Genomic DNA, 62,935 nt, shown 5'->3' on the forward strand with positions numbered 1-62,935 from the left:
CGCCGAGTCGCCGAAGAGATCGGATGTTCCGGTGACATCGAAGCCGACGATATCGCACCGTGCCTTCGTTTAAAGAGCGTGGAAGACCTACTGGCGGTGCAGCTCAATCCGCCGAGATTCACCTCTGGATTTGCACCCTTTATCGACGGGGCCGTTCTACCACCCACTGTCAATCAGGTGAGACCATTTGTCTCGATAATCGATAGTTTCGAGTCTCGAGATAAAACAATAGTACACGGTTGCCCTTCCCCCCGTTTCCGCTTATTTTACTCTCTATACATATATAATATCTCGCTCGATTCTTTCGGTTTTTGAATACGTTATTAATTATTTAGTGATTGATAATTTTTTTAAATCTGCAGTTTAATCGAATGTTTATCTATTTTGGATTGAAATTGAAAAGGGTCGTGAATCAATTATGAACTCTGAGATTAAAGTTGATCTTGGCGGAAATGGATATAAAAATATCGTACTAACATTTTTGTAGCGTTTTTTTTTGCACGTGACACCGCTAATGCTATCTGTCGTTTTGGGACGTCCGGTGCAGCGTTTCAGTTTCAGCGTCGCTTTGGATGTTTCTCCTAAAATTTGCATTTACATTCTCCGCGTTCCGTGGAGATACATATATGTCGCTTTAGCGTGGGGCCGTTTAAACGCAAATTACACGTGGAATTTCCACCGCTTCATACGCGACGTAAATAAATATAACGGGGCTAAATAAACATCGGCATCGATGCGCGTTTCATTTAGACGATTACGGAATTTGCAAATGTTGTAATTGTATGCGGATATTAGCCCCCGTCGTCGACGAGCCGGCCGGCGTATTGATTTTGCGCAAGAGCGAACGAGATGACAAGTAAACGATGAATCTGCTAATTGAACGGGCAACCGGTTGACGGATGACGGATTCGAGAATTCGTAATAGCTAGTACCTCGTACATGCTCCATTAACTCATGCCTTGATAGTCTATCTGGTTACTCGCATATCATGATGGTAAAACCGGATAAGGCGAAATTGGGAAAGACGTACAAGCACAGGTGCCTAAACTACCGAAAAAAGTGATCAGATGTCTTTATTGAGAATCTTGTTATCTCTATTTTTATTTATGGCTAAATATACAGCTAAATCTTTGATATTATGAGAATATAAAATTGCAAAATTATTATTATATTTCCTCCCACTGATAGAGATTTATTTAGAACGACGTAGATATGGAGAGAGAAAAAACGGATTGAAAATTAAAATACTGCGTGTGAAGTTTATTGACACGCACGTTATTCTTAAACGTAAAAAAAAAAAAAAAAAAAAAAAAGGTTTTATCAGAACTTTCAGCCCACTGCCTCTTCTTCGGGACTAATGCCGATCGTGCCCGGGCCCGGTGCTGAATTCGCGGACTTTGGCAATCGTGATTTACTCTTTGGTTTAACGTCCGAGGAAGCCTGGGTAAATTTCACCGAGGAAGATTTACAGGTACAGTTTTGCATTAGCGTGAATTGATTTATGGAAAGCATCCAGTATAAAAACACGTGTAAAAAAATACGAAGTAACTACATGTATTGTGCTCGTTTTTATAATTCTTCTTGCTCTGTTAAAGGGATCATTTTTCACAGATTATACATATTTCATAATGCATGTCCAAAAAGAAAAAAGACGAAAAGTTGCAAACTTTTTTATCTGTTCTTTTTTCTGCTACTATTATTACGCATACGCTTTTTTATTTCTGTATCGATTTTATCAAAAAATTTCATGTTCGGAGCGGAAGTGATTTCTTGATTAATGGTCATAATATGTAATTGACATCGATGGGATATAATTTGACAAATTAATGAGCTATACCTATCGCATCACGATTCTGCCCTCGCCGATCGTTCCGGATATTATTGACTCTCCGATGGTCACGGCCACTGAGTCGCATTGTATATGACACGCATCTTCCTACTTTATAATGGCATTTGGATCAATAATCCATATGCAAATGCATTTATTGCAACGAGCGTGATTTGTTTATTTGCACTAGTAAAATCTTCCGATAATTACCTCGTAATAATTAGCGATCAAAAGAAATTGTGTTATACGGTGAGATAAATTCGTAATACAAAAAAAATATTTCTTACGTGAAATTCGAAGGATTCGCCGCTATTTTCCGCGTTCGTGAAAGCAGGCAACTCTTACCATTCGCAGAACGGCTTCAACGAAACTAGGAGGGATCGTATATTGCGCACCTACGTCCGGAACACCTATCGGTATCATCTGCATGAAATCTATTCGACTCTTCGGAACGAGTACACCGATTGGGAGCGAGGCGAGCAGAGTCCCGTGGCGATCTGCGAGGGCCTCTTATCTCTCCTCGGAGACGGCCAAGTTGCCGCGCCGCTCCTTAGACTAGCTCTACTTCACTCCACCTCGGAGGGACGGGGTTACTTCCTGCACTTCCAGCCTGGTGAACGACCGAGCCAGAGGGGCGAGGAAGTGCCCTATCTCCTGGGTATACCTCTTCTCCGCGGGGAAGTCACGTCCGCGCTGTCTGCCTCTGGCAACTACACCCTCGCCGACGAGAATCTGTCCAAGCTACTCGTGCATTACTTGGCTAACTTTGTGAAACGCGGGTAAGTTCTGCTTTCCCCTATCATTCTTTGTCTGGCTATTAAAATGACGTCGTTAATTATGTATATCGCTATTTGGAAATGAAAATTAAAAGTTTCGTCACAAATGTATAGGGACATTTTATAGATATTTCACTTGTTTTAATTATAACGAAATTTGCGAAAGTATCGCAAAAAAATTAAAAAAATTAGATTTATTATCTGATTAATATTTTTTTAATGAAATTTTTACGACACTCACAGTCATCAGTTGGTGATACGACGACGCGAAATAACTATGTGCGAAAGGGATAATCGGATAAGTGAACCTCTCTCGTTAATTTACCCGGTTCAAAGTTCTTCGGAACTTAAGCATCGCGTACACTTCGATTATACCTTCCATAAGGAGAGTCTGCTGCAGGCTGGTAGTGGTAGTAGGGTAAAGTTACAGCTGTGAAAGGATTTTGGAGCCAAACTCCCGCAAAGGCCGTTAACGCGCTCAGCGAAAGCTCGCAATCTCGAAGTAGAGTAGAGTTGTTAGCGGAGAAGACGCGAAGTGATTTTGGCTTCTCTAATTGCGGATCGGTGGCTATCTGGATGATTAGTCTGTTATCGACACGGTGGATTTTCTCAAAGGAATTTTGTCAGTGGTGAATTATCGCGCACACAGGGACATGAGAGACGTTCGCTTAGGACCTCGCAACACAAAAATTCCATTTCTCAATTTTTCTTTTTGTCTCTCTCAATTATTAATCGTGATAATACATTTTTCGAGATTAATTATATAAAAAATAAATTATTATATTTTATTTCGTTTTGAAAAGCATTCTTAATGTAAAATTTAACAAAATAGGATGATACATCAGCAACATGAGGCGCAGGAGAGAATGTTAAATCAGGCTCGCAATAGATATCTGTCCATATGTCAAAGGGTCGCGGTTACGCTCGTTGTTCTAGGGATCCAAACGGCGTGAATCCCTTGACCTCGGGATTGGAGAACGGTTTGCCGTCTCCGCCGTTCTGGGATTCGTACGACTCTATAAACCAGTTATACTTGGAAGCCAGCCACAGCACGGAGATGCGTTCGCATTACAGGGGTCATAAGATGTCCCTTTGGCTGAACCTGCTGCCGCAGCTGCATCGACCGGGTTACGAGATCAACATGCGACATCACCATCTCGCGGATAGCTCCAATCTCTACGAAGGTCCGGTGCGTCCGCAGAGCGCGGCTGTCCCCTTACCAGCACCCCCGCTACCCATGCCATCCCCTACGGAACCGTCCTCGATACTCACCATGTTGTCGACCACGGAATGCACCCCGAACGCGACCGTCGCGACGACCATCACGCCTACGACCTCGCGAACGTTGCAGCACTCGAATCTGGGCCCGGGTCCCAATAATCTTCTCCGCAAATTGGCGTCCAGCCACTATCAGAGTTACACCACGGCTCTTACGGTCACCATCGCGGTCGGTGTGTTCTTGCTGTTGCTCAACATCCTCATTTTCGCGGGAATCTATCATCAGCGCGATCGTAACGCGTCCGGCGGCAGTGCCTTCGGCAACAAGAAGAAGGAGGAGCTGTTGGAGGCCGGTTGTTCCGGCATGAATGTCTCGGGGAAACAGCGACTGCCGCCCTCCATGAATCTGATAGACTCACCGTCGTCGATGCTGCCGCCGCACAAGGCGAAGCTCGTGCAAGAGCTCGAACTGCAGCTGCAGGAATTCCAGTGCTCGCCTCCGCCCGGTGGAGGGAAGCGAATCCTGGAGCCGCCGTCGTACAGCAAGAGTTCGTGCATCCAACGTACTCGGACTCCGTCGCCCTGCGTAGACGCTACCATCGCCCGGATGGACGAGGTCAGCGATGCCGCTGGCGTTCGTCACCAGCACGACAGCGAGGACGAGAACGAGGAACTGCCGGAACCGCCACCCCCGCCCAAAGCTCCGGCGCCCAACGTCGGTCTCACGTGCCCCGGAATTCTTCGGCAGCCTGGGACACCCGGTAGCGCGAAGAAGCGCGTGCAGATTCAAGAGATCTCCGTGTGATAGACTGGGGTAAGAGAGAAGGAGGTAAGGGTATGAGGAGAGAAAGAGGGGATTTCAGTCTCTTGAGAACTTTGATGTTGAAGAGTGGGCGGTTTGCCGAGAACGCGAGAGTGCAACGAGAGAGAGGCGATGTCGATCGAGATCAAGTGTAGCGAGGAGCGTCTTTGAACTCGGATTATAATCGGATATTCGAGGCGCGAGAAGATACGCTCTCTCAGTCACTGTCGAAGCGAATTTCGTTTCTATATAATGAAATTTAACCGTTTTCCTGGATTACTTTCGCGTTTGAGAATGAATAGAGCGCGTATTCTCATTGCGTTGCATCTCATCGGTTGATTTATTATTACGAGATAAAAAACGCGATTGCTTTCTGTCGTTATTGTTTGCGAAAATAATTCTCTTTTCTACCTGTTTTTGTTATAAAAACTTATATTCCGGGCTACTGATTCTTAGTGTGTTTAATTTACTTAACGATCAAACTTAATATTAATTCGCGCGTTCTTCGCTACGAGTGATGTCGACGATTCACATCTTGAAGAGAAAGTGAAACATAATTTTTACTCGCTACAAACGTTGTACAATGTGTCGTGTGCAAGTGTTAGGAAGTGTGTTTCGAAGAGTTTCTTACTGAGGCTTTCGGGTTGTAATCCGCATTTTGCATCACGATTCGATGAATGCAAATACTACGGAACAGACAGGAGATTCGTAGTGGTCCCTTCCGAGACGTGAATCTTCGTCCGTCCATCAAGGACGGTAACGTCTGACACTTGAAATTCACGGATCGGCCGACATTCGTTCATTGACTCTTCGGCTGGGTTCGATCCGGTGGTTGTTTTGCGTGAAACGGGGGATTGATGTAATCTCAGGAATAAACAAAAAAATATGCAAAGGACATCACACACATCTCGCGGCAGGGTATATACGGTACCTGTCGTGGTGCTAACTCGGGCTAATTCGGTCCGTATCTGCCATAACACTAAATGGAATTAATCGAGGAATTGGTAGTCTTGGACTTTGACTTTTAGATTCATAAAACGACGAGGATGACTAGCTATCGATATGTATGTGTGTGAAGAAAGGCGCGACAGAGCAGAGAGAACAAAAAGATGGAAAAAAAAGAGTAGGAAAAAGAGGATAGGAAAGAAAATGAATTCTGTAAAATGAGATGACTCTTGCTAGTGTAATTGGGCGTATGTTTGTGTGCGAGTGTGTGTGTAATCTTATACAAGGAATTAGAAACACGTATGAGATGAGATAGGTCTAAACGGTTTAATGGCGGGGAATATTTGAAAGGATGCAGGTGACTCTCCACTACTTGTTTTAATAATTGCTGCTGTATAACGCTGTATAAAATTGCATTTGCAAAGAAAAATTCGATACACAAAGTTTTAGCATTTGATTAAAAAAGACTATATATCTGCGTTATACGTTATATACTCAAACATCTTTATAACGTATACATTTGTCAGAAAGTATTGCGGTACGAGTTTTCTCTAACTTTAATATTCACCTGGGGGCTGAAAAGAGAAAGAGAAAGTTGCGCTGTTTCAGAAAGTTATAAATTTGCTACAACTTTTTGACGACTGTTATAAAAGAGAAGTGTTTAGATAAAGAGTTCCTACTTTTGACCAATTGAAGATTGTCCTGTAACATAAATACTATGAATTACTAGTAGTAAATAAACTTATTCGCTTAAAGTTAATTTATTTCATTTTATAATTCGTATTTAAATTTTTCTATTTTAATATATTCCATACTGATTCTACAATAGATTATTTTCTAATTAAAATTATATTTTTTTCGTAAAAATACTGTCTAACTTCATCAGCCCTTAATAATAAGAACGGAGTTTGGTGTAAGTAAGTTAAAGTTTTAATCCCTTCGAGAGTCACCTGTACATTGTAAATTTCATGCAATATTGGAAAATATAATTCGAAAGCGAAAATTCGAATTCACATTTTAATTTATATTTTTTTCTGGGGTGCTTAGACGTATCGAATTGGTTACTATAATAATAATAATAATAATAATAATATTAATAATATATATGCATATATATACAATGTTATTATTTTGAATTTAATTATTTTATATTTTGCTTATCTTTCTAAACTATTACAGATTAGAAAAGGAACATCTAGAGTCAAATTTACTAAGCAGTACTTTAAAGATACTATTAGATATAATATCGTTGCGAGATTTCTCAGAGGTTCTATTATTAAAGTACTATATAAACTGGAGAGACCCACATTTTGTATGCAAAATAACATACGAACTTCTTGGACTTAGGCAAATTTTGATTTTAGTTTGTCATGTTACGCATGCCACGCAATGGAACGCACAACACTTCTTGACGGAATGTAATCGAAAACCAGAACAAGAATTGAACCGCGACTTGAGAAAAATATGTCGCAAAAGCCTCGAATAGAGAGAAGACGAGCGTCATCGTCGTAAGCACCCCTATACGACCGTAAGACTTTTCGAGAAAATGAGGAAGAGAAATCGCGAGAGGGGCCACACACCGTAAGTAACCTAACTCCTAATTAACTTAGTCACGGGGAAACTTGCCATAATTAATTCGATTGCACTTCGCGTGCGTTATCGTCTAGCGAGACGCTGACGATGTTAAGGTATGTGTGTATGTTGCGTATATAAAGATAATTGAGAGAGCGAGTATCGAAACGCGATCGATCCGAGAAGCGCTACTTAAACAGACAGCTGTTCGAATTTGGATACGATCGTTAAATTAGCTTCATTTGCATCGTACCTCCCCGTGGAGAGGGTTAAGTTTCATTGTCATTTGCGCGTCAGGCAAAGGTGATGATCGAGCCTTGTCAAAAGCTGTTTACTACCGCCGTTCCTTTCGTTTGCAAATTCTTCAATCGACTGGAAATCGATTCTTTCTCGATGGAAATGTTGAAATTCAAGTCATCGTTGAATTTTCAGTGACCGACAAGGGATGTAATTTTTTTTTTTTTTTTTTTTTTTAAAGAATCAAGGTGCTAATTAGCAAAACTGCTAATGACAAAGGAAACCTCTCTTTTATCTGTCAGGATATTTACAAAATGATATAAAAAGAAGATTTTAAGACATTCAATTAAGTTCTAAGAGAAAGCAATTTAATTAGAGGATCCGTAGATGAAAGAAGTGGCGGTACTTTTGTGACAGTGAGTATGCATACAGAATTAACAAGAGAAAAAAAAAAGAAAGAAAATACTATGGACATAATACAGATAGCCAAAGGGATATCCGACTATGCTGCCATGATCTGTATTATGTCTATGGGGAAAGCGCAAACACGAAAACGCACCCACACGTATATACATCTATCAATGTTTGGAATGTTGGGATTTGTTTAAATAAATACTTAAAAGATTAAAAACGTAACTGATGGCGTCCTAATTTCGCGCATGTCCTATGCCATTCCTGTCGCTTCCTAGCGTTTCACACATAAATTAAACAAAAATTATCTACACATTTTTTCAAGTTATTGCATTATAGATAATATTACGAATATTGATTAATTTAAAATCTTATTCTAATTATTTTTTACTTAATATTTCATGTTCTTTTTTAAATTCAAATTTTCATCGTTTGAGAGAAATAGTAAAAATCGCTGCAAGCATTAAGTAGATGCGCGCGCGTACATCTCGTTCTTAAGGAGGGTAGTGCCAAGTGTAGGCTAGGCCCACTTCTAGGTAGTGAAGAAACGGCTGCGAAACAAAGTAGGAAAATCGAGGGGATTAGAGTGCACGAATGCCTACCGTCCCTTTCTTATGCTTGGCATAGTCGTATTGAAGTCTCGTGGTTTTCTTGTTCGCGCGAAGGGTAGCCCGAGGTTTAATAGGGTGCTTTCCGCCTCTCGTGAAGCCGTGCAACGAGATCTGCCGCGGGCTGAAGTATAATTAGTCATGCTGCACAATACTAGTGGCACATAGAGAGAGAGAGACCGAGTGCATAACTGTATATATGTACATAGACACAGACATCCGTTGTGCCTTTTGTATATTTGTGTATGTATTTGTGTGTATTGGTGCTGCAGAGCGGGTGGGCTGGGTGTTTGGTAATTGCTGATACGACCAAAAAGTCGACCGTTCTTCGCGATATAGCGAGACGTGAGAAATACCTCGAATTAATCCTACAGAATGTACGGCGGAGAAAAATTTTTCAAGTTTTATTAAATCGCATTTCCATTTACTATCCGCGCGCGCACCAACTAATGAAAAATGATTTCTTCCTTTACGTAAAATATGTTTGCGAAAACAATCGCACATGTGTTTTATTACAATATATACATCGTATATCAAGGGCTTAATGGAGCGCACTCGTGTTAAATGCAATTTCGGATGAAAAATGGATCAAGTACATGTTGTGGAACTGTAAAATTTCTTCCTTGTTATATATAAGCGTCAGCTTGATATTGATATTGATATCGATATCGATCCTGGCAACTGCCCATGACAATATAAAATTCGTGTTTGTGTTGTGTATTAATAAAGATGTCAATTTCTCTAAAGTCACTCTTTCGAAAAATTCGAATTACATTTACCGCAATTGATTGTATTTTTTTTTTCTTTATTGAAATAATGCACAGCGCGAACTCTTTAATTATGATAACATTTTTTATTAAAGAAAGTCTTCTTTTTATTAAGGATTTTTCATTGAAGAAAAATTCTTTATTTCCGCGGAAGAATTAAATCAGCTCTTTTCTGCAATTTTGCGGAACGGAAAAGCAAATGTTTGATATCAAATTGGTACAAATGCAGGAAACGTACAGCTTGCTTTAATCGCTTTAGTCGCCGTTTGATCGTCGCAGTTGATGCATATATATTCAGCCGACCTTTTACATTTTTTACCAAACGCGATGATCCACGAAGATTTTTTTTCTCGCTGTGTTTCAGAGATATCACAAGCTCGTTACACTCTTCGAATTGCACAGGTCGTTCCCTTCGCGTTGTCTAAAAAAGCGAGAGAATAAATAAAGCTCTCCCTTCCTCTCTCCGTTAGACAAAGCGATAAAGTAACGTGATCTTTCGTTTAACGAGCAGTGCCGTTTGGAGCAATAGGATCGCGTGGATAATAACATTAAATCATTTCAAGAGTTGGAGGAAAATCATTAGAGAGAACAAAATAATCGGGACGCGTGAAGAAAAAAAAGAAAAGAAAAAGACCGTGCATCAGGACACACGGCTTCTGCGAATCAGAGCAGAAGAATCGGCACGCTAGATTCTTGCTTCCTGCGGGTGAATGTGGGTTATTGCGGTTTATAGACATCGGATCGACGCCAATTAATAATCCGATGCTATTTTTAAACAGCCTTTGCAACTAAATGGCAAGCGCGAGTTATTCCAGTTGAAAGAAAATCGATAAGGGCCGTAATACGGTAGTGTATATGTTACGCATAAGAGTAGATGAAGGCGCGAGCTTGAGTAGATAGAGGTGTTAAATTGAGGTGTCTGTTTACTTTCGCCGACGGACGGCCGATGAAATATTAACGAGGGCCGGGTTTAGCCAAACTTACTTTCAATAATGAAAGTTAAACTTAGAATTATAATTCGGGACGTGCAGGCAACGTGCAGCGAATGCAGTTAATTGATTGGCATTCCAGTAAATTTGTATTGCATTTTAATTCTTCTACACACTATATCGAGAGGAACAAAATAGAGTGATTATATCTTGGAAATAAGAGGCTTGGCGTTTATTAGAACCTTTTTTAATTTTAAGCCATAGAAGATGTAAATTTTAATATTTGATCTTGCGCGGAAAAAAAAATTTTTACAAAAAATGTTTTCTCTTATTGCTGGTCTTCTAAATCTTTGTACCTTGTAATGTAGTCGCCGTTGTCGTTTCGCTTAGAAATATCAGCAAACATTCCGAGGCGGGATGTTCTAGCAATGGAGTGGGACGCGTTTTGCAGATGAAATACAGTGTTTCGCGATAAATGGGCGCTGACGCGATATTGTAGAGACGTGCCCTTTTACTGTGAACCTAGCTTTATTCTCACACCGCTTTATAAGCGACTCTCTCTCTCTTTGTATAGGTCATGTTGCCTCGGAAGTCGCTATTGTTTGCACCTTGACACTCGACCGGTTGTCAACGTCAGTGATATTTTTCATTCTTTAAGAAATCGATAGAGAACTATAGCATTCACCCTTAGCATTCGTTATATAAGTCGTAATCTATGCTATAAGCAAGTCAGTCGTCCGCTTGCGATGGCACTAGATGGACTTAAACTCGTAGTAATTTTTGAAGTGGATTTAGCGCTTCGAGTCTTGTAATTTCGAAATAATAGTAATCTCGAAGAGAATTACCGCGGACGCGAAACGCTCGAAACACACCGTCTATCTATCGATTAAATATCAAATCGTAAGTTGAAAAGTTGAAAACAACGGAAACATAAAGAAATTAAGAGCGAAATCGCACAAGTGACTGTTTCGTGGCTTTAAGTACTTGATTCACGAAGGTGCGTAAAAGCGATACTTATTATTTAGCATCTCGAATAGCATAGCCGTGTTCGTTCTCACGTTTCACGTCAAAGAAATTTTAATATTTTATGAAGCTATATACGCGAAGCACGTTGGACGAAATAGCGTGGCATAAGGCTGTAAAAATAAAAGTTCGACATTCCGTTGAACGTGTTTCATTGGAATGGCATAAAATGTTGGATTGTTTGCTTTGTAGAATCATAAAAATAGTATTGCAATAAAGTGATCGAATTTTACAACAGATATATTTCCGACAAAAACTTTTATAACTTTTTCAAAATGAGAAAAGTGATTTATACCGCTATTTTGCCTCAAAAATTCCAATTTTTTAAAAATGTAGAGTATTGGTTAATTTCTCCTTATTATGTTTTTTTTTTTCATTATTGTTTTCAAAATTGTTTTAAAATGATAACTGTTTACATTTTATTGTAAGTTACAAAGGACAAAACAATGTGGATTTATTTTCACACTAAAATTAAATTTAGCGTATTATTATTTTTTTAAATGAGGAAAACTTGAAGTGTGAATATATTTTTACATCAAATTAAAATAAAAAACTTTCGATTAAAATATGCCAAGAGCATCAGAATAATTTTAAAATATTCTGAGTATTCGAATATATCCAATCTAATCTTATAATATTCCGATATCTCCTACATTATACCAGATCTGATTTACATCAGATCAATTCAATAGTAATTCTATATTCAAACATAATTACAGACATTCATATCGATCTGTAAAGGTATGGACTAGCGGTTGGCCAGCTATGTCTGCACATATAATTCCGTAATTAACTCCTTGAGTAAGCACATGAGTCAACTTGAATTCTAAAGCACTTCTTGATCGATTTGTACATTTTTAAGTATCAGTAAGTCTACATACTTTATATACGTTGAATCTTAATACATTATATACGTTCGATTTTTACATTAGAAACAAAGCGCCACGTAAGAAAGTTCTGCACTAATATAGATACGAACTGAAACATTGAAAATGCAAAAATATTTTTTTTATATCTTTATGAAAACTGGGTTAGAAATATAGACTGCAGAGATTCCGCGGTTAATTAAGCAAATTGAAAATGTAATTCTATCGAACGGGTTGTAATTGCAGAGAAGTATCAACGTCTAAAATAAACTCCGACAATCTGCTTTATCTGAATTCGCGCGTTTTGACTATTCAATTATCCCGATTTTACCCAGGCGGTGTCTGAAAATTGGAATATTTTGCGAGTACATCTGGGAATTGTCACGCTCCGCATCCGTCCTGAGTCGCGACTGCGGAGTTGTAGAAACTATCAAATGCAATTATGCGTCGCGCGATGATGCATCGTAAGACCGACACGCGAAGACGAGAGCATACCGAGTGTTCCGCGCACGTCGGAAAAAATCTCAGCTGCATTTAAGTCAATGTTATCCCTTCCTCCTCCTCTACGTTATGCGGCACATCACGCCTCCTTCCTGCGCGAGTCAGAAGCCGTGATAACGAGGGCTAATTGAACGCGACGGAGACCGGTCGCGCGTGGACTTACGCGATAGACAACACGAGAGGAAGCTCACCCGAGAAATTTCCTCTTGCTCTATTTTCTCGAATTTTATATTTATTTTTAATTCTCCTAATTAGAGAAGTTTCTTCAGAAAAAAACTCCTTATTTAGGTGCAAGCGTGTTATCCATCTGTTATTTTCTACATTTTTTTTGTTTTTATTGAAAGAAGTTAAAAAAGCATGATTAACAAAAACGAACTAATTTTGTCGGAAAATAAATTTGTTAGTTTCTTAAAGTTACACTTCGCGTATAGGATAGATAGAAGAAGATACGTTCCCTTTAAAACTTTTAAAAAATTATCAGCTTTAAGGGGAAGAAGGGTTATGAAAGGCAACATCTGTTCTGATGGACGAGGAGATAACTCGTGAATCCTTGTTTTTCTTTTTCGGAATAGCTCAACAAGGCGTGATATTTGCGAACGAGGTGTGCATACAAAATTTATGCGAACGGGAAACAGTTCTACCCGTGACAATTTTCATAACTGCCATAACAAGAGCTAATAATCGGTGGTAGTCATTAGCGGAAATCCGTCACAGCACAATCCTGGGGAACATAATCCGCTCCAACGATTATCAGCATGTTGCGATTACGTTCGCCACAATGCGATATTAATTAATTTATCGTGTAACGCGCTCGAAAGGCAGTTAAAAAAAACGCTGCACTTATAAAAATATGCGGGCGTAATTTAAAAACAAAAGAAAAAATGATCAACTAATATGTTTTATTCTACAGTTTAAGTTTTTTCAATCTTCTTTATAATTTTAATTTCATCAATTATCTTTAAATTAGACTGTTATTTTATTTGTAATTTTTTTCTGGAGAGAGTATCACTCACGGGTTAAATTGAGTAGAAAATCTTTTTTTGACATTTCCCGAAAAATTCTTGACTAAGCAAAAACTCGAATTTTTCTTTTTTATTTTTGATCCAGTTTTATCCTACGACAAATGAATGCAATCTGTCGCGTCATGCGGTCGCTTTGTAAGAGGTAATATGAAAACATTCCGGTTCGTCCCGTTCTATCGTAGCAGCAGATGCAGAAAATTGAAACGCATTAAAATGCATTGCGAATCTGTGGCACCGTAATGTGACACAATTACGTGAAAGCATTATAAACATGTCTGATACTGAGTTGCAATGTTTCTGTATCATGAATGTAATATTTTATACCGCGTAAATACGAATAATGGGCTAGAGAAACGCGATATGAAAAATTCAACTTTAAGGAGATTATTATCTATTGAGGGACGTTTATTTTATTTTTTATAGGAAAAGAATTCATTTATATATGTATATATATATATAATATATTGACACATTCTGAAAAACCACATTTCTCACGCTGCCAGCTTAATATTTAACCGCGCAGAAGCGAACCGACCAACATTCGACGAAAGAACGCGCAATTTCTTTCTGTCCTTCCATCCGGCATTCGTCTCTATCGTCAAGATGTTTATGTATGGGTAGGACGGTGCAGCAGCTGTACCTTGAATTACTTACCTAGATTCTAGTCTGTTACCGATGTCACATCGTATATTTTTTTACACTATAATATATATTCTTTATAAAAATTTCTTTTGCATGAAATATGTCCAAATTGTGACTAGACGATCGCGGTATGAATAATGCAAAAGATGGTGATTCTGATATCATATTCTTGTTACATATTTAATGTACGATTGACTTTAAATTTTGTAGAAATTTTTCAGAAATGAAGCTAATGTGTGAAAGTAAATATAGATGTTGTTATTTGACTTACGTTATTTGTATTATAAAGATATCGTTGTATTATGTAAAGATGAAACGAGAATCAAAAGGGAAATTTATACCGAGTATATACGTGCAGAAGCTCATTGATAAATAAGATGAAGGAAAAAGATAACTCACATACTGTTGCATTAAAGGATGTATGTAGCAATAGTAAGAGGAGAGAGGAGAAGAAAACTTTGAAACATTTCGCTTCGGGTACAATAAACGCGAAAAATTTTACATTTGATGCAAACTACCCCCGTGCAGTCATTGTAATTTCCATCTCAGTCACGGCAATTCCCATCTCGGACTCGCATCCGCAATTCGCTTTAACGTGACTTGAGGATTTGTTTTTCGTATCTGAAGCACTGCTATCGCAAGAAATCTTTAATGTCACTAGCGGTAGGTAGGTAGGTACTCGAAGAGAACCACCATCAGCAAGAAAACGAAACTATATTGATGTACGATTCTATTCGGAAAAGGAACGGAGGAGCTTTTTCGTTCGCTCTTACAGGTTGCCAATATTATATTCGGATCATTGCAAAAAACTACGACATTTGACCGTGATATCGACATTGCCGGAAACGTAAAAAGCCTCACAAAGATCGAAAATGGGACGAATAATAATCAGCGCGGTAGTTCCCGATGAAAATTCCTGCAATGGAAAAAAAAAGTAGAACGGAGGGAGGCTTGTGTAAGGATATATTTTGATGTATTGGAAAAAAGACTTCGTCGATTGTATACGAGCTCTTGCTCTATATAAAGCTAAAGGGAGAGATTCGCCTCGATTATTACAGATCGGAGTAACTATTATCAGAAAATTATAACGATAGTTATTTCTTCAAGTTAAATAACAAATAATAAAAATATATTTTATCGCGAAGATAAAGTTAAATATAATTATCTTAAATCTATCTTGTATAAAAAATTGTATAACTTTTGCTTGATACTTTTCCCTAGATGAATCTGTTCGATATTTTTATTTACAATATTGCGGGAAAAGTTTCGCTCCTTCTGTGTGAAACCGTAAATCGAAACGGAAGCATTCCGAAGTACATATTTTCATTTAGCGGAAGAGGTAAATAGATACCGGCACGTGACGTACAATTTCTCTTCGTTTCTACCGCCGAATTATTACAGGGCACGGGGTGCAGCTGCGCAATGAACCGCCTATCCGGCGTGTCGCCGAAACCACTATACTTTCCGTCGTTGTCTGGCAGCCTTTTATCTCCGGGTGATATATGAGGGCGAATAGGGCTTTTCTCCGCGCGTTGGACATTGTATGTACGTTGGACCATGTTGCAGAATGCGTTGTAGGATCCCGTGTTGCTCCGGGGCTTTTAAGCTAATTTGACGCAGCCCGCGTATCACGCGGTCATTTTCTGCGAGCATCTCGTCTTCTCTTTGCTTTCTCATATTTGGTTCATCGTTAATTTGTCAATTATTCCCCCTTCTCCTCTATTCTCCCCTTCTATTCTATATGGGACAAGATACTGACGGACAAAAAGTGAGATTTATGTACATGTAATGCAAATAAACAAATCTGCATTCTGTAGCTAAAAAAGGCAGAGATTTATAAGCTAAGTTAGAATTGAAAATGAAGGTATAAGAAATGCGGTCCTATAAAAAACTACTAAAATTATAAGAGCTGTATAGCCAAACAAGAGACGTATGTTAATGCATGACCTTGATGCGAGAGAGCTTGGCTCATCTTGAAAGCTGCATTCTTGAGATAATGATGACGATAGAACGATAATATAAGAATAGCGCCTCGTTCGCGCGTCGCTAGTTCTAGGGGCTGTTAAATTTAAATCCGGTTTTGACGGGGACAAAATCTGACGATTTGTCGTCCAGTCGAGGATTCCATAGAACACACTCCGCGATATGCTCCTCGTACGACAATCTAGAGTTAGGGCGAAGTAGGTGGGACGGGCGGTCGATGGAAGAGCGAAGAGATAGATCACACGGACTAGAGAGACCGGAGAGTTAGAGAAGAGGGATATTTGCAATTCCAATCCCATCTTCGACCTCGTCTCTCGCGCACAACCTTCATCCCTCCTACACACTCTTGCGAGGGACGTAAACGTTTCTCGCGTGACTTCGTCGGCCGCGGAATGTTCAACGATGGACGGATGCAGGAGCGAGGCGACATGTTCGCTAGATTGCGATACATCACTGCCCGAGAAACAAAACACATTCGTGAATTTTTCGCAAATTTCCCCGCAGTGGACAATTAAACCAGTTACACGAGAAACCGGAGAAACGGGCCTCTTTCATTCCCGTTCTCGAAATTGTTCACAATTTACTCGGGATAATTAAAGTATTGAGTATCTTTCTGTTTTAATCAATTACAATGTCGATAAATGCATCAAAACAAGTAAAACTCGGCCCAATTAATTTAAATGTCAGTAACAATGATTCGAAAAGGAATTAATTAATTCAAGAAAAGGATGTACGTGCGCTATTGATTGTTTTGTTTAAATATTTTATATTTGACATATATTTTTTTATATATTTAACATATATATTTTCTCTAAAACTACCTATTAAGAAAATAAATTGATGACACATTCTTGGCGAGCATATCGTAAGCTTGTTATTTATGGAAGTTCGATATTAATTTTTATGGATAGAATATATTATTTAGTGTATTTTATATTTTTTTAGAAATTTATAGAGTTGCCATTTTAAAATAAAAAAATTTGTTTTAATTTGAAGACTTACTGTATGTATGTATGATTCTATTGTATATATATGATTGTATTCTTGAATGAAGTTAATGTAACAAATAATGTACTTTGATTTTGCATATAAGAATTCTACTTGCATAAATCATAAAAGACCAGAACTATATTCATGTTGTCGGTTAAATAGTATTGCAGATTACGGGACGAGCATTATCTACACACGGACGCATGGAGCCGTATAAGAATACTGCGTTAACGAGGGACGACAATGCTCGACTTCCGCAAGCGTGTCCGAGAAGCGTACGATTTCATCATTAGAAGAAATTTTATTCGTGATGTGTCGACGGAACTCGGAGGAAGGTGAAATTATTTGTTTTATCTATCTGTGAAAAAGATGTTTCAAATGAATAATGATCAGCACATTGTATGTGAATATTTTGTGTATCATCTCTCATTCTACACATACATATAAAAAAATGATATAAAAATATAAGATACTATTTGATATATTACAAATTAGACGACAATATATTATAAAAGATGAATATTTCTTTAAAAAAGACATCAAAGCTCTTATCAAAGCTTTTATCTATATTTCAGATTGCCATAGAGATTCGTGATTTTGTTAAAATTTCTTGATTTTACGTATGTGGATTTAAAATTTTCGCATCTGAACGATTTTATGATTCCCTGTCTATTTATTTCTCTTTCTTCATTAAACTTGGTTGCGATATCTTGTTAACGATGGAACTTCGTCGATAAATACAAGTACAAGGAGCTGCTATAAATTCTTCCTGTTTTCTGCACGCTTATTCCAATCGCCAACCATCTCTCCAACATATTTCATTTCCTTCTCCGACTAGGTAGGCTCCTCCTTCCTTCTGTATTTTCTCGTTCACCAGAGGAGAAATAAATTAAAATAGAAATTTGCACACACATACATTTACACACACATACACACAATTTCCTGCGCTTTAAGAGCTCAGTTCTATTCACTCGACTTTCGCCGATTCAATTTGCCGGCCTTTAATGTAAAACTAAACTTTAATAATTTTGCAGAGCGCTAATGAATAAAAATGAAGCGGAATAATAGCAGATTTCTTGGAACAAATTACTAAAACTAGTCTAACATGTTAATCATTTAATTCTTCCTCTTTTTCTTTTTTTATTTAAATCAGATATTAATATTATACCAATGTAAAAAATATGAAACTAAATTTCAAATAATTATATGATTTATTTTACGAAATATGAGATCCTTTGAATTTTATGTTTCAATCTGTAAATTTTTAAAGCTAAAGTTTCGGGTAACAATGTCACTGTACGGAAGTTCATTTTATCGATCCAAAGTTGGAGAAGTGTATAAACCGAATTCCGATGGATGAAGTTCTAAATATAATTACGTACAATTGTACAAGCAAACAAGCGCGATGACAATAATATTAACAACTGTGCAAGAGCCGATCAATAGATGATGATATAGATAGGAGAAAGAGCGATATGATGATGAAATTCGATGTAGGAGGATGCATACTAATCTTGTTGATTGCGTTAATGCACTATCGCGATCAGTAGAATCGCATTATAATTGACTATGATTAAAAGAGTGTATCGCATTTGTTCTTATCTGTGTAGTAGATTAAATTGAAGAGATATCGCTCGGAAAATTAGAGCGATCGATAAAGGATAGGAAGCAAACCTTGATTAAAAAATCGGTATATATAATTGTAAATAATTTTCAATTTTTTGAAATTTGAAAATTAAAAACGCTTTTTATTATTATCATGTTATTTGTTAATATTAATAATGTTGATATATTAAATATAATTAATATAATAGTAAAATATGAATATTAATAGTAATTGCTATTAAATTGATATATGTATATATTATATTGTCACATATGTGACATAATTAATATTATAATAAATACAATTTCAAATTCTCAATCACAGCATTTAAGTATAAATTATGATATTAAATGTAAAAATACAGTATTTTCTTCATGTCTCCATATAATGTAGAATTTATTTCTTAAATAAACAATCTGAACAGATTGAATCAATCTGATATCGGTGAAATAACAGATGATTCATGAATCGATATTTCATGAATCAAACATTATTCGAAGATAAATATAAATTCTTGTAAAAATTCAATAGATTGACGAATAATCGAAGATTTATGAAACTATGATTATCGATTCTCGTAAAATAAAGACTATGATATCGTCCTAAGATATGCTGATTTCAATCTTGAATTTCATTACAAAGCGCTCGTGAAGAAGAAAGATTACGCATGACTGAAACTGTGTGATTTGATTATATTTCACGCTATATTATATATATCCGTAATATTATATCCCTGAAATTCTGCCCCGAAATCTGCGATAATCCGATAGCAACTTTATCGAATATACCGGATGTAGCATGTACATTGCTTTATTTTTTATTTTATCAATTAAGTATTGTTGAAATGCACGATAAATTAACGTAGCGTCCACGTGTCTTTTATATGCTCGTACACCGAACCTTCAGCGTAGCAAAATAGATTAAAATTGCTACTAAAATAAGCGCAACTGTAGTAATTATTACTAAACTGCAGTAATTATTACTAAACTGCAGTAATTATTACTAAACTGCAGTAATTATTACTAAAACTGTCAGAAAGGACTGCTCTCAGTTGTCAAGAATTTTGACGAAGGATAAGCCTGGGATCGAAAATTTACATTTCAATTCTGTAATATCTCGGTATTAGACAATAAAATGCTTACACTGGATGATATACAGTGATACGATATTAAATTATTAGCAACATCTGCAGAAATTCAAAGCAATCTTTCTGTTCTGTGCTATTTAATTAATTTTTAATATCGAGAGATTGGAAAGATTTGTTAATGTGAAAGCAATCGATCAATTAAGATTAAGAGCATTAACAAATATTGTGAAACTGGTAGTACGCTAATTAGACGATGTGCGTATCTATATATCATTTCTTATATACTAATACCTCGAAAACTTGCAAGAACTTAAAACTTCCCAGCAGTTTGTTCCTCGTATTTCGATCGCGAAACCGTCTCGAAAAAAATTCAAGGTGCGGCTGAAATTCTTTCGGATCGGGACCAGCCGTGACAGAAACGCAACGGACCGTTGCCAGTTTATCAATGAGATGACCAGCTGTGCCCATCCTGTGTGCATCGCGCGACAATTATCGTCACGGGCCGCCGTGACTGTCCGTGCTCGTTCGTCCACGAGTTGGAGCACTTTTTACGATAGAGCCCCACTACCCATTCTCATAAAACACCACCGCTTGTCGCGCACTTTGTCGCTTTTAGTCGCTCGTTAACCGCGCTCGCGCCATCGCGGGATCCGACCGGCAGTAGACTCTTCTCACCGTCCTCGCGCGAAGGGGACTCCGTTTATGCGAAAGTCTAAATTACGCTAAAGCAAATGCGAGATGCACCGATCACGTCGAACCCGACCTGTTCGCGATCGCGACCTGTTTGCACATCGAGGCGAATAATCGTGAGCTCGTCGAGCCGATGAAGCCTCCGTTGTCTTTGGTTCCTCGTCGAGGCAGCACATCAGTTGGCGATACATGAAACGTCAGTGGAAAAGTTTGTTCCCGTGGACGAGTGCGTCTATGCCGACCCTGAGAGGTGCGCGCTAACGAGATGGACAAAGTTTCATCTTCGTAGATGTAGTGCGGAGAACCGATCCGGGAATCATGGCATAGGAAGAAGAGATAATCTGGTAAAAGCGGTCCAAGGTGTCAAAGACGTCAATCGTCGCAACGCATTAGCGTCGTCGTCCAACGCATCATCGTTCTCCCCGTCGAGACGGTCGACTCCCGTCACGAGACTCATCCGCTAACGATCGCCGCCAACATGGCGAACGCATGATCCGTCGCAGTATACGTTCAGCGACCGCGCACGGCTTCGCTTTTTCGCGATCAATCAGGCATCAGTGCTATCCGAATCGACAGGTGTGTCACGGTCGATGAATCGGTTTCGATCGTGTACAAATCGTGCCACTTATCCTCGTCGTCGCGTGGACGATCCGTCGACCAATTTGTCGTTTGAAAAAATTTCTACGAGAAGACTCCGAAGAACTTTGGACTTTGTTAAATTTTGCAAATCTGCTCGATCGTGAATCGATCAGCATTCGTCGAGAGATTCTTAGGGAGCGAAGCTCAGTCAGAGAAATGGAGATCGATATGAGTGGCAGGACGAACAAACCCACTGAGGAATTGGCGAAGAGACGGGTGTCGATTAGCGATCAAGTTTTGGGACTTGATAATCCCGCCTTCGAGCATCATCGGCGCATCAGCGGGAGTTCGGAGCACAATTCTGATCAGGGTAGACGGAAATCGATCCTGCATCACGGCAGCAGCCACTGCGACGAGAATATTTCGGAGAATATTCCGCAACACAAGTTTGATCTGGAGAACGGCAGGATCAACGGTAATAGAAAGAAATCGGCGTATAGCCTGTCCAGTTCGATCAGAGACAAGATCGAGTATTCCGAAGAACTCAAGAGGTGAGACTCGATTATCTCGATAAGTTCTCGCAAAGTTTATCTCCCGATACTTTTGAATCTACTTTCGATATTCTTCTAGATTGATCTAAATCGGTATATCCCTTTAACTTTTATTGACCAAGATGATGATGTATAATCGTTGCGTTCTGTAAAATAAACATACGTACAGGAATAATACAACTAATCGTTAAAAAATCATACACTTGAGATACTATCACGAGCAACGTGATAATGAATCACGAGTGATGAATGAATAAATAAACCAATTCGTAGATAGGCGATAATAGACTATAATTGCTATGTATTCTTTTGTCATCTTATCACATTAATATTTCGTTATTTATCAGAGATCTCTTCAAGAAAACAATCAAATAACTTCCAATCAAAATTTTTTATTTCTTATGTTCTTCTCGTAATATTTTCTTTGATAATATATTGATAGTATATGTGTAAATAATAATAACAATACAAAAAAGTGTATTAGAATATCTATGTATTTTTTTTAGAATCTCTTATAATTTTAAACATATTGATATCATGAAATATATTCAAATAAAAATAGTATTCTTTAGCTATTATTATCGTTCGAATATTTTCCATTGTGCTTTTTGCTACATAATTCATAGTTCAAAAAAAATATTTTTATAATTTATTAGACGATTTCTTATGTCCCCATAGAGGTATGTCACGTCAAGACAAAACCATCAAAATTGTTTAGGTTACTAAAATATTATAAATTATTCTATTTTGTACCTATTGTTTGTGGCTTATATGTATATTCATTTTCTTGATAGTGATTATCTGCGCACAAGAATATAACACGTTTCTTTCGTATTTGCTAAGGATTAGAATTTGCATAGTATCAGTTTGTAAATGTACTCATACGTACATTCTTTTTTAAATTCATAAAATGCTTTATAAAATGCTTACAATATTACGTCATTGTTCGTATGATATAATTTTTGTGAAATTCGTCAGAAATAATTATAAGCTCCACATAAATTCATGTTTCTAAGAAATTTCTTTTGAAAATTTAATTAAATAATGTAAAGACAAAAGAACAAAATGTATTCTAACATTAATATTTAAATTATAATCAGTGTTAAATTATAAAATATTTTGTATCAATTTACAATGTGTTTCAAAATTAGCATCTTCTGTTCATTATAATCCTGCAATTTTTGCACCAAATTTTTCTATCAATAAAAATTTAATTTAAAATACAAATACAGAGTTATTTAATAATAAACCAAAAAGAAAGAGAAAAAACAATAAGCGAAATATACGGCTGATAAATTATTGATTAGAGAACTTATGAATTGTTGATTCTTGATAACTGAATGAGTGTGTAATATAATATATAAATAATGTATAATATATAATAATTATAATAAACGGCTTCAATTTCATAATAAACTTGTTAACTCGAAATTAGTGTTGTACGCAAATAATATGACATAATAGACTCTCGTATAAATAAAATTAACTGTTAAATTGTATTACATGATAGAAGTATATAGACAGTGTACATTAATAACTGTTAGTATTACACTTTGAAATCTCAGCTAGTTTATCAGTTACAAATTGTCTCCACGGATAAACTAGTAGATATCGATTAGTAAACTGTAATTATTGATACTCATACTCGTACAGACGTTAATCCGAACAAATTTCTTTCAAGCGATGTATAAAGCAATCTTTATTCTTATCAGAAAGAGACAAGCACTTCCTCGACTTTAAAGTTCGCTCTAACACAATATCACATTCCAAAGGATTTATGTTTTATTAGGTAATCTTGATACCGACGAATAATTATTCATATCAATTAAAAATCTATTCGATTTGTTGTGATTTGTGTTATGTAATTGTTTACAATATTTTTTAAATGGTAAATTTATTTTTCCATAATGAGATTATATCACTTTCAGTTCCTGAATCACATACTATAAGGAATGTATAAGGTATTAGAAAAAGGAAGGGATACTCTCTATTGGCCTCTATTTCGTACACAATGTCCGTATCATTTATTTCATTTACGTCTCTTCTAGGTCGTGGCTGTATCTATTTTGCGCGCGATGTCACGGTCGCGACGACACGCAATCGTGGGAGCCACCGGGCTGGAGAAAAGCATGTCCGCAGCCGTTCTGTCCAACGTACAGGAAATTCGCACGGGTACTATGCCTCTTCCTCTTGGGTCTGCTCCTCTGGGGTGTCGTCTACTCGGTAATCGGCAAAGACGCAGCCCCGGGTGGTCAGCTGTTCGGATTGGCCGCCCTGTGCATCGCCGCACATTTCGGAGGTTGGCTGATATCTTTGACCACTCTTCCGGCCTTGATCGGTATGCTGATCACCGGACTGATACTGCAAAATGTCGGACTTGTCAAGATCGAAGGACAGTACACCGTGGTGGTCGCCAATTTACGGTGAGTCACGTTTCGTAGGATTTTCGAAGAACATTTTATTTTGTAAAATTCTCTCTTCAGATATCTGATTATTTCCAATAGCAAAAAAGTTATTAAAAATAGCGAAATGATTATTTTTTAATCAGTTTAATTTAGAAATCGATATGTAAAAATGACACTAACATTAATAATTATAAAGAAGGAATAATGAAGAAATAAGTATTTAACTCATCTATGATTATTTAATTTGATCTATGATTATTTAACTCTACTAAATCGTCTTTAAGATTTTAATTTGGAATTTAATACATTTTATATATTTGCGTGCAATTATTTTTTTATACATTAATTGATGAAAGAAATCAATTATTTTTTATTATAAGAAGTCACATATAGATCTTTAAGATTTATTTAATTAATGTCGAGAAAAGTTATCCGAACCAAGAGTTAATCAGATCAGCAATTTTCATCTTACTTAGAGTCAAAAGGTGAAAGATGAAAGTTTTGATCAGGAATATAATATAATCGATTATCTGAAAAATGATATTTTTTGAAAAATAAAACAAAGTTGAAATAATTTTATATAATTTGTTTGATGTATAAAATGATGAAACTGGAGAGTTTTCTCTTCCATTTATCTTGCATTCCGTGAAATATAAAACATTGAAAAATAGAAAGACTCGCAATTTTTTTTTTAATAAAAGGAGCAAATTTATTGATAAATATATGTCCAATTTTGAGTAGAATTAATCATCACTTTAAATCATGAATCGGATTTTATTTGATGAACAGAGACATAGAAAAACCTAGTCTAATATTTTTCGATCAAATTTTCTTACGTAAAGTCGAGAATAAATTAATAGTGTTTTTCACTGCGAGCATTCATTATTGGAAAGTACTATGACAGCAATAAGATTACTTGAAGGTCCCTCGAAAGTCTCGAGGTAACAATCGTCCGGTCGCAATCGCGAGGTGGCCGCATTTTAAGGTCGAGGCCCAACGACGATGAATCGTCGCGGACACGCACGACGATGGTTCTATGCGTGGCATAACAAGTGGCGGCTTAGCGGCAATCAAATTCAAGTTGCATCCTCGCTAACGAATGCCGACAAGAGCATCGAATAAGATTCGTCGAGTTTCCCGCAATCAGTTGCCTTCTCTTCGCGTGCGATGATTCCTTAAGGTTTCTTCACTTTATAACAAGAGAATGCTATAGATTTATATCCGTATCCTACCCTGCATGAGACTTTGATTATCGTACACAATTTGATTTTTTAATAAAATAAAAGGATGACATTTGTTTTTTTATTTCCGTTCTATGCAAATATAAAATTCTAAAGATATTTAGTATGAAAAATAATTAAGCAAATTAAACATTCTTGATAGTTTTCTGCACTGATTGACGTATCAGTATAAACATTGAGGTTGATCAACTAATTGTACATTTGGTAATATTTATCTTAATACAATTAGAGGAATTTTTTAATGGATAGATTTGATATATATTAATTTGTAAACGACATATTAATTATCAAATCTCACTTAATAACCTCATTACTGTAAATGCTTTTGAATGTTTCTTGCTAAGAAAATTTTTAAAAAATCCCCATAAATAGTGACATATATATTTATATAAATGAACGTTTAATGCAATGCCAATAATTATTTTTATTATATCAATTATCTTTTTTTTAACCAATTTGACGCGATACCAAGATTCTTGGAAACCTGTCGCGTTTTCGTTTCGAAATAGATTTCCTGCAATTGTGCCTGGATTTGCTCGATCATCGCTCTTCCGATAGCTCAAATTCGCCTTATGACCCAAGCGACCTACTAATGACAGCGACTGCGACGAAGCGTAGCTAGAATTGCAAATGTCGACGAGCCATCGGTCGATCGTAGGAAATGTTATGCCCGACTTTGCTAGGAATTTAATCGAAGCTAAGAAGTTTTATCGTTTATCGATGATCGGCGAAATATTGCTCTCTCTTCCCGCGAAGAAATATAATTATTTTATATTCAGCTTATGATAATATCCTTTTACCGCGATAAAAAAAATCTAATTTTTTCTAAACTCTGACAAATCTTAAATGCTGATTAAAAAAACTATAAACAATAGCTTTTTCATACTTCTTATAATAAAAAATTCCGCTCTATAAATTACATTAAGCATATAATCTCATATATCTCGTCATATCAATTTTCTCGGATGTTAATTATCGAGAAATCGCTGATAAGAAAATCATTCCATTATTTATCTTAAGTTCAAACAGTATGCGAGCTTGTCTAGATAGAGATTACGCACCGCGATTATCGATGTTTTTAGAATTTATTTTTTCAAATATTTTTACGAGTAATATGTACCTGAAGCACATGATGCTCTGTGTAATCTACTCATTATCGTAATATAGTACATTCTATACTTTATGATGTGATGTGTTTCTCTTTTTGCGCAACTTTTCTCTTTCTCAACATTGCAAATGTATCTCCCTAATCAGTTGACTTGTTTTATTATCGATACATTCAGATTTATTGATAAGAATTTTGCGATTTATTAATAAGGACTTTGTTGTTTTCTTGCACAGTTATATAATTATCAATAATATTTGACAAGCTCGTTTAGAATGGAAATACGCATAAAAAGAATAGGAATTCTTGGCTACATAAAATAATGCAACGTATAAATTCTTAATGACAATTTAAAAATAAAGATGATTTAATAACTGTCAACGCTATACGTGACAAAAAATTGCATTTAAAGGATCATTAAAGAACATTATACGGTCTCGAGGAAATCTGACAAAATTCCATTAAGCTTAGAAGATAATGCCAAGGTTGCCAAACGAAACGACATCGTAAATTCTTCTAATTATCTTCTAATCTTTCAGACTGTCGTTGGATTGTCTTTGAGATTGTCTTAAATTTATGCATTGCTCAGATTTCACGGTGAGCGAGATATTGAACAGGATCGATAGTTCCATTTTCGACAGGGGATAGTTGTATTCTTTTTTTAAGCTGGGCGAGAAAAAGCTATCGATAAAATTTCTCTTGTATCTTGATATATATGTTGGAGTTAAACGTGACGTAACCCAGCTTTGGCGAGCGTTCACGCGCATCGTTAGGAAACTGTGTACGACTAAGCTAAATGCAGCTAAATACTGGCAAACATAGGCTGTGCGTTGTAAGCCATTTGCGTTGTACACATTTACGCTTGGGGTGAAGCCACCCTGTATATGCCAGCGTAAACATTTCCAGAAGCCGCGACCCACTGCAAGACTAATAAAGTAATCAAATCGCGGTTGGATACTTATTGACTTGTGTAATTTATCGTCAGTTATCAGTAGATGATTGAAATGCTATCGAGTTGCAAATTTAAGTGGATTATCATTATATAAGTGGAAATTTTTAGTGGGCATGCAATACGCGTTCAAAAAATTACAAAGTAGCTTGATAAGTCTCGATAATTCTACAATAAAAATATTAATTATTTTTATTGTAGTGGCAGTTATTACGATATGTCAATATCGATATGTGTGAATAACACAGATATCGATCGTTAAGTAGTGGGAAAATTCTTCTCACGTTTGATTGCTCCACTTGTTCAAAACTCTCCATTTATCCGTGATATCTCAGTAATGCGAGCCGCGTCAGTCGCGTTTCTTTGTTCTATTTTTTTTTGTTCTGAGGAATCTCACGCTTCCACATCGATAAGATGTACGAGCGTGAATCTGCCGTAAATATTCTTACGACATTCGCCGCGCAATTTGCACAACTTGCGCTAGAGAACGTGTCCTTCCATCAGATACGCTCATTTCGAAAAAATTCCTTTGATCCTGCGAGATTGAAGTAGAGCGTATCGCGCGGTATATTTACTATAAACGCAATGGGTGTTCATCTGCTATTTTCTCTTTTTCTCATCCATTCTCTCCTGGCATCTATATGTCATAGACAAATATCTCAATTTTTACACGTTTAAAAATAATAATATAATATTTATTAATAATATGTAGGTATATGAAACTCGATAATATCATATTTTTCAGATAATTGTACAATTATCAATCCATAAAATGTTTTAAATGCGTGCTTACATTTTATATTATTGCTTTTCCTCTCGATGTAATAAAAAAAGGCCAGAATTTATTTTGTTTGTTTTAAAACTCTATTACATCACTGCGTGTGGATCGCTGCAACGAGGAGCTCCGCTTAACGTGCGCTCATTTACTGATGCGGATGTTGACATAAGGATCGTAAATTATACGGCACGTGAGAATGCACCCGCCTTCGAAGTAAAAGTTTTAATCCACAAGGAAAAAGGAAAACCGGAGCAGCGATGTCGCGCGAGCAACGGATCGCGGATCTCGTTGATTGCTCAGAATTGATTGCTTCTTTGATGAGTACGCAGGTACTTTGATCGATGATAAGAGTGAAAAATTGAATATGAAACGCGTGACATCAATCGCGAAGTTATTAGATGACAATAATTGCTCGCATAATGAAGATTCTTGACAAGGAGGAAATCTTGGGAAATCGGATACAACGATGCAACGTCGGAAGTTTGAAGATTGACGACTGAAATTTCGGCGCGCTAATCCAACGTGTCAAACAACTGCACTTTGCAATTTAAATGAAACCCTGGCGAGGGTATTCGCGCTACTAAATTATAATTCAATATTCATTTTCGTTTACATAATCATAAAGTCATGGACCGCTCATACGTTTCATATATTCACTGCGTATGGCAGCATTATATTACGACAATTAAGCAAACATCGAGACGCGTATTCATGCTTCGCGAAACGTTATTCAAACGTATATTCGGTATTATCAATTATCGATCCTTCGTATACTTTACATCGGTGTTTACCGTTTCTATCATATTTTTATTACACGCGCGCATCTCATACAGTCTCACGTTAATCATGTGATGAAATGTTTAACCCCTCTACTATCACACAATAGAGTAATGAAATTAACAGAAGAGCAGTCCCCCCCCCACCATGTTTTAATTAAAAATAAATATCTTTCGTTGTTGTATTATTATTATATGTATCATGTATGTGCATCTGAGAGGAAAATAATTTATTCGATATTAAAACACGGTTGGAGAAGCCTGTGCGCGCTATTTTATTACGTAGCATATAATATAACAATGTGCACAATACAATAATGATGCTAATCTTTCCATACACGTAATTTTCTCCTTGAATAACTATAATTAAATACAAAACTCATATTAAGGTCTGTAAAATATCGTTTTTCAGTACGCGTTCTATATATGTGAAATATATTATGCACGCTGAATAATTAATATTTAATAAAATATTCCCTGTGCGTGTGTATTTATATTATTATTTTCAAAAGAAGCATGTTAGTTCGATGCTTGAATATATCCAAGTTTTTTCGAAAATCTCAAAGTTTATTACTTCTTTTTTGTCGATTGGTTCTTTCGTTGTGAGCAACTGTCATAATTTTATTCTCAAAAAATAAAAATTGACTTTGATAAATATCCGTCGCTTTGATACGTTTATGAATCGTTAATTGTGAGAATTAATTTGTTGAGCTTGTTAAAATTTTTTTAAAACAAACTTAAATTTTTTCTCCTAAAAATAATTTTTATTTTTATTTTTATCACATTCACGATAAAAACAGACGACTCTAAATGATACTTTGAACAGACTTTAAATGATACCTTCGCGATCGCAAAGCAATATCCAGTTCCGCGCGATCGCACTTTGAGTTGACGAGATAACTTCGAGCAAGAATTAAGCCCGGATTGGAAAAAGATGAGATCGATAAATGAAATCGATGCGAATATTGTTTGCTCCGACTTTTGTCTCATAGCACATTTGATTCTTAAAGTGACTCGCTTCTCGAACTCGCTTAGAGTATTAGTATTAGTATTATAATATCATCATCAGCAGTTTATAGACGTCATGATATTACAAAAATCGTTCTACTTATCGTAGTCAGTTTATCGAATTGAAATATATGTGTCTTTAAAATGTAGGAAAAAAAAGAGATGGTTTGATGAGCTATACATATGAAGACATGATATGACGACACCATATGGTGTATAAGACAAAAGATGGGATAGAACGAAGACAATCTCTTATCGGGTAATCAATGAAATTTTAACGATTCAAGCTAAATTGCTTATCGGAGCGAAATTGAAATATCGCGCGAAAACGCGACTAATTTATATATATATTCGTGACACTAATGTTGCACCGACATGACACACTAATGTGCGCTCAACGCATTACGCTCTCTACATACTCTGAATTATTTGCAATTCGTGACTGTACTGTAAAAACATTGTCACGAGTTGGTTGAGTACTTAGCTTTTCCTTCAGGACAATTCTTCCAGGTAAGCTCTCCCACCAACGTCAAGGTGTACCCGTAATTTTTAATGTAATATATAATTTTTGTAATTTATTTTATAACTAATAAGAGATTATATTTATATGTAATTTCAACATAATGAATAAATTTACAACTTCAAATTAAAGATAAATATTTGCGAATTATAATATTTGAGAATAGAATTAGATTTGCCGATTGTTTACACAACAGACTTTGATCGAATGAATCTCGTGATAAAAACAACAGTACGTAATATGTATATATGTATAAGAAAATGAGTGCTAAATGTAAAGTAAATTTATGATTATCGCGAAATATTATTGTCGCAATACGATTTCGTGTTATTTATGAAAGTTAATTAATCATTAATTATAATAAGCCCATTATATTTTTTGCCATTACTTGTTACGATCGCGTTTAAAAAAGAAATTTGACAATATGCAGACTGTCTCATAACTTTACTGCTCGAATGTCACCAAGCGAACAATAACTTATAAACAATGAATGCTATACGTTATTATGATCGCACATAGTTAATTCACCGAAATATTTTATGTACTATAAAATGTATATATATATATATATATATATATATATATATATATACTTACATGGAATATATTATGTTTCTCAAATTATATTATTAATTAAATTAAATTAATTATTAATTAAATGATTAATATATCACGAGGCATTTTGCTATGTTAATCGCTCGATTCTACGATTCATATCTTATTGCACTCAATTTGAATAGCAAATTAAATTTAGATCGGCGAAAAAATAGTGCCGCAATATATTTTATTCTAATCATTGTTATAGAAATAATTATTGTGTCCTCAAAGATCGCAACAAAATAATAATTTATATTTATTATCCTTGTTGCTTCGATTTGCACTTGAATTAATAAATGAATAAATCACGGGAAGTACGCGATAAAATATTCGATAAAGGCCTATCATCTCGATATAATTATGCGTCGTTTAGCGCCGAAAGTTAATTAATTATTAATTATGATGATTATAGCAAAATATTTTCTGATACTTATTGCAATCGCGTTTCGATAAGGAATTTCATAATATATGGCACTAACTATGTATATTCTCGCTCAAGTCGCTCAAGTCGCTCGATGACAATAAAACGACAGTATATCTTAACAATAATTTTTAAATTTGAAAAACAATGGTCAAATAATGTGTAACAATTAATTTGTTGTTCTGCCTCAAAATTCAACATTATATTGTATAAATTTAGACTAAATATTTTTCAAATTAATTTCAACTATTGGACCAACATATAAAGTATGTACAACCTTCATTAAAAAAATATAATTAATCTTAGTTTGATCAAGAAGTTATTTGTGTAAATAAATTTAATATTATCATTTATATTTTACGTCAAATTTTCATATTTTCCGAGAAGACATTTCTTTTTCTAAATTTAAGATTTCTTTTTTTTAATTGTAGTAGCTTATTAAATAATACATGGCTTGAGGAAATAAATGGCGCTCGTGTAGCGCACGTTTTTGCGATATTCTAGTGGGAAATAAATGCCGCATGTTGTGTCGGCGTAAATTTGACGCGTTTCCCTGCGATCGGAGAGCAACGTAGCGATGTAGCGCTGTGCAAAATGCAGGGCGACTTCGTAAACCTTTCTCTCGTCGGGAAACTCGTAATAGGATAAGTTTCCTAAGGTGTGCCTTTCCTAAACGGGTTTCCGAAAGTTCGAGACAACCAAGGCTTTAACGATCGTCCGCACCTGAATTTTCATCGTAAAGCCGCGCCCGGCGTGTGTGCGATGAGCGCCTCTTCGAAACTTTTGTCGCCCCTTTTCGATTCGGCGGATTCGAAGGCTTTCGAAGACACATGAATTGCAGAAAAGGGATATACGTCAACCTTTTCTGCGTTCTATTGTAAGGAAAGTTGCTTAACTCCTATTCTTTTCAACGTGTTATCAAACTTATGAAAATATCCGTAACGTGGTCAAGATTGCACGACTAGCGAAACTTTTCCTGGTGTAATGACTTTTTTTTCTTTTTTGAAGGAAAAAAAGACTTTCCTTCTCCCAGGAGAGTTAATTTTTCACGGCGGATATTCTTTCTGCAGCAGACAAATCGTAACGCGCTTCCAGTTACTTATTAATAACCGCACATTCGTCGAATAAAACGTATATATTGTATACTTCTTTCAAAATATGTGACTTCTCTCTTTTCTTCTTTGCAGAAAAATTGCCCTGGTTATCATACTTACTAGAGCGGGCTTGGATCTCGATCCAACCGCTCTGAGAAAGTTAAAGGTCACGGTGCCGAAGATGGGCTTGATACCATGGGTGGTGGAAGCAACAGTAGTGGCAGTGTTGACGAGATTCCTCTTGGATTTACCCTGGATATGGGGTTTCCTCCTCGGAAGCATCATAGCGGCTGTCTCGCCAGCCGTTGTGGTACCCTGTCTGTTCAGATTACGTGCCAAGGGTTATGGAGTTGCCAAGGTAAGACCGGTCTTATTCAGTCCTTTGTTGAATATTCACTCACCGCGCGAGATTTCATCTCTCATTTAGAAAAACGGAGTTTCTCGTAAGTCTGTTGGATTTAATTTCGCCCGACTTTTGTACACACCGGATAATGAAAGATTTATATTAGATCTAGGACTTTAAGCGGCTGATAAGTTGCAAGATTAATCTCTTAAGATTTTCTCTTAAGAATAATTAAAATCCACATCATTAATTAATCAAAAAATTAATATTTACTGACGTGCAATTGCTTTTTTTTTTAGTAATCTTAAGAGTATGTACATAGTTTTCTAGGATGTTTCTCATCTCTTTTCTCTTCTTTTTTTACTTTTTCTCTCTTTGTATTTGCAATTATAATTCTATTCGCAATTTTACTCGTGCAATTAATAAATTATGCATACGAAAGTAAAGAGAGCAAAGCTTTGCAAACTTTGAACAAAAGAAAAGTAAATAGATTACACGATGCGGATGATGGTTATTATACAAATGTTGCTAAAATTAATGTTTAATCGTAATTGCCTGAGTAATTGATTACATCGCGGCTCATATATTTTATATTAATTGAATGTCCCCGGCAAAAGCGAATAATAACGTGGGTATGCGACCGCTATGTTTGACGCGCTCAACATTAGCGCATTAGAGGAGTTTCCGTGTTAATGAACGCGATGCGCGGGAGTAATTAAATTTCTTTCGTCTTGTTATGTGCAGGGACACGATAACCGCGCGCGATAACGGTTTCGCGAGAATGGAATATCATTCTCGCGAAATCGAATTTATACATTGCATGATATTTTGGATACTTCGTTGGAATTCTTTGTTGTATAAATCGGATATCGGGCGGGATACCTTTACATAGCACACAACACCGGGCGCGCACGCGATTTTCCTCCCAATTTAATTATATAACCGCGCCGGGAAGATTGTATCGGGGAAATTTGCAAAAGTTCGCAATGCGGCAGCGTAAAGATCCGATATGATATACAAAAGAGTCTCAGGAGTTGCAATAGAACAAAGATGAAACGGTAGGAGAAACGTACCAGACTTAAATAATTCAGTTTAGGAAATGGAGTGGAAGTTGCTTGAAGAGTACAAAGACCATTGCAGTGAATGTGATATTCATGAGTCGAAAAAGATCCTAGACAATACTTCTTCATTTGGCGGAATGTAATGTAACGGTGGCCGGAAGGGAGAGACGTCCCGACGTGATCCACGCCAAGCCCTTGATATTCGTCGGTCGCGAGATATATCAAGGATTCTTATCGCGTCGCGGTGGAAAATTTTACGACGAGACATTGACCGATCGTCGGCCCTCGTATAAGAGCCCTATACAAACATCTACAAGGGTATTTCGTAAGCACTCACGAACGTAAGCTCATGACGAGCGGAAGGAAGCTCGGAACGCTGACCTCCTCCGCTGATCTTCACGTAGTGATCTCGTAGTGTGCCGCGATCTATTAGATTTTCTCCTTTATCTCTTTCTCTTTCTCTCTCTTTCTTTTTGTAGTCCGGGAATCACGATAGTCGGCAGACTTAAATCCCGAACGAGCTATCGTGACATCGATAACACTGCCCTGACGCCATAAGTATCGTGCTCGAGTATCATCGACTACTCTCAATAGCACCTCATCTGCTTCTCTTTTTCCTCTCTTTCTCTTCGGACCAGAACTTTTATTCCTTGAAAGAAATAATTTCTCATTAAATATTTTTATAACATAATAGAGTTTCAAGCAATTTTTATAGAAAATTGTCAATCGACCATTTTCGATAATATCTTAAATTATGTGAAAGTTTCTTGAATTGTAATGTTTAATTAATAAACAAATTATTTTTGAATTTTAATTAAAACAAGAATATTGAGAAAAATAGATTCTCTCATGAAAATCACAAGATATGCATTAAATTATTTCAAGCACAATACGAAACAAATGTGAAACATGTTAATGAAATGATACGACACTATTGAATGCATCTCTAAAATTATATCATTACAAATAAATAAGAGCAAGTCGTATTCATTCTAACGAATATACCAAGTTTGAAAGGACTGATTTTTCTTTCCTCTTTACAGCTTTTCTTTTTCGCTAGTCTCGTTCTATCTCTCGCTTTAAAAGATTCGATTTCGAAAAAGATCCTTTCAGTTTATCTGTAGATTCGTGTAATCTTTTAATCTCTTTGAAGTCGCCTAAAATCTGCTCGTTTCACAAGAGTGTACCGATAAAAAATTCTCATTAACAAACTACATGTAAATCGAATCTTGTATTGAAGAAAGATTTTCCCTTCTTTCTTTTTTTCCTTAACAAAAAGTTTTGTGCAGGAAATTTCCGCAATATCTCTGTGTGTGTGTGTTATCTCAAAATCTATATAACTACATAATGTCGTGATACAGAGCTAAACATTAAACTCTGAATATACATTTGCGTATATTCACAGCTAATATGACGATAAATAGTTGATATTTATGTATGTACAACATCCCTCTTTACCATTATACAAACGATGCGATCTGTTATCAAACGATATATTTTATTATTACTATCAGAATTTATATGTGTAACGTCAGTCTTTTATTCATAAATATGATTATTATATTTTTATGCGAAACATGATATACATATATCGATGTATTTACACGTTATGTATGATATGTTTGACATGTACTGTCAACGTGTGCGTTTTTAGTACGTCATTAGTACAGAAAATACAATTCTACCATAAAATCTTGAATTTCAACAGGCTAGAAAGAGCCAGAGGCGGATGGTAGTGCGTTAGTTTACAAGGAAAATTAATTCTTCATTAAAAAACTGATTAGTTGTGCACAGAGCATAAATTTTTCTTGGCCCAAGTAATTCAGTTAAATCTCAATTCGAGATTTTTATTTTAATAAAAACCCTTCTCTAAAGAAGAAGGGCAAAAATGTAAAATTAATTTTCCTTGAAACTAACGCACTACCATTCGCGTCTAGTTCTTTCCATCTCGTTGAAATTTAAATCAGTATTTCATATTGAGAGAGCCTTACTAAAATTCTTAATTGTAAAATCTTGATTCTCGTGGAATTGATAAATTTGCAATTGTATTTCCAGGGCATTCCGACGCTGATCATTGCGGTTTCCGGGATCGATGATGCGGCATCAGTAGCGGTTTTCGGTATTGTGAAGAGCATCATGTTTTCCCACGACGCACTATGGTACCAGATCCTTCAGGGTCCCATCGCTATTATCGGCGGTCTGGGATTCGGTATCATGTGGGGCTGGTTGGCCAAATACGTGCCAGAAAAAGGCGATGTAAGTACTTTCTCGTGTGTTCTGGTACTAAACTGCGCGTTAGAAATTACGACGGTGAAACTGCGGTTTTGCATTCGATCGAATATGCAGGTTGCATCGGAAGATGTATGAATAAATTTACAAGGGAGAAATATTACTTCTCTCCTATCTCTCTCTACTCGGATAGATGTCCCACGACGTGCAGTTCGCACGATGTGCGCAGATGTGTTTTGAACTTCCTCTTTAAGGGAGTCGCAACCTTATAGCTTCCATTCATAAGTTATGTCAGCCTGGTGTTCGGAAAAACGTGGTTTCGAGAAAAAGCAATATAAAGTACGAAATATATGTAACGCAGCAACTGCGTATATATCGATATTTTTTCTAGAGTTTTTCCATCTTTCGATTCTTGAAATATCCACGAAAGATATGGAACAATGCTGCTCGAATAATAATATCGCGCCTCTCTCTCTCAATGTTTTTTCAAACAAGGAAGAATATGCCGTTTCATTGCTTTCACGTAAATATAATTTGCATAAAATTAGCATTAACATTTCGCGTTATTTGCTTCGTTACATGGGGATAATGTGGCTCTATAATAGCGACTATTCCAGATCGAGATACAAGAATAAAGGGCACGGGGGAAAATAGGGTCAATCGACGGGATGTCGTTCACCCCACATGCGGGGGGATGAATTTCCCCGCAGTAGATTTCGCTGCATATCGCGAAAGCACTCGCGAGGCTAGAGCACATGCGCAAATCTGAATAAATCTACTTTCGCCGGATAAATCCACTTACAGCAACTACCGTTTTGCTGTGAAAATCCTGTAAACACTTTATGAATTGCGTACAATCAGATTGCCACATCCGCAAACCGCCTAGTATCGTAGCTCACATTTATCACTGCAGAAACGTTCATATTTTCTCACTCTCGCTGAGATCTCCGATGAATTTAAGCACACCTGAAAATTACTAGTCATTAGTCGTCAAAGGATCGTAAGAAGCTTTACACCAAAAAAGTAGGACATCTTTTATAGCGATTGTGTGCCTTTTCCCTGTTAACGTGTGGCATTTGCTTTTCTTACATACCGAAGTTATTTGAGACTTTTATCTATCGAGGAATGCGCGTTTATATATTTTATGTAGGAATCGATAGAGAATTTATAGTTAACGTAGAACGTAGGTGTCTTGCAAAAATAGATCCGCCCTCGATAAGTTTTAAGTAAAGGATATTTTAAAAATAGGCACAATTCCGATTATATTTCCTCGTTTAAAAAAATAGCACGATTGAAATAATAATATATCTTCTGGAAATGATGCGATATTTAATGATATGATTGTTTTGTAACAATATCTATATTTATTTAAACAACATATCATTGTGTAAAATTTTGCGGCGAATTTTTGCAGCATTTATTCCTTCATTGATCGCGAAAAATTTGAAATTTAATTCAATTTGGTCGAAGATCTGCGGAGATCATTGATTTAGATGAATTAAATGTTTGAGCGCAAATGGTTTCGACAAAGGAGAGACGCCGAGTACTTGGTTACCACATCGGCACCTCATCCTATCTCAAGTATCATTCACGTAAGGATTAACGCCGTGGCACTGCGGCGATAGCTGCAGTATTCTTAGCTTGCCTGCAACCTGATTTAACGATTTCGGATAAACTTAAACTGCAGTGTAAAGTCAAGAAGAATGTGTTTAAAATTGTTACTTTGTTCATAAATCCTGCTATTTATATCCTATTATCACTCTCTCTCTCGCTAAGTTTATATTACTTCGCAGATTATATACTTTCTTCTTCGTATTTATAGCGCACAGGATTATCCCGCTTAAAATATATAAAGTACATACAAAATCTATCTTTATAATTTATATATCTTATTTTAATAGGCTTGTTTCGCGAAAGGATTTTATTGCGCGAGCGCGAAGAAGAAAAACGTTCTTAATAATCGTTATTTAAATAATGAAGGAGCGCTATTACAGGCGAGCTTAAACTCCTCCTGATATTGCTCAAGTGCATCGTTTACCGTATCAAGCGTATATATGTATATCGTGTGTGTATATCAAGGGGATGAGAGAGAGGCGCTCATATTTGGAAACTTATCTTTCATAATGAGATCGATAAATCACTTGGTAATCATGATACGCATCTGTTGTATCTTAACACTTCGTTTACGTGCTAATGTTGCAGCCGTTCATAGTGCCTCTTAGAGTGCTGATGTTACTCGGAGGTGGGTTGTTGGCGGTTTTCGGTAGCGAGGCAATCGAGCTCGGCGGTGCCGGGCCACTTGCGGTCGTAGCTGCAGCTTTCGTCAGCTGCTACTTTTGGCAACAAGAAGGTTGGGAAGTGGACGACGTAAGTACAGATTTATAACTTGCAAGTTATGAAAAGTTTATAAGTTTTCTATCTAATATTTCTCTGATATTTCAGTAAATCGCTGATAAAAGATTCATACGTCCTTTGCTCAAACTTTCTTCTTATTCACACGTCGGATATTAGATAGAGAATTTGTGAATTCTTCATAACTTATATATTACAAGAGTAAACATATATAAATCTACTTAACACATATATATTATATATCGAAAGTTTCTTTAAATTATTTTTGTAAGTTCAGGTATGAAAAAGATAAGAGTCAGGTATAATATAGATATTAGATGCAACAAAATTATTTTTAAATTCCTTTATAATTATTTTGAATCAATTAGTAAAAAAACACATTATTTGATATACTGAGGATCCAAAAGAAAGATCGAAATGTTCAAAATAAATATAGAAGAATTGAAAAATAATTTTGTTGCGCCTAACATCTGCGTCTGACTCTTACTAGTCTTTTCCACTGAATTTGTATTTATATATATCAAAGCCTTTTCAATTAATTTTATTTTCGTAAACATGGATAGGATTCAAAATAATACGGCTAAATTGAATTAATCCAAGTGCAATATTGTGCAAAGTATCGTGAGATATATTTATCAATTTTCCAAAAAATCTGTCTAAAAAAATACAAGATATTAAATATTTAATTTATCGGCGGGAGGAAGTGATATCGGTGACGGAAGGCGCCGGCGGCTCTTCACCCTCCTGCCCCAATAATCCCGTGAAATATTCAGACCGACGTATCGTCGCTATTCGGGCGGGGGTGCGGATTGGGAGTCAACTGGCTCGTTCCTATTTCCGCATCTCGCGTCGCATTCCCGCTGTCGGCGACGACACGTTCTTTCGCATACGCGTTTCGTGACGTGACTGTAACAACCAGCACGTCTGTCGATATTACACCCCTGTGTGTGATATATACGCCTCGTATGTCGCGAAGCCTGTCTGTTGGCATAATATATCCCGGTTGGATTAATTACCACGCAACAATCGCACGATGATGCGGCGGCGACGGCAATGCCTTTTGTCTTAAATAATAATGAATGATGTAATTTATTCCGAGTTTAACCGCGAGTTTCCCCGCGTATATATGCGTGCGATATTGCACGTGATTAAATATCATCAGATATAATATCGCGGAATTAAACGAAACTAAACGCGCATATATAATTGGATTAGGATGCAAATAATTTTACATACGCAGACACACAGATGTATGTGTAAGATTAGATTCGGTGATATGTATATAGTTTAATGCGATTAAATACAATCATAAATTTCTCCAAAATATTTAATATACCTATATATATTTCCTAAAATGTTTAATATTATTTATTATCTTAAGAGAAAGGAGGTATATTAAAGCATATGTTATCATTTTCTTGTATCTGCGAGGCTACCGCGTGCCATTATTCGGAAATTGCATGGAAATAAATTAAATAAATCAATATCGACGAGAGATATTTCCTACGCACTGCGAGCGCGTGTAAACAATAGTGGTAAATACGAGCTTGCACACACCGCGTGAACTCTGGATATTCTGCATTTCCATGCAACGCTGGAAGATTTCCATATCCCGATATCGAGCGCATGGACAATGCGATGCGATATCATCACCGAATACCGAATCGGTTATCCTTTAAAGGAAATTCTGTGAAAAATCATTATTCTGTGGAAATCATTTTCCGTGGAAAAAGTTATTATTCCGTGACGTTTTTAATATTTCACGTTATCGGCAAGTATAGATAAATTTCTGCTGTTTATTATCAGCCTTCTTATATTTCTAATTATTGTAGATTTTTTGAAACAAAATTGTTTTTCCTACTTAACGCATCTATCATAAATCATCTGATTGCTATTGTATGTATAGGTTTTTTTTTTCGTTGCAGAATCCAGTGGCCACATCTTTCGAGATCTTCTGGATGATTTGCGAGCCGATCCTGTTCGGCGTTACTGGGGCACAAATTAAGATCAGTGAGTTGGAAGGGAAGACCGTCTATCTCGGACTAGGTTGTTTGCTTTCCGGTATCGTCATCCGGATCGGGGCAACAGTGTTATGCGGAATCGGTTCCAAGCTCAATCTCAAGGAAAAAGTGTTTATCGCCCTGTCGTGGATGGCCAAGGCGACCGTACAGGCGGCCCTGGGTCCCGTCACTCTCGACGAGGTCGACAGGGATAACTCACACGACGTTGAATACGCCGAGATGGTACTGATGTTGTGCGTGCTCTCGGTGCTTTTGACCGCGCCGGCGGGTGCCATCATCATCTCGCTCTCGGGACCAAAGCTTCTGACGAAAACTACCGCGCCGATCGCCCTGCCGGAAGCTTGGAAAGCGCGCAGGCCGTCGATCCGCGATATCTCGATCATCAACGAGGACCCGGACCTCGAGGAGACCGCGAACGAGAGGAAACCCTGACGACTTCGTTTTATTTCAAGTTTAAACCTGGTAAGAGTCCGTCTTTGTTTCTCTCGGCATTCCCAAAAGTGCCTGAAAGTGCCTTTACTTTGGTTGTTCAAGGTATTACTTAACGATCATAAGCTATATTTATATAATATACGATTATTGACGAGATATTAATTAATTATTATCAGGTAGAGGATTAATGCTAACCTGAAAATGATTAATTATAGTGATATCGCAAATTATGGTGATATTACTAGTTGGAATTACCTTGAGTTATTTAAATGGATTTAAATGGATTTTTAATTTTATTCATTTTGACGCTAAATCATCGATATTATTGTTAGATTAATGATTACTCTAGTGTAAGTGCAATCATTCTTCATCGTACACACAAAATGAGAAAACAATCGTGGAGAATCTTGTATATCAAGCTACAAGGTAAGGATGCGTTTATTTAAAGATTTTAGGGGGATTATTTAAAGATTTTCTCAGGATTTCAGAATAAGTCCATAAACTTCATTCTAGAAACTATTATATTAGAAATGTATATATTTGTAACAATGTTCATATATTATTTTTTTCTTGACCACTATATTTTACGCACGAAATATATAAGTAAGACGTTACAGACATCTTCTATGTGTGTACATATTTTTATATGTATGTACATATGTTGTTTCAATGGATTTGTATTGTGATTGCTACCGATTGATACTGATTTTGTTATGCATTTATACAAAAAGAAAAGAGACTGTGTTGTGGAAGATGTGTTATCTCCACATGGTGCTGGAAATTTTAACACCAATAACAAGTAATATAACACATAATAATAATGGTAATTTTATTGAGATTCACTCGTTATTCAACGCTAATTTTTATAAAACGAGCTACCGTTTGTTCCTGTGAAAGAAAATCATTTGTTAAAGATTGTGACACGTAAAGATATTTTTGTAACAAGTTACAACAACATATGCAAAAAATACGCAATCAATTGTGCGTTGGTATGTATTATACACGTTAGGATTAAGCGTGTATTAATTTTGGAAGTTCAATGAGTGATTAATGACGAAGTAGCGGTCGCGTTATAATAGACTTTAAGCGATTTTAAACGAAGTTTACGTTTATAGCAGAAAGAAATTAATTGTACAGAATCTGTCATAAAATCTTGTCATAAAATTAGAGCCGTGATAGTCGTTTTAATTTTTTTCTTCAAGAACTTTTATTGATAGAAGAAAGGTCGGATTCGGTGGGTTTCAAAGTGGCATAAAAATTTACTCTCGCATGACTGGCAGTTCCGGTATTAAAGTGGAAGTGTAAAAACTGAATGTATCACAGTGCAAAAAGATTGTTTTGCAAAAACCCATAAATCTTATTGTTAAACTCCATTTGAGTATATATTAAAAAATAAAAGCAATTTTCTTTGCTATCTGTGGAGTTTTTGACATTTATTTTATTCCTGTGGATTTTTATTACCGATTAAGAAAATAATTAATTATTTTCATATTTACATTTTATAAAACATCCTAAAATTTTCTCTTCAAAGAAGCTTCATTTATTGTCTATAATTATTTGAAGACATTGTAATTATTTAATTTGCTTATCATCGATCATATTTTTACTTGTGCAAAGAAGTATTAGTTTAAGAAAAGTAGTTTATTCTATAAAAAACGTATTCTATAAGAAAACGTATAAAACCAATAGGTCACTTTTCGTCAATCGTACTAAAGAATTTTCTTAAAAGCGCAAAAATATATCAGGAATTATCTAATATTTAAACGATGATACTTTATATACATATATACTTCGTATTTAATCTACTATAAAGTCATGCTTATTTATACTTGTCTAACATATACAATATCGTTTTCAATTTGTAATAATCTAACTTTTTTTTATATTCTTCGTCATATAGCACATACATTGTGCCGCAGATAAAATTAATATTCGCCTCTGCAATATAAAATCTTGTACTATTTTCAGATTTTTTAAATAATTATTTTCTTAACAGACTTCTGAGAGCCAAGATAATTATGAGTAAAGTACATCAATATATATATAATATATGGTAATACACAAAACAATTTTGTACAATGACCCTATGCTCTATTCATATTACTATTTGCATGGTTCAATTAAATGCAATTACTCTTGTATCAGTTATTAATCTTTGCACACTATGAGGGTAATAAAATTATCCTAAATAGCAAATTAATTGGTCTTGTTGGGAACATAATAATTTATTCACAATAAGCTCTCAATGAACTTTGTCTCTCTCTCTCTCGCTCTCTTTCTCATTATTATAAATTTATTAGTTTATTAAAATGCATTAATCGTTGGACATATCGTATATAATAAAAATTGATACTGGTTATTTATTGATATATGTTTTATCTGATAAGAGTAAAAAGTAGTTAAAGCGGGCATATCGAATATATGCGAAAATATGGCAAATAAGTTAAATATAAAAAGTATAAAAAGTATGTGTATTAAACAGTTTAAATTATTATCTTACGACATTGAACTGATGCCAAACGTAGTCATTAACGTACTGCTGCTCGCACTTTTCCTGATTCTGTAAGGATCTTGCAAAGTCGTGGTTGCATTGCACGTTGGACTCGGTTTCTTGTTGGCATCCAATCCCATTCGTCTGCGAAGGGCTAGATAAACGCGACTCTTCAAGACGAAGAGAATAAAGATCAATAAGCCTTGAAGGCAATTGAAGACGTCACTAGCATAGAATAACGTGTAATGCCAGTAAAAGTAATTAAAATATTTTTTTACGAAGAACGACGCCACCTCGCAGATCCAGGATATTCCCATAACGATGAACAATTTGATATTCATGACAAATCTGTCGGGAAAAAATGTAAAGAACCATGCGTGAAATAAAATTTGAACTACAGTGATATTAAAAATTAATGACATATAGCAAAGATTAATTCGATAAAACTTCGGTTAAATTAAAAATTTTTTCGTGTTTGTTATAAAAATTGTATAATTATTAGTACCAAGGTTTCCTAATTCACGAAATTGCAATTAACATTAATTCTATAAATTAATTCTATAAAATATTATTCATATGTAGTTAAAACTCTATTTATTATTTAAAAGTAATTTGACTAACTGACTGGTCATCATTAAACTCGATGGTATATAAACTGAACTTATTCCAAAATATACATGATTTTATTACCATGCTCCTAGTTTTAAATAGTGAATAATTCTTGCGATTTTTTTTCGAAAGTTGTGCTAAAACAATTTCGAGGAAGATGCTTTCTCTCATTCCTCAAAGACGATAAAACTAATCTCAAAACTACACACATTTTAAAATTTATGTACGCTAACCGTGTGAATTTATTGCTAAAGTATCATTTTCTATTTATAATTATGATTTGAAAACGAAACGGAGATCATTGAGCTTTCCTCTCTCGCCGAGAGAGAGTAACGAAAAAAATAAAATAACTCACCTACTTCTGTCGGAATGAAATCGCTTGCTCCTGGGATCACTAGGATCTGTAGTTACTCTTTTTATCTCTGCTTTCACCTTATTGCAATGTATCGATGTGAGAACGAAGAACACCATGTTGGATATCAGTTGAATCGTTATGGGGCCGATAAAGAAAGTTAATTCGCTGAACGAATCTGGACTTTCTGCAATATTTGATTAAAGAATATAAAAAACATATATTTTTTGCCAACAAAACCGAATGACGTAATGTAAATATAAAAATATTATTTCTTTCTTACACACACGTACACTAACATTATATTATTTAATTATTTTCATATCATCATTAATATTTTTTTATAATAAAAAATATTAATTATATAAATAAAATTGATTACTTTGCATCCGTTTAAGTAAGAGATGCAATTGCATTATAAAGTACAATTCAGTAATGCGCGAGTTTGATATCTTTATCTTCGTTTTAAATCGTAAACGCCACTTGTCGCGAATTTCTCTTGATCATTATCGAGCGCAATTATTTTAGCGATATAAACGATACTTATTACGCGAGTAGTTAGTTTCTTTGCACTTTATATATTGAAGCGCAATGATGCTTGAATTTGCTTCAGCTCGATCAATACGGTTACTCAAGAAACTTTTTAATTGCGATACGATCATAGGAACTATAAACAAAAATTTTGTTTACCTTCTTTTTAATACGACAAACTTTGAACGAATTTTTCGACTACAACTCGTATCGTATTCTTGCAAATCTATTTCCAAAGTATTATATAATAATAAGAAAGTATGTGAAATCTTTAACGTTGAGTTAAATCTCTCGTTACACGAAATGCATACACAGGAATCTTTCCACGAACTTCATAATTAGCATTGGCAAATTTACGTTACATCATCTCAAACAGCAGTAATCGGTCCCAGATGACTCACGTGTAAACCAACAGCTCGTATTGCCAATATCTGGTTGCAAATAATCTGGCAGAATATCCGTGTAGTCAGCAATGATCGCCAGGATTGACACTAACAGGGAGAAGCCCCATGCATACAAACAATATAACAGAAACTTTTTTCTATGTCCATGCGCCTTTGTAATCATACTGCCACGTAAAACTCTGCAAAAAATAAATTATCATCATTATTTTACTTAACTAGAACAACGCTACGCGCCCGCCATTCCTCGATTTTATATAAAAGAAATGATATTTTATATAAAGTTTGTTTAAATTTGTTTAAATTAATATTTTTGACAGAAATCAGCTGATTAAAGCGTTTGCTAATTAAATTTTAAAATAAAAATATGTTATAAAAGTTAAAATAATAATGTTATAAATAATATGTTATAATACTTTAAACTCGAATAATATTTTTTGACAGAAATCAGCTGATAACTGTCAAAAAATATTAATCGCAGATAAGGCATTATAACATTATTTACAACATATTACTATTTTAAATTTTATAACTTATTATTATTTTAAAATTTAATTAGCAAATTAACACTTTATTAATATTTTTTGACAGAAATCAGTTGATAACTGTCAAAAATATTTAACAAGCAATATATGTGTATCGCAACATTTTAAGTTAAAATATATCGAAGAACGCGTTAATCTTTAAAAAGAGTTTTTAAATTCATCCTGTATATCTTTCTTGAGTTGACACTCCTTTAATATTAATCAAACGATAGATGAAGAAAATTGAAACCAAAGACGGAACACGTGCGTGACACATGTCACGTCATAAAAATTGAATCATCCGGAACAATTCGCTCAGCAAGATCGCGTTCTTAATTCGAGAAATTTATCAATTAGAAATCCAATTGTAAAATTTCACAAATATCGCATGAATATCATGAAATTTGCTTCGTTCGTTTTTTTTTGCGTCTCCATCACGCTTCTTATTAGCCTTTCCTTTGACTTATTTGACTTATCTCGAGCCTTGTTTGCTTTATCACCATTTGTTTTCCGAAGCGAAACGAATGAACAATGCGAATGTGTAGGAATCAAACTCGTGGAATTCACGATCGAGATTTCGTGCGGCATTAAGATACGTCGTCGCCAAGACGTGGAGATCTATTTTCTTCGTATATTTACAAATCTTCCGGCTAGAATAGCATCTTGAATACATAAACGTTCGTAACCGCCGAGGGAGACCAGAAGCAAGACACTCTAATTCGAAGTAATCATCGGACCATTTTTTACATATGATATGATATATACGAGATTTTTTCAATAATAAAAAATCAAGAATTATGTCTTCATTCTATTAAAAATTATATATTTTTTTATAGATTGTAACGATAATTTACAAAATAAACACGGTTAAAATATACTCTATGGAACTGAATACTTTTTTTGCGTATTATTCGTATAACGTTGGCGCTATATAAAACACGTTGAGTCATTTCGATGTTTAATATTTGATGTTTATTATTTTACTACCGGTATACAAGGAATTCAGGCAGAGAGCTTATAGACATATCCGGAATGACAGTTAATGAGAAAAGCAATGGTGATGAAACAATTCTAGAAGGTCAATGGAGTTTTGTCGGGTCAATGAGACAACATAATAATAATTTCCATGATCATAGAGAGACTATCTGTAATCGTTGTCATAAAATCATTAAAAAAGGCTTACCGATATTAGTTATCAAAGAGAAATGATTATCGGTTCTCGGAAAATAATCGTGCCCTGCCCCATTTACTCAACTCCCTCGATTACCCCGTTCGATCTAATCGTATTATCGCGAATGACTTACCCGAAGGTCCACCATATGTCGAAGCACATGACGTTGAGCCAGGAAAATGACGATTCAAAGGAAAAAAGCATGGTGTAAGCTGGAAAAATATTTTCTCATTTCCTTAACTTGTTTGTATATTATACTTATTTTCTAGCACATGTGTGTGACAGTGTATCACGTTAACACACCAACCTAAAGCTTTGCACGTTGTGGTAGCTCTTAGTTCCTCCGTTTCTACTACGCTGGCAGGCATAATCCAGGGTATGATAGCTAAACAGGCAAAGGCTAAGAAGAGACTGCTTACGTGGCACATGAGCGTTTTACCATGAAGATTTTGTAGACTCGGAAGACACACGTATACCAATAGAGTCATCAGCAGAAAAGCGCAGCTGGTGATCTCCAGGGCGGTGTTTACTTGGTACCTATAAAATCAAGCAAAAAATATTTCACATTTTTCGCAGTTTATATGCGTGACATGTTTATTTCATGCTTATAAGAGCATCATTACTTTCGTCAATTTGATAGACATTGACGAATGCTTCTCTTTAATCGAGTATACCATGAAACGTTTACAGCTTTCAAATACTGTTGTGAGCACCGTCTATTGTGCGGCATGCTATGTTTGTTTGAACTTCGTGGAGTTTAAACAAATCGGTTAGTCGAGTTTCTCCAAATTTGACAGAATTTATGGCGAGAGAGAGAGAGAAAAGTGTATATATATATATATATATATATATATATATATATATATATATATATATATATATAAGAGTCTGAATACATAGTTACGAAATATTCTAACATCAATAGAAATCTAATGCAATGCATTCACTTTAGAGTTAGAATACGTACGAATTTATTTTCTTTTTAAACAAATAATTTTATTAATATCTCAAAATATTTCAGCAATGTTCAAATATATAATAATTCTCAGAGGATATATTGAAATGTATATAAATTGTATTTTCTCTGTATCGTAATATCCGTCAAAAAGATATGATGACTAAGAAGTAAAGTTAAATAAACTAATATAAAAATACGTTATTATTAAATAAATTAGTAAAAATATGTGATTATTATATATCAAATCAAATAATGCGATTTAAAGTTTAAAAGAAAATAAAAATTGTACCTCGTTGGAACGTACTGCGGTGGTTCTGGATCTTCGAAACATATAAACAAATGAAAACTATTATCGAATTCCGATTTGTTATAAAAGATGTCCATGCAATATTTGTTCTGGTCAAAGATCTGATTATCTTCGTCGAAAACATGTCCCTCTGATGTCAACGACCATTCTTCTTCTCTTGGATCCATAGAATACATGCCATGTTCACATGGCTTCCCAATTAAGACCCCGTAACCTAAGCAATTAGAATGAAACCTGCATCAATAACTTCATATATATATATTTATTATATGTATATACTCTTTCTATATAATATATATATAATTATAAATAAAAAAAAAATTTTTTTTGAATAAATAATAAGTTAATTTAGATTTTATTATAACAACCTTTGCTAATGTTGAAGGTAGATAATTCCGTTTGATTCACGGCGTTTGCAAAAGCCTGGTAAAACTCAATCGGTTCTTTGGGCGTAGCAAGTTTATTGCATCCCTGAGCATAAAAAAATTCATTTTCGGCGCAACATTTTCTAATGCAGGAATTTTTGTCGCAGAATTTTGAATCTCTGCAAACACGGGCTGCCAATCTTCGATTAACCGTAGAATTTGGCAACATTTCGAGGCAAGCATTATCTTTGGCGAGAAAAAATTCCTCTTTGATGATAAAATTATTTTTGAACACTGGAACCATCACCTGTCAAATTATTTGTCATTTAATGTAATTTTAATTCGAGCTAACTATTTAAAGATAAATAACAGTTAATTTCTTATTATATAAAAAAATGAATAATATACAAGACATTTCACAAAGTTTTGTTTTTATTTTAAAGAAGATTATAATGTAACTAAAATTATAATTATATGAGATGTGTTATAATATCTCAAAATTTCTTTGGGCATACATAAAAAAGAATTTTTATAAAGTAAATTTAACATGGCATTAAAGTATTATTGATAAATTTATATCGATAAAAAAACACAAATAATTAATTTATAATAAATTGTATTTTATAATAAAGATTTGATTTAAAATTTACTTCTCAAAATCAATGATTAATTTGTCTGCAAATTTTTTAATTGAACACATAATTTGTTTACTTGAAAATATTCAATTCTTTATATAATAATTGAGACAATCGTTTACGAATGAAAGAACGTGCAACCGTGGGAAACTTAGAAACTATTTTAAAAGTCTCAACCTCACTCACCGAGTAAGTATTGTTCCGCAAGAAGACATCGTTTTCGTCAATCTCGTAATCGAAGATCGGACCTTCGCACGTGGGTGAACTTTCGTTAGCTATCACCACAAAATCTACATCGGCCGATCTATTTGATAAAAATGTTACGAGACTTTCTGATTTGTTTAGCCAAGGCACGCAAGTTTTCGTGCGACTGTCATATATTGTACTATGAGAGCAACATTTTCTGACATATGCGAGTTGCGGAAAGGATGCATTAATCGTGTTCACCTGTCGATCTTTGTTTGATTGACAATGAACGATTATTACAGTGCTTTCTTCAGTTATTTGATCGTAAAGTATCTCGAGACAAGCTGGAACCTGCAATTTATCAAACTTATGGAGAAAAAAAGATTTAATATATTTTTTATTTAAATAAAATTTCATACATATAATCAAGTACGTAATCAGAGTATACAATATTGTACAATTTAATTAAACGCAGCAATAATAATTTTAAGAAAAATATTATCAAAAGAACTCTTAAGTACACGTACAATTATTTTTCTAAATTGTATATACATATGTATAAACGGTATTAAACATATTTGATCATTATTCTGTCGATGTTCTCGTTCTTTATATTTTTGAATTTAGTATTTTTTATCACACAATCTTTATATTGATGTACTATAGAAAAACGTATCCAAAGGCAAATAATACTCGGGCAAATTAAAGGAGTGGCAAATTAAAGGTTGATCTAAGGGAGTGGTTGATATTTCAGTTCAAAGAATGAGGCGTTTTTCGAAATAAAGAATTAGCTTAACTCGTATCATAATTAAAATGGAATTTACGTTATTTAGTTTTAATAAGAAGATGATATGTTATTCATCCCCTATTATGAATTTTATCATACGCGTTTTATAATGTGTTTTGTATAATTAAAAAATAATTATACTATTTTATAATGTGTTTCTCTTTCTAAATTAAAAGCGCTTGATTTTTATCTCGACAAGAGAGTATTAAAATATTAGAGGCTAAAAAGATTGACTCAATTAATTGTTCATGATTTACCTCTAAGAACTTGGAATTGAAATCGTCGAGTGATGTTGTCATGATGTCCTCGGGTTCATCACACTGCGGAAGTCCTTGGAACTCCGCGGTAACGTTTCGATGGAGAACATAAAGTTCCATTATGCTGCTCGGTACCGAAACACACTCCACTGTAGAATGTCCTGAGAAGATCTTTCCTGACGGACAACATTTTGCCAGTTGCGATTCCGATGACACTTTTGTCGAGGATAATATCAGAACACCGAGCAGAATGAACTTTATCGTGAACATGATGTGCAGCATAGAAATGCAATTATTTCTTTACTGTACGTAAACAACCTCTTTTAATTATTATCTCCTCTTTAGACATCGCGTTACGCGCAAATTATTACTCTCTGGTTGTGTCACTTCCTTTCTGTTATCTTTTAGATGTACTTGAAAATTATTTTTTAATTCGCCGTCTATATTTTATATTTCAGAGTCTCTCTAGAATATAATTCACGTGTCACTAATTAATATATGGAATCGTATTTTCCTTTTTCTGTCTTTAGAAAAAATTTTTCCTTCCATTTAAATTATTTTAAATTCTATTTAAGTCAGTTTTTTTTAAACTGCTCGGATAATCCGTCTTACAAAAGATTTGCAGTTGTATAATTTTTATGCACAACTAAATTATTACGTTTACCGTCGATTTTTCTTGCTGATTCTTGTTTTCCAAGTCTTCTTTTCGATTCGTTATCTTATATTGCGTCTAGGTCAGCTAATTTGAAGTTTCGAATCGTTGGTGTCCACGTAAGTGCTATTCAACATTTGGATAAAACGGAAATAGATGTTACGTTTAACGTAAAGCATTGAATTATCCTTGCATTGAATCATCATATGCCGAATTTATATAACTACAATTTAGCTCCGATTATATAATATCTGATATCATATGTAATTATATATAATATGTTGGATTATTAATCCTTAGGAATCCTTAGGATCCTTAAGAAGCTAAATCTTTTAACATTTAATATATTTTCAAATAATAATCTAAATCAAATTTGAGATACTTCTAATTTACAAGTCTTTAAACATTATATATATATTTTTTTAAAGTAACATACAATTATTCTCTATACCTACATCTATTAAAAATTTATAGATAAGATTATATTTATAGATTTATCATAGTATAAGATAAGATTTATCATAAGTAAATAAGTGTAGTTCACATAATCACTTTAGTAAATCATTTATTTATTTTTAACACCCAGTTTATAAATTGAGTTCTGGATTATCTTTTTCTTTTTATTCTTCGACTATTTTGTATTTCTCGAGCGAAATTAAAACGAGTCGTCCGTATACTTCTTCATCGATCGTTCAATCGTGTTTCGTAGCGTCGTTTCAACAAACATTTACACGTCAGTGTAAACAATTTCGCGGAGACAATCTCGGCTAATCAATTCTATAATATTGCCCTTTTACGATGGGCGGCATTATTAACGCAATTATCTCTTGCACTTGTATATTTCATTGTAAGCTTCATGCGATTCGCGAAACTTACGTGCGGCGAACGCGAGCGCGCGATTGAGACTGTCATTCAAACGCTCTCCTTCACGCGTCACGCGACGCAACCGTACAAATCAACGCGAAAAAAAAGGAAGCATTCTTTCGACTCGGTGCGCGCTCCAGTAACACCGGATGCGCGAGAACCGTCTGTACAAAGAGATACCACTTCTATAGTCGTCCGGTTTCATCTGTTTATTTTCTCTCTTTTTTCATCGCTTCTCTCACTCTATCTCTCTTCTCCGGATCATTCATTCACACATTCTCTCTCATATACTCGTACGAACGCATTCACTCCTTATCTCTGTCTCTCTCTTTCGACTTATGATGATGATGATCTTTCTTTATCTTCTCTTTTCTCACATTCTTCGAATTATTTTTACCTCTGCACAACAGAAAAGTTGGGCTGCAACGAAGTTCTACGTTCTGTAATCTGTAATATGTCAATATAAAAATTAAATTAGGTACAAAAGTATTTAAAATAATTTATAAATATGTAATAATTTAAATATAATTTAACGTATGGGGTTCGAGGTGACAAAATTTCGATTTTTTTAATATTTAAAGCGCGCCAAAAATTAATCGTAAATACATTTCAAGAGCACATAGTTAGCAGATAATTATGGTACCAAGAGCACAAGAGCCTACAAACTTTATGATATAAAATACGAAAATTTAATATGCGACGTATGGGGTCCGCGGTGACAAAATTTCGATTTTCAATATATTTATAGCGCGCCAAAAATTCATCGATTATACATTTTAATAGTACATTGATTAAAGAATTATTTGGTACCAACCAGACACCAGCGTACAAATTTTTTAATTTGATAAACATAAAATAAGGATACGTCGCACAGGGTCCGCGTCAAAAAAGTATCAAGTTCTAATATTTTAAGACAAGCCAAAAATTCATCGATTATACATTTTAATAGTACATTGATTACATAATCAATTGGTACCAAACAGACACAAGCGTACAAATTTTTTAACATGATATACATAAAATAAGGTTGCGTCGCATAGGGTCAGCGGTAAAAAAGTATCGATTTCTAATATTTTAAGACGAGCCAAAAATTCATCGATTATACATTTTAATAGTACATTGATTACAGAATCTTTTGGTACCAAGCAGACAACAGCGTACAAACTTTTTCATTTGCTATACATAAATTAAGGATGCGTCGCATAGGGTCAGCGGTAAAAAAATATCGATTTCTAATATTTTAAGACGAGCCAAAAATTAATCGATTATACATTTTAATAGTACATAGATTACAGAATCTTTTGGTACCATGCAGACACCAGCGTACAAATTTTTTAATACGATAAACATAAAATGAGGATGCGTCGCACAAAGTCCGCGTCAAAAAAGTATGAATTTCTAATATTTTAAGACGAGCCAAAAATTCATCGATTATACATTTTAATAGTACATTGATTACAGAATCTTTTGGTACCAAGTAGACAACAGCGTACTAACTTTTTCATTTGCTATACATAAATTAAGGATGCGTCGCATAGGGTCAGCGGTAAAAAAATATCGATTTCTAATATTTTAAGACGAGCCAAAAATTAATCGATTATACATTTTAATAGTACATTGATTACAGAATCTTTTGGTACCAAGTGGACAACAGCGTACTAACTTTTTCATTTGCTATACATAAATTAAGGATGCGTCGCATAGGGTCAGCGGTAAAAAAATATCGATTTCTAATATTTTAAGACGAGCCAAAAATTAATCGATTATACATTTTAATAGTACATTGATTACAGAATCATTTGGTACCCAACAGACACCAGCGTACAAATTTTTTAACTTGATATACATAAAATAAGATTGCGTCGCACGGGGTCAGCGGTAAAAAAGTATCGATATCTAATATTTCAAGACGAGCCAAAAATTCATCGATTATACATTTTAATAGTACATTGATTACATAATCAATTGGTACCAAACAGACACCAGCGTACAAATTTTTTAACTTGATATACATAAAATAAGGTTGCGTCGCATAGGGTCAGCGGTAAAAAAGTATCGATATCTAATATTTTAAGACGAGCCAAAAATTCATCGATTATACATTTTAATAGTACATTGATTACAGAATCTTTTGGTACCAAGCAGACAACAGCGTACAAACTTTTTCATTTGCTATACATAAATTAAGGATGCGTCGCATAGGGTCAGCGGTAAAAAAATATCGATTTCTAATATTTTAAGACGAGCCAAAAATTAATCGATTATACATTTTAATAGTACATTGATTACAGAATCTTTTGGTACCATGTAGACACCAGCGTACAAACTTTTTCATTTGCTATACATAAATTAAATTTGCGTCGCATAGGGTCAGCGGTAAAAAAATATCGATTTCTAATATTTTAAGACGAGCCAAAAATTAATCGATTATACATTTTAATAGTACATTGATTACAGAATCTTTTGGTACCAAGTAGACAACAGCGTACTAACTTTTTCATTTGCTATACATAAATTAAGGATGCGTCGCATAGGGTCAGCGGTAAAAAAATATCGATTTCTAATATTTTAAGACGAGCCAAAAATTAATCGATTATACATTTTAATAGTACATTGATTACAGAATCTTTTGGTACCAAGTGGACAACAGCGTACTAACTTTTTCATTTGCTATACATAAATTAAGGATGCGTCGCATAGGGTCAGCGGTAAAAAAATATCGATTTCTATTATTTTAAGACGAGCCAAAAATTAATCGATTATACATTTTAATACTACATAGATTACAGAATCTTTTGGTACCATGCAGACACCAGCGTACAAATTTTTTAATACGATAATCATAAAATAAGTATGCGTCGCACAAGGTCCGCGTCAAAAAAGTATTAATTTCTAATATTTTAAGACGAGCCAAAAATTCATCGATTATACATTTTAATAGTACATTGATTACAGAATCTTTTGGTACCAAGTAGACAACAGCGTACAAACTTTTTCATTTGCTATACATAAATTAAGGATGCGTCGCATAGGGTCAGCGGTAAAAAATATCGATTTCTAATATTTTAAGACGAGCCAAAAATTAATCGATTATACATTTTAATAGTACATAGATTACAGAATCTTTTGGTACCATGTAGACACCAGCGTACAAATTTTTTAGTACGATAAGCATAAAATAAGGATGCGTCGCACAGGGTCCGCGTCAAAAAAGTATGAATTTCTAATATTTTAAGACGAGCCAAAAATTAATCGATTATACATTTTAATAGTACATTTATTACAGAATCTTTTGGTACCAAGCAGTCAACAGCGTACAAACTTTTTCATTTGCTATACATAAATTAAGTATGCGTCGCATAGGGTCAGCGGTAAAAAAATATCGATTTCTAATATTTTAAGACGAGCCAAAAATTAATCGATTATACATTTTAATAGTACATTGATTACAGAATCTTTTGGTACCAAGTAGACAACAGCGTACTAACTTTTTCATTTGCTATACATAAATTAAATTTGCGTCGCATAGGGTCAGCGGTAAAAAAATATCGATTTCTAATATTTAAAGACGAGCCAAAAATTAATCGATTATACATTTTAATAGTACATAGATTACAGAATCTTTTGGTACCATGCAGACACCAGCGTACAAATTTTTTAATACAATAAAAATAAAATAAGGATGCGTCGCACAGGGTCCGCGTCAAAAAAGTATGAATTTCCAATATTTTAAGACGAGCCAAAAATTCATCGATTATACATTTTAATAGTACATTTATTACAGAATCTTTTGGTACCAAGCAGACAACAGCGTACAAACTTCTTCATTTGCTATACATAAATTAAGGATGCGTCGCATAGGGTCAGCGGTAAAAAAATATCGATTTCTAATATTTAAAGACGGGCCAAAAATTAATCGATTATACATTTTAATAGTACATAGATTACAGAATCTTTTGGTACCATGCAGACACCAGCGTACAAATTTTTTAATACGATAAAAATAAAATAAGGATGCGTCGCACAGGGTCCGCGTCAAAAAAGTATGAATTTCCAATATTTTAAGACGAGCCAAAAATTCATCGATTATACATTTTAATAGTACATTTATTACAGAATCTTTTGGTACCAAGCAGACAACAGCGTACAAACTTCTTCATTTGCTATACATAAATTAAGGATGCGTCGCATAGGGTCAGCGGAAAAAAAATATCGATTTCTAATATTTAAAGACGAGCCAAAAATTAATCGATTATACATTTTAATAGTACATAGATTACAGAATCTTTTGGTACCAAGCAGACAACAGCGTACAAACTTCTTCATTTTCTATACATAAATTAAGGATGCGTCGCATAGGGTCAGCGGTAAAAAAATATCGATTTCTAATATTTTAAGACGAGCCAAAAATTAATCGATTATACATTTTAATAGTACATTTATTACAGAATCTTTTGGTACCAAGCAGTCAACAGCGTACAAACTTTTTCATTTGCTATACATAAATTAAGGATGCGTCGCATAGGGTCAGCGGTAAAAAAATATCGATTTCTAATATTTTAAGACGAGCCAAAAATTAATCGATTATACATTTTAATAGTACATTGATTACAGAATCTTTTGGTACCAAGTAGACACCAGCGTACTAACTTTTTCATTTGCTATACATAAATTAAGGATGCGTCGCATAGGGTCAGCGGTAAAAAAGTATCGATTTCTAATATTTTAAGACGAGCCAAAAATTCATCGATTATACATTTTAATAGTACATTGATTACAGAATCTTTTGGTACCAAGCAGACAACAGCGTACAAACTTTTTCATTTGCTATACATAAATTAAGTATGCGTCGCATAGGGTCAGCGGTAAAAAAATATCGATTTCTAATATTTTAAGACGAGCCAAAAATTAATCGATTATACATTTTAATAGTACATAGATTACAGAATCTTTTGGTACCATGCAGACACCAGCGTACAAATTTTTTAATACGATAAACATAAAATAAGGATGCGTCGCACAGGGTCCGCGTCAAAAAAGTATCAATTTCTAATATTTTAAGACGAGCCAAAAATTCATCGATTATACATTTTAATAGTACATTGATTACAGAATCTTTTGGTACCAAGCAGACAACAGCGTACAAACTTTTTCATTTGCTATACATAAATTAAGTATGCGTCGCATAGGGTCAGCGGTAAAAAAATATCGATTTCTAATATTTTAAGACGAGCCAAAAATTAATCGATTATACATTTTAATACTACATAGATTACAGAATCTTTTGGTACCATGCAGACACCAGCGTACAAATTTTTTAATACGATAATCATAAAATAAGTATGCGTCGCACAAGGTCCGCGTCAAAAAAGTATTAATTTCTAATATTTTAAGACGAGCCAAAAATTCATCGATTATACATTTTAATAGTACATTGATTACAGAATCTTTTGGTACCAAGTAGACAACAGCGTACAAACTTTTTCATTTGCTATACATAAATTAAGGATGCGTCGCATAGGGTCAGCGGTAAAAAATATCGATTTCTAATATTTTAAGACGAGCCAAAAATTAATCGATTATACATTTTAATAGTACATAGATTACAGAATCTTTTGGTACCATGTAGACACCAGCGTACAAATTTTTTAGTACGATAAGCATAAAATAAGGATGCGTCGCACAGGGTCCGCGTCAAAAAAGTATGAATTTCTAATATTTTAAGACGAGCCAAAAATTCATCGATTATACATTTTAATAGTACATTTATTACAGAATCTTTTGGTACCAAGCAGACAACAGCGTACAAACTTCTTCATTTGCTATACATAAATTAAGGATGAGTCGCATAGGGTCAGCGGTAAAAAAATATCGATTTCTAATATTTTAAGACGAGCCAAAAATTAATCGATTATACATTTTAATAGTACATAGATTACAGAATCTTTTGGTACCATGCAGACACCAGCGTACAAATTTTTTAATACGATAAACATATAATGAGGATGCGTCGCACAAGGTCCGCGTCAAAAATGTATGAATTTCTAATATTTTAAGACGAGCCAAAAATTCATCGATTATACATTTTAATAGTACATTTATTACAGAATCTTTTGGTACCAAGCAGACAACAGCGTACAAACTTCTTCATTTGCTATACATAAATTAAGGATGCGTCGCATAGGGTCAGCGGTAAAAAAATATCGATTTCTAATATTTAAAGACGAGCCAAAAATTAATCGATTATACATTTTAATAGTACATAGATTACAGAATCTTTTGGTACCATGCAGACACCAGCGTACAAATTTTTTAATACAATAAAAATAAAATAAGGATGCGTCGCATAGGGTCCGCGTCAAAAAAGTATGAATTTCCAATATTTTAAGACGAGCCAAAAATTCATCGATTATACATTTTAATAGTACATTTATTACAGAATCTTTTGGTACCAAGCAGACAACAGCGTACAAACTTCTTCATTTGCTATACATAAATTAAGGATGCGTCGCATAGGGTCAGCGGTAAAAAAATATCGATTTCTAATATTTAAAGACGAGCCAAAAATTAATCGATTATACATTTTAATAGTACATAGATTACAGAATCTTTTGGTACCATGCAGACACCAGCGTACAAATTTTTTAATACGATAAAAATAAAATAAGGATGCGTCGCACAGGGTCCGCGTCAAAAAAGTATGAATTTCCAATATTTTAAGACGAGACAAAAATTAATCGATTATACATTTTAATAGTACATTGATTACAGAATCTTTTGGTACCAAGTAGACAACAGCGTACTAACTTTTTCATTTGCTATACATAAATTAAGGATGCGTCGCATAGGGTCAGCGGTAAAAAAATATCGATTTCTAATATTTTAAGACGAGCCAAAAATTAATCGATTATACATTTTAATAGTACCTTGATTACAGAATCTTTTGGTACCAAGTGGACAACAGCGTACTAACTTTTTCATTTGCTATACATAAATTAAGGATGCGTCGCATAGGGTCAGCGGTAAAAAAATATCGATTTCTATTATTTTAAGACGAGCCAAAAATTAATCGATTATACATTTTAATACTACATAGATTACAGAATCTTTTGGTACCATGCAGACACCAGCGTACAAATTTTTTAATACGATATTCATAAAATAAGTATGCGTCGCACAAGGTCCGCGTCAAAAAAGTATTAATTTCTAATATTTTAAGACGAGCCAAAAATTCATCGATTATACATTTTAATAGTACATTGATTACAGAATCTTTTGGTACCAAGTAGACAACAGCGTACAAACTTTTTCATTTGCTATACATAAATTAAGGATGCGTCGCATAGGGTCAGCGGTAAAAAATATCGATTTCTAATATTTTAAGACGAGCCAAAAATTAATCGATTATACATTTTAATAGTACATAGATTACAGAATCTTTTGGTACCATGTAGACACCAGCGTACAAATTTTTTAGTACGATAAGCATAAAATAAGGATGCGTCGCACAGGGTCCGCGTCAAAAAAGTATGAATTTCTAATATTTTAAGACGAGCCAAAAATTCATCGATTATACATTTTAATAGTACATTGATTACAGAATCTTTTGGTACCAAGCAGACAACAGCGTACAAACTTTTTCATTTGCTATACATAAATTAAGGATGCGTCGCATAGGGTCAGCGGTAAAAAAATATCGTTTTCTAATATTTTAAGACGAGCCAAAAATTAATCGATTATACATTTTAATAGTACATTGATTACAGAATCTTTTGGTACCAAGTAGACACCAGCGTACTAACTTTTTCATTTGCTATACATAAATTAAGGATGCGTCGCATAGGGTCAGCGGTAAAAAAGTATCGATTTCTAATATTTTAAGACGAGCCAAAAATTCATCGATTATACATTTTAATAGTACATTGATTACAGAATCTTTTGGTACCAAGCAGACAACAGCGTACAAACTTTTTCATTTGCTATACATAAATTAAGTATGCGTCGCATAGGGTCAGCGGTCAAAAAATATCGATTTCTAATATTTTAAGACGAGCCAAAAATTAATCGATTATACATTTTAATAGTACATAGATTACAGAATCTTTTGGTACCATGCAGACACCAGCGTACAAATTTTTTAATACGATAAACATAAAATAAGGATGCGTCGCACAAGGTCCGCGTCAAAAAAGTATTAATTTCTAATATTTTAAGACGAGCCAAAAATTCATCGATTATACATTTTAATAGTACATTGATTACAGAATCTTTTGGTACCAAGTAGACAACAGCGTACAAACTTTTTCATTTGCTATACATAAATTAAGGATGCGTCGCATAGGGTCAGCGGTAAAAAATATCGATTTCTAATATTTTAAGACGAGCCAAAAATTAATCGATTATACATTTTAATAGTACATAGATTACAGAATCTTTTGGTACCATGTAGACACCAGCGTACAAATTTTTTAGTACGATAAGCATAAAATAAGGATGCGTCGCACAGGGTCCGCGTCAAAAAAGTATGAATTTCTAATATTTTAAGACGAGCCAAAAATTAATCGATTATACATTTTAATAGTACATTTATTACAGAATCTTTTGGTACCAAGCAGTCAACAGCGTACAAACTTTTTCATTTGCTATACATAAATTAAGTATGCGTCGCATAGGGTCAGCGGTAAAAAAATATCGATTTCTAATATTTTAAGACGAGCCAAAAATTAATCGATTATACATTTTAATAGTACATTGATTACAGAATCTTTTGGTACCAAGTAGACAACAGCGTACTAACTTTTTCATTTGCTATACATAAATTAAATTTGCGTCGCATAGGGTCAGCGGTAAAAAAATATCGATTTCTAATATTTAAAGACGAGCCAAAAATTAATCGATTATACATTTTAATAGTACATAGATTACAGAATCTTTTGGTACCATGCAGACACCAGCGTACAAATTTTTTAATACAATAAAAATAAAATAAGGATGCGTCGCACAGGGTCCGCGTCAAAAAAGTATGAATTTCCAATATTTTAAGACGAGCCAAAAATTCATCGATTATACATTTTAATAGTACATTTATTACAGAATCTTTTGGTACCAAGCAGACAACAGCGTACAAACTTCTTCATTTGCTATACATAAATTAAGGATGCGTCGCATAGGGTCAGCGGTAAAAAAATATCGATTTCTAATATTTAAAGACGGGCCAAAAATTAATCGATTATACATTTTAATAGTACATAGATTACAGAATCTTTTGGTACCATGCAGACACCAGCGTACAAATTTTTTAATACGATAAAAATAAAATAAGGATGCGTCGCACAGGGTCCGCGTCAAAAAAGTATGAATTTCCAATATTTTAAGACGAGCCAAAAATTCATCGATTATACATTTTAATAGTACATTTATTACAGAATCTTTTGGTACCAAGCAGACAACAGCGTACAAACTTCTTCATTTGCTATACATAAATTAAGGATGCGTCGCATAGGGTCAGCGGAAAAAAAATATCGATTTCTAATATTTAAAGACGAGCCAAAAATTAATCGATTATACATTTTAATAGTACATAGATTACAGAATCTTTTGGTACCAAGCAGACAACAGCGTACAAACTTCTTCATTTTCTATACATAAATTAAGGATGCGTCGCATAGGGTCAGCGGTAAAAAAATATCGATTTCTAATATTTTAAGACGAGCCAAAAATTAATCGATTATACATTTTAATAGTACATTTATTACAGAATCTTTTGGTACCAAGCAGTCAACAGCGTACAAACTTTTTCATTTGCTATACATAAATTAAGGATGCGTCGCATAGGGTCAGCGGTAAAAAAATATCGATTTCTAATATTTTAAGACGAGCCAAAAATTAATCGATTATACATTTTAATAGTACATTGATTACAGAATCTTTTGGTACCAAGTAGACACCAGCGTACTAACTTTTTCATTTGCTATACATAAATTAAGGATGCGTCGCATAGGGTCAGCGGTAAAAAAGTATCGATTTCTAATATTTTAAGACGAGCCAAAAATTCATCGATTATACATTTTAATAGTACATTGATTACAGAATCTTTTGGTACCAAGCAGACAACAGCGTACAAACTTTTTCATTTGCTATACATAAATTAAGTATGCGTCGCATAGGGTCAGCGGTAAAAAAATATCGATTTCTAATATTTTAAGACGAGCCAAAAATTAATCGATTATACATTTTAATAGTACATAGATTACAGAATCTTTTGGTACCATGCAGACACCAGCGTACAAATTTTTTAATACGATAAACATAAAATAAGGATGCGTCGCACAGGGTCCGCGTCAAAAAAGTATCAATTTCTAATATTTTAAGACGAGCCAAAAATTCATCGATTATACATTTTAATAGTACATTGATTACAGAATCTTTTGGTACCAAGCAGACAACAGCGTACAAACTTTTTCATTTGCTATACATAAATTAAGTATGCGTCGCATAGGGTCAGCGGTAAAAAAATATCGATTTCTAATATTTTAAGACGAGCCAAAAATTAATCGATTATACATTTTAATACTACATAGATTACAGAATCTTTTGGTACCATGCAGACACCAGCGTACAAATTTTTTAATACGATAATCATAAAATAAGTATGCGTCGCACAAGGTCCGCGTCAAAAAAGTATTAATTTCTAATATTTTAAGACGAGCCAAAAATTCATCGATTATACATTTTAATAGTACATTGATTACAGAATCTTTTGGTACCAAGTAGACAACAGCGTACAAACTTTTTCATTTGCTATACATAAATTAAGGATGCGTCGCATAGGGTCAGCGGTAAAAAATATCGATTTCTAATATTTTAAGACGAGCCAAAAA

General features: G+C 34.6%; 3 protein-coding genes across 8 annotated transcripts in view; 2 read left to right on the forward strand and 1 right to left on the reverse strand.

Annotated features, from left to right (window-relative positions):
- The window catches only part of LOC145937886 (neuroligin-1), a 40,408-nt gene extending 32,394 nt beyond the window's left edge, over positions 1 to 8,014 (forward strand). For both annotated transcript variants that reach the window (XM_083041293.1, XM_083041261.1), the window contains 4 exons: positions 1 to 177; positions 1,325 to 1,471; positions 2,183 to 2,607; positions 3,541 to 8,014. The exon at positions 1 to 177 is cut by the window's left edge and continues 80 nt beyond it. In XM_083041293.1, coding sequence (XP_082897419.1) covers positions 1 to 177; positions 1,325 to 1,471; positions 2,183 to 2,607; positions 3,541 to 4,627 — 1,836 coding nt within the window. In that variant the 3' untranslated portion in view covers positions 4,628 to 8,014. The remainder of the gene's footprint in view (positions 178 to 1,324; positions 1,472 to 2,182; positions 2,608 to 3,540) is intronic.
- Positions 8,015 to 20,100: 12,086 nt separating this feature from the next.
- On the forward strand, positions 20,101 to 42,379 carry Nha1 (Na[+]/H[+] hydrogen antiporter 1). Its single transcript, XM_083041875.1, has 6 exons — positions 20,101 to 21,633; positions 23,682 to 24,056; positions 32,621 to 32,885; positions 35,987 to 36,187; positions 38,363 to 38,527; positions 40,438 to 42,379. The coding sequence occupies exons 1-6, from the start codon at positions 21,299 to 21,301 to the stop codon at positions 40,963 to 40,965; spliced, it is 1,869 nt and encodes a 622-aa protein (XP_082898001.1). The 5' UTR covers positions 20,101 to 21,298; the 3' UTR covers positions 40,966 to 42,379.
- Positions 42,380 to 42,527: 148 nt separating this feature from the next.
- LOC145938076 (G-protein coupled receptor Mth2) lies at positions 42,528 to 52,082 on the reverse strand. 5 transcript variants are annotated; one of them, XM_083041635.1, is made up of 11 exons: positions 51,744 to 52,082; positions 51,204 to 51,317; positions 50,540 to 51,004; positions 49,496 to 49,846; positions 48,678 to 48,981; positions 48,292 to 48,523; positions 47,352 to 47,581; positions 47,178 to 47,256; positions 45,350 to 45,531; positions 44,421 to 44,604; positions 42,528 to 43,804 (listed from the first exon to the last, which is right to left on the reverse strand). In XM_083041635.1, exons 3-11 carry the CDS (start codon positions 50,819 to 50,821, stop codon positions 43,462 to 43,464), a joined length of 2,187 nt encoding a protein of 728 aa, XP_082897761.1. In that variant the 5' UTR covers positions 50,822 to 51,004; positions 51,204 to 51,317; positions 51,744 to 52,082; the 3' UTR covers positions 42,528 to 43,461. The 5 variants fall into 5 exon arrangements, with proteins under 5 accessions (XP_082897761.1, XP_082897607.1, XP_082897843.1 ...); XM_083041481.1 differs by having other exon boundaries at positions 51,647 to 52,082; XM_083041717.1 differs by lacking the exon at positions 51,204 to 51,317.
- Between the last annotated feature and the right edge of the window lie 10,853 nt (positions 52,083 to 62,935).

The sequence above is a fragment of the Prenolepis imparis genome, unplaced genomic scaffold, assembly GCF_030444845.1.
Source record: "Prenolepis imparis isolate NDT839.2.m4 unplaced genomic scaffold, iyPreImpa1.0 SCAF_1, whole genome shotgun sequence".
Classification (NCBI taxonomy): domain Eukaryota; kingdom Metazoa; phylum Arthropoda; class Insecta; order Hymenoptera; family Formicidae; genus Prenolepis; species Prenolepis imparis.

Coding starts and splice junctions, on each gene's coding strand:
- Nha1 (XM_083041875.1), top strand. CDS start 21,299: ATGGAGATCGATATGAGTGGCAGGACGAACAAACCCACTGAGGAATTG. Junction 32,886..35,986: donor AGGGTTATGGAGTTGCCAAG/GTAAGACCGGTC, acceptor TTGTATTTCCAG/GGCATTCCGACGCTGATCAT. Junction 36,188..38,362: donor ACGTGCCAGAAAAAGGCGAT/GTAAGTACTTTC, acceptor CTAATGTTGCAG/CCGTTCATAGTGCCTCTTAG.
- LOC145938076 (XM_083041717.1), bottom strand. CDS start 50,821: ATGCTGCACATCATGTTCACGATAAAGTTCATTCTGCTCGGTGTTCTG. Junction 47,582..48,291: donor CCGCAGTACGTTCCAACGAG/GTACAATTTTTA, acceptor TTGATTTTATAG/GTACCAAGTAAACACCGCCC. Junction 45,532..47,177: donor GACATATGGTGGACCTTCGG/GTAAGTCATTCG, acceptor TATTTTTTGCAG/AGTTTTACGTGGCAGTATGA.